General features: G+C 40.4%; 2 long non-coding RNA genes across 2 annotated transcripts; both read right to left on the minus strand.

The window, feature by feature from the left end:
- Nucleotides 1-1966: 1966 nt before the first annotated feature.
- LOC134568684 (uncharacterized) lies at nt 1967-12391 on the minus strand. Its single transcript, XR_010084053.1, has 3 exons — nt 12272-12391; nt 4780-4834; nt 1967-2207 (listed from the first exon to the last, which is right to left on the minus strand). It is a non-coding gene; the product is annotated as an uncharacterized LOC134568684 (long non-coding RNA).
- An 8762-nt stretch (nt 12392-21153) lies between these two features.
- Nucleotides 21154-55375, minus strand: LOC134568685 (uncharacterized). The gene is made up of 3 exons (XR_010084054.1): nt 55239-55375; nt 30892-30983; nt 21154-21214 (listed from the first exon to the last, which is right to left on the minus strand). It is a non-coding gene; the product is annotated as an uncharacterized LOC134568685 (long non-coding RNA).
- Nucleotides 55376-72089: the final 16714 nt, after the last annotated feature.

A 72089-nucleotide genomic window follows, 5' to 3' on the forward strand; every position in this document is an offset into this window, starting at 1 on the left:
TAATTCATCACAATGTAATAGTTAGACAATACCACCCTTTGTATGGACCGTGATAGTGCTTGGTACCAAAATATCAGAAATGTTCACATAAAGCATTTGCTTTAAAAAGTGAAATAAGTATTCGGATTGTGTGGCTGCAGTTGTAGCAGGACCTCTGAAGTCTGGGGGATCCATGCAACTTTGCACCTCTTGATCTCCTCTGTTCCTTTTCTAGAATGCTTACAAATGGAACCGGTCATGGCAAGTTACATGGAATCCTCAAATATAATTTGTTTTACAGTATTCGAACACCCACTCTAATGGACCCATAACTTTTGAAAACAGCCATGATAAAGCACCAACTTCTGTGACATTGTTCCTTTGTGAACTATCCACTCATACGCCATTCATTTTGAATGGTCTACGAAAGATAGGACAACTCCAAGTTTGAGTGATTCTTTATTGAGCAAGTTCCCTCATGATACTTTAACAAAAAGTTACACAACTTGCATAACAAACCAAATTAATTCACGGTGGTCAAGTAACAAAAATAAGTTGGCAGTTGATTTGATTTGAGTTGATTGTTTATTTTTCTTGTACAGAATGGCAGACAGAATGGCAGACAGTATATTTTACCAGCAGTTCAGACGCTGATAACTTTTACACTAAAACATTTAAAAACCTTTTGGATAGTGTTATGGAAATAAAGAATGTAGTTTACCTGTAACATTACATGAAACACTTAACAGGTTCTCTTTTTTTATATAGACTAACATTTAATTCATGAGTGAATTTCTAGCTGCACATTCATCTTTGCATCAACTCCAAAGTTACGGTTGAAGGAGCGCTATTAGTAGATTTGACCATAACTAATCTTTAGTATTGTATCTCTATGTGGAGTTACAGTGGTCAAAATGGCTTTATTTGTAGACAGATGTATATTCATTTATGAATTCCATGTAAAGTAAGATACCGCTTGAATCTGGCATTTAGTGGGGACACAGTTGCATTCATCGTTCAGCGAGCTTGTTTTCTTAATTCAACCCACCGACAGCAATGAATGTTGATTGTGACCTTTCATTGAATTTTTCTATGAAGTTCGACAGTCCATAAAGTTAAGAGGAATCGAGGTAGAAAGAAGGCAAAACTACATGAAATATATGATAAATGTAGTCACCATATACATAGGCACTTCTAAATTGTATACAGGAAGTTGTAATGTGTAATAAGAGATTGGACAATAGTCAATGGTGGAAAGGAATGTTATCCTGAATTTATCATGTATTGAAAATATTAGTAAAAACACTGACCTATAGCAATAGGCCTGGTAAAGGACCCACACATTATTGGGCAGGGTGAAATAAAGGGCACTCTTTTAATAGAGAGGGATGTGTTTTTTTTGGTTTTTTTTTAAGTTCGCTAAAGGTCAATCAATCTAAATTGAATTATCAAGAAGCCATGCTTGAATAAATAGTTGGTATAAGTACTCAACATTAATACTACTTAATAGAATTGACGAAGAATACAGTTTTACAGTCATCTGAAAAGCAAGATTAAAGCCCTGAATCTGGGTCAGGCATCAAGAAGAACTGTAGCTTAAAATAGCTGGGGGAGCATGATAGCTTAACTCCAATTTAATTAGACAGCACAGTGTTCACACGAACCGTAGTGGGGTGCACAATACTGGGTGTTATCTCGTCATATGGAAAAGAAAAGCCTTCAATTTAATGTATGAACAGATAATTTACGCAATGGTAATTGAAGGAAAGGAAGAAAGTGCATTGCAGCTCAAAATTAGATTGAATGGTTGACGTAATTAGGGCATGAGAAAAATGCAGGATCTCCGGATGATCTGGTCATTGGGGAGAGAAGGAAAATATAGTTGCAGGCAATCAGCTGTTCTTAATGTACAATCAACGATCGATGGTTTGCCTTTAAATACCAAACTCACCGACAGCGTTGAATGTTCACCAAAAAAAGCCACTTTTATTAGATTATGATAATTTGCAGCAATTTTGTATATCACCTATCCAAAGTTAACCATCTCCTGTGCCTTATTTGCAAAATATATAGATTAATTGTTCCGTACAAGAAGACAAACAAAACTTCATTTAGAACATGTTCCTTAGCTTTCTAGAAGAATAACCTATAGGTGAGGAAGGCAACAAGACTGGACACATTTTTATTTTCAGAACAAAGGTGGCAACTGGCAGGTCAAGATGGATTAGCTGTAAAAGAAAGAATAAAACATTTATTTATTGACTAGATTTGTCTGGTATTTTCACCTTTCTATCCAACAGATTTGCATACTTTAACATATTAGTTCAAGATATCTTTATGAAAGCAACACTTCTTTTTGATCGTATGCAGTCTCCTGTGGAACAGGTGAATAGTATAACAGATGTGGTCTTTCATCTCTGATTTTAGGCAACTTGGAAATGAAAGATTTTTGTTAATTCCTACTGATACATTCCCTGCTGATTACACTCATTCATGGAAGAAAATGCCCAATTGCTTTACACTCCAATTCTCACATCTATAATCTAATCTGAATTTCTGGGTGTCTACTGGATTCGCTCAAATAAATAGAAGTAGGACATTAAATGGCAAAGTATCAGCATTTTTATTTATCAATATTTTATCCTCAAGCTGTTGTAACATTTAGAAGATTGAATGGTTTTTTTTTTTGTTTTTTTTTCATCTTTGTTTTCATGTTTTATAACCTAAACATAGAAAATTGATGTCACAGCAAAAATCTGTGGTAACCATTCAACCAGGCTATTTTTTTTTTTATGACCCAGTAAAAATAAAAAATATAATGATATATGCACTTCTTGGGTTCCTTTAACCCAAACTTCTGGAATAAAAGGGAATCATGACATGTCACACGTCATGGGTCCTTAAGGGGTTAAGGACCAAACTTCTGGAATAAAAGGGAATCATGACATGTCACACATGTCATGTGTCCTTAAGGGGTTAAAGGGAAGATATTTTTCAAATACATTTCATAAAAATCAAATCCTACTTTGCTAAAAATCTAATTAAACCCTCCGATGACAATCGGAAATTGTCTATGGTAAATGTTTTTACTTCATGTGCTTGGGAGGGGGAGTGAAGATCTTGTTATAAATAAAGCAAGCGCTTTGTTTGCCGTAAGCGGTGGGTTGCAAACATACATGAGATTTCTCTTTATAGACACGGGAATCCTAATGCACATTGTCAGGGAGAGGGGGAGATGGTGATGTTTCCTCCCAATGCCGAATACCCGCGAGGACTTTTGCTGGCTCTATGGCCCGTCTCCAGTGGCCTGTGTACCAGTGCTGATTGAAAGGACATAATTTAAGTGACTGCATTTTCTACGCGTCCAGCAGCCCAGGGAAGGAACTGGAGCAGAAAAGCGATGTTTCTGCAGGAATTCTCTCCTCTGACCTAAATTCACTTGTGCTTTTGGTGTTGGGGCAAACTTTTTGCATGATAAATTCCACAAGACAATTGAGATAAACGAAAACACACACACGCAGACACAGTTAAGGTCAGTCAGTGTGGAATGGTACGTACAAAATAAATATACAAGGTGTGCCTATCTGCAGTACAGTATATTTATATTTTGAGGCAACATTTGTTTAGATTTGTCTAAACCTAGATAGCCTAGCACATGTTTTTTACATAGGAAAATTTAAACACACAAACACGGCTTCTAAATGAGCCGTTCATTCTACGCAAATTATGGGTTTCAATAACTTTGTAGATCAGATAGGTGCGAATGAATGTACAATATCTCCTGTTCAGTTCTGAAATAAGCCAACATTAATCCTGCTTACATACATACATCCAACAAAAAATAAATGTGTTTTATAACATACAAGGAAAATGAATGCCAAATGTTTGTCCAAACCTAGTAGGTCAGGTCAGGGGTCCCTTGGACATTAACTACTTTGTACCCAGTTGATTTGTACAGGTATAAAAAGTGATATCAAATATTTACATAGCAGCTACATATGTATAGGAGTACCTTAATTTTACTTAACCTGCTCTTAAAAACTAAACACCTATTGTAGGTTGAAAGGAAGCAGGTTCCTTAGAATTCCGTGACATGCAAATCAAGCCCAGGATGTTTTACCATTTTGTGATTGCCAGTCATTCAATAAGTGTATGACATGAATATAGTTAAACAAATGTAACCTCAGTAGAAGCATTATGGTCCTTAAAGATTTAGGTAAATTAGTCAGACTATTTGCTTTGATGAAGTCCCAACCATATTAATTATATACCCTAGTTCCATGGTATAAATTATACATTTTTGGACTTTCAGTGGTGAGTAACTTTTAAAGCCTGGCTCACTGCCTAAGACTTCAAATTTTAAACCATTTATATTTTTTAACCTCAAAATTCCACTTGCCACTAGCAATTGGTGAGTGAAAATTTAGTCCAGGCGAGTAGAAAGCAATGACTATGAAATTTTAGCTTTTCTTACAGACGGTGATGATTAGACCTAAAACTGTTAAATGCCTCCCTGCAAAGGACCAGTGACATGGGTTGACTCCGGTAGCTCATTTGAATGTGAGGTATTTAAGGGATAATTAATACTTTCTGTGCATAACATAGCAATGCCTTCTGCTTTACATACTGCAATTAATGACTGGTGATTGCTCTCTGAGAAGAGAACAGATACGAGAGTGTGAAAAGCAGAAATTGTGACATGTAGATCCACTTATAAAATATTTTGATTTAGGTTATTTCAGTGCTAAAGCTATAAGGGCAATCTGACTCAACCTACCTGCATTAGGGTCACCAACTTACCCCCTGGAAAGACTCACAATTCTGACACTGCAGCTAGTTTTAAACATGTCACTACCTGTAAAAAAACAAAAAGAAAACGTAAATGTACAGAAGATGTACATTACAAATCTAAACTTAAAAATGCAGGGCCATACTAGAACAGAAAAAAGAGCAAAAAATAAAATATAAAAACACATTGCTTTGCCCATCTATGACACTTATTTGCTTTATTCATCAACATAAACCTTAAAGGGACACTATAGTCAACAGAGCCACTACAACTTAATGTAGTGGTTCTGGTGTCTATTTCCACATGATAGAAATTTTCTGTCACACTGGCCTTTTACAGGCTATAGCCTGTCCCTGCAACCTTTTCAATGGAAACGCTGCCTGTGTTTACATTGTGGCATATTAACACCGAGTGGCAGTCCCTCAGCAGCCTCTAGAGGGGCTTCCTTAGTGCTGCATGAAGACGCTAAATGCTCCCCAAGGAGATTCATTGATTCAATGCATCTCTAGGAGAACATACCAACTATAGCGCAGTATGGCCTTTTTCCTATGGGAACTTATTGGATTGGCTGACATCAAGATGGATGATCTTAGCCATGGAGGTGAAGCCAGGTGGGGGTAGTCACAACAAGACCGGGGTGGCATGGGGAAAAAATGTGAGTAAACATCTTTTCACTGCACAGACAGGAGGGGCCAGTGTCCTGACACTAGAGTGCTGATGTGGCTGTTTATAAGTACAGGTTTGTATTCATGACACCAGTGGTGTACTAAGCAAAGGGGGGGCAGGAGGGGGGGGGGGGAAGAGGAGGGATACTATAGTCAGGACACTGGTCCCCCTGTCTGTGTAGTGAAAATATGTTTACGCTCTTGCTGCGACTGGCCCTACCTGGTTTCGCTTCCATGGCTGATATCAGTCTTGATTATGTCAGTCAATCCCAAGAGTGTGTGTGCGAATGCCATATACAGGGTCCGCCCCAGTGCCAAATGTTCTAGGTACGCCCCTGCAGGACACTAAGGTTCCTTTAAGACAGGGGAGCGCAAAAGATTAGATTCACAGATTTAAAACTACAGCTCCCATGATGCTTTGTCAGCCTTTGGGATTATAAATCATGGAAGTTGTGGTTCTGGAGCTCTACTTGTTGAGTAGCACTGCCGTAGATAACATGAGGTCATGGTCGTCTCAGATACACATTTGTATATAACTATTCAAATCAAAATAGTTGACCCAGCTATTGTGGGTTTTTGTGTGTCAAGTCAATTAATTTTCTTCCCCGCAAGAGTAAAAGCAGCAGGCCAGCTACCTCCACAAACAGAACATATTAAAATAAAATGCATTAGTGTACAAAGGGCCTATAGGTGGTCTAATTTTGCACACCAGAATACACAAATGCTAGATACAATAGGACATGCATGAATGTAGACCAGAAACACAGTGTCCAGGAATGGGTGACATTACGCAAAAGAAGAAATCCATTCAATGCAATAATCGTGTTGGTTACCATACGTGCAATCAACAGGTCATCACAGTGTTTACTGCTTCCATGGGGAATGAATAGCCTAATAAAAGAAAGGCAGGTCCTATGTAACTGACTGGTACAAACTACATGATTACCAATGTGTTATGGCTTGCACTAGACACATATGGTTCAATAATCTACTACAATTTTCACAATTCCATGTATTACATATGCTTCATGTTTTATAAATGGATGTATCAATGCCAAAGGCAGTGCTCCAGTAAACTACCCTTTTTTCTTATTACTAAACCACAAATATACCCACGTGATTATTGTTGTTTCTTTTTGATGATTTCTGTTATGGCCAGATAGTCCCCCCCCCCGACTGTTATCTGTGCACTGGATTTATAGGAGTGTGTTTTTTTTTTTTAATGCAACATGACGTTGAACAGGAAACATCTGCTCTTCAGTTCAGTAGATTCAGAGCAACGGTTGTGATGCCATGAACCATGAGAATGGAACGCATGTGGACTCCATATAAACAGCTGCATTCCTGACTAGATTGTTAGACAGATGTCTACCGGTGGAGCAACTGAGGACAAGGGAGCAGCGAGCAAACTGATTTGTCCTTTGCTAGTAATCATGAAATTGGTCTTTGAGGTCTAATTATCATGAAAAAAAGAATTTGTCGGTACAGACTGGTTGGATGTCGCTTACATGGAACTTACTGGTCCTACTGCAAATCAAGAGGAAAGATGGAAATGTTGATAAAACATTATAAAGCATTAACATATTTTATTGGATTGCACAATGGATTCTTCACTTTTCACTTTCACCTTTTTTTAATATCTAGGCATCGCTTAGAGTTTGTACGGCTAAAATAAGGTCTTCACTATGGGACCATTTTGGTTGTGATGAAGGGGGCCATCTTTTTGTTTATGGTTTATTTTGGGTAATGCCCATACCGAGTCCTAAGAAAGGATCCCCACATACAAATGAAATGTAATTACAATTGTAATACTTTATTGGGTACATTAAATGAACACAAAAGAAAAAAAAATAATTGCGAATAAAAAAAAAATAAAAATAAATACTAAACAGCAAATATGATTGAAGGGTAACATACCAATTCTTTAAAGAGGGAAATTAATGGTATTGGGCTGCCAAAATTATCCCCCCTCCTTTTCACATTCCTATAAAAAAAAAAAAGCTGCTAGAAATAAAATAAACCAGCTTAATATACGCCTTTAATATGGTGAAAGGATACCTGTAGCACCATCTAAAATGTTGGATTAAAAGGTTTACTCCAACCCTTTTGAGGGGGGCTTTCCGGTCTAATATGCCTTATTGGGCACTCTAGAGAAGATCCCCTACCCGATTTGCAGTATAACCTGGAATCCAGCACTGTAAGAAGCTCCCGGCACGGATATTCCAATGCCTCCTCACGTGGTCCAATCACTGGCTTCTCATACAGAGGCCTGTGTTTGGACCATTTCGCTGGCTCAGAGCGCATAAGTGAGCTCTGGGCCAGAAAAGGTGGAATTGGAGAGGATGGATGAGTGAACAAGGGAGGTTTTTTTCCCCCCATAAAAAACAAACCAATGTTTCTTCAATGAGGGAGACCGGAGGGAATGCATAGTGGGTGGGAGGATGATTTCCTCATCTTTTGGCACGGTGCAATCTGCACTGACAGGCGTTTTATGCATAGAATTGACCGTGCTGGGGGGTGCAACTAGTTCTTAGCACACAATTAGCAATAACTCCGCATGTACAGTGTTTGAAGCTGAAACACTGGACATAGATACTTCTGCTAACACAACCACTTCAAATCAATGAAGTGGTCATGGTTGTTTGAGTAACCCTTAAAGCGTTGCATATTCTAACAGAGAGGAAGCAGCCTACAGTTATTGCTCAACCAACAATTACAGTGCTGCATACCACCTAGCCACATCTGATATGTGGAATACTCCTATAGAGATTACCAAGATAGCAACAATTGTCTAACTCTAAAGGGACACTAAGATCAAATAACTAGATCCAGGAAAAGGATGACTAACGTACTCTGATGCAACAGGGAAGAAAAAAAAAATACCCCCAAAAAAACACCTCTTTAAATAAAAGGAAAGGGGGGAGAGCCTTAGTATAATTAAGTGGTCTAAGTAGTGCCACAAAGGACATTAGAGTCATAAGCACCCAAAGCTAATTTATGTCTGAAGAGCAAAGGCTAGCCCATCTGGTTTGATCACACAGAAGAGCTACTGTAACTCAAATTGCTGAAAAAATTAATGCTAGGCATGATTGACCGGTCTGAGGTTCCACATTCTCATACACAGCAAACCACAATGACACCTTTCTGAGTGCCAATGATGACCCACGTCCACCACTGAAAGCACTTTCAACGGGGGCATAGGCATCAAAACTGGACATGGAGCAATGGAAGAAATTTGCCTGGTCTGAATCAATCAGTTTTTTTTTTTTTTTTTTGACCAAGTGGATGGCTGAGCGTGTGCTTCATTTACTGAGGGAAGAGATGGCAACAGGATGTACTATGGGAAGAAGGTAGGCTAACGGAGGCAGTTTTATGCTCTGGGTAAGACTGATCGGAAACCTTGGGTCCTGGCATTCATGCAGATATCTCAATCTGATCAAGCACATGTGGGATGTGCGGATACAATAGAGGCTCCACCTCACAAAAATATATCTGATGGTCAGACTAAATTTGAGGCCCCAGATAGTTGTGATCTACATTTTACTTGTTGCTCAAATTCCACCAAGCTAAAGATGGTTCACAACATAAGAAACCAAAAAAAACGTTAAGAGGTCTAAAGCATTTTTGTGACAATACATCCTGAATCCAGACCATTACTGAAGGTTGTGGGGCTTCAGTACATTTTTCACAAGTCAGTGCTGGGTATCTACAATTGCAATGTAGTTCACACACTTCATGGACATCTGGTGTCTAGAGGCTAACTTTCACAGAGAATATACTGTGGAGACCTGAAGACTCAAGGATATTTGACGGTTCTAAAAGTGGTCTGTTTCCTGAGATTTTAAGACTGTACAGGAAGATTACAGGGGAAATCAAAAAGGCAGTAAAATTTACAAGAATGAACAGGAAGTGCATCCCAGGAGATGTAAAGAAAAAATGCTCTGCTTAGAGGAGCCCTGCCCTCACCCACGTATCAAAAGGTATGCATATTATAAAGCAGCCTGGAATTACTGCTTTAACTTATACCACATTTGAAGAACTTCGATGAAGTTCAGTTAATCTTGGCACAAGAACATTGTGGTTTATGGTGTAATTTCCAGCTATTTTTGTCTCTATGAAGACAGAAAGAGGCCTTTCTCTGTCTGCTCTTGGCCAACAGCCAGATTTAGTTTAAAGAACGTAAAATTAAAAAAATAAATACATTCTATAAAAAAAAAAAAAATAAAGAGAGAAAACGTAATACTATCGCTTTGAAGGTACCACACATGATAGACAGAACATTCTTTATAAATGAAAAAAGTTATATTTGTTTAAAGGATATAGTTTTGACTTTATTTGCATTTCCTCAACGAAATTAAATGATTCAATCATTGTCAGTTTATACTGTGAAAAGCTGTGCATGCAAAATACTAGTACAAAATTTCCATTTTCATTTTTAAACTAAAGTGATGCGCCCCCAGAATGCATGCAGTCTAGGGTAATGCAACCAGCAGAAAAGTCCTGATTTGGGGCTCCTGTACATTTATTCCAGATTTGTCTACGATGTTCCCGCTTCTCAGAATGCTAGAGAACGTTCAAAGATCCCCTCTTCAGCTACTGTTTTGTAAGCCCCAAAACATTTCTCCCCAAAACTAATTCTGTAAAGTATGAATTTAAAATTCCTTAAGTTGACCTAATTTGCCATTTTGTTAAAGTAACCCTGAGCAGCAAACACTTGAAATGTTTTTCCGATGCAAGGTTTTTTGTTGTTATTTTTATTTAATTTTTATTTATTTATTAAACAAAATCTCAATAGTGAATGGGTTAAATGCAGTCAGAGTACAGGTTGTTCTTCTTTTGGCAAGTGCCAGTTTAAATGTATTTGTATTTTTCTATTGTCACAGTGTTTGATAATGTAAAGACAGATAGACAGAATTTCTTTCCCGTGGCTAGACACTAAAAACTTGAACACCTCTAATCAAATGACAGTGCGGAGCCAGTCTTATTTTATGGTTTTATCAGTCAGAAGTGGCTCATACATTCAGTTCATCGTACTTTAAATGGGAACCGTCATTTCTCATAGATTTACACTACTGAATAAAACATTCAAGATTCCCTCTAAATTGTGTTACTTTTTTTCTTGAGACTTTAGTTGACATTTACATTAACGTTTTCACAAATACCATCTAGGCACAGCCATGGCACACAATGCAAATGAGGAGGAAAAATATAGACAACCAGGGTTATTTATTAAACTGAGAATTTACAGTAAATTTCAAATTTAAGTCCAGAGCAGCTGAACTGAGAGCATAGCTTTCTACTTTGATCTTAAAAGAACCCCAATTGTTTAATTTCTTCTCAGTCCGCTTTCTTTTTGCCGACTGCAAGTTGCAGAGCACAAAGGCTACAACAATGATTGACAAGGTGATGGGATGTATGCATCTGTTGGCAGAATAAAAAGGTGTGAATTTTTTTAATTTTAATTAATTTATTTTTTACACCTCACAAATACAAGTTTGTAAAATGTAGGGATAAGTAAATACATTAAAAATCCTGGATGGTGATGGTTCATTATTGTAAGCAGACAGTAGTGGCTACTGTAAATAAGAATCAGGAATTGTTGAGAAATAAAATAAATTTGTCAGTTTGTAAAAATGTGACTTTCTGCTCGTTCGACATCTTGCAATTTTTATCTTGGTTCCCCTCAATTCCAGGTTAGTAAATAAGCCCAATATTATGATACTCAGTTATTCTAACATCATACTGAATATCTATGACAATATAAAGTCAGGAAATACTACATTTCAATGACACATTATGATTTTACAGAACGTGTATAAAAAATAAAATTAAAAACTTAAAAGTACATACATATTTTGCCATTAGATTTGTATTTATTCCTTACTATACAGTTCTTTAAAACCCAATTGAAAGATCTTCATTGTTGAGCTTCAGTCTTCCAAACTGCTAAGTCAGCTTTGCATTAATGCAGTAGGGTTTAAGTTTTTTATATACGGTATATATTTTTATTCTCAGCCAAGGCCATTTTTTCCTCGGAAGAACCTCCCCCCCCCCCCAGCTCAGTTTTTAAAGTTGGGGTTATACATGAATGCCAAAAATCAAGTTGGAGGGGAAGCACTCCTGCTATGTCAGAAGCCGGAGTGTATATTTTAAGACTTTGTAAATAGGGTCTTTGTGCTAAAATTTTTAGAGGATCAGGGAGATTTTTTTTTTCTTCGAAAAGCTAAATTCAAGGTTTGCAAAGAAAGAAGTTTAGGAATACACACATGTGTGTGTATGTATAATTTCCCCATACTGTATGATGGCTGATTGCCATTAGATTAGTGGGAGTTATACTCTTTGATAGCAGCTGTAGAAATTACGTACTTCAGTCATTCACTCGAAAATGATAGAGGGACAGGGAAGTTAGAGTTTGATAGGTCTTCTACCAATGTACCATGATTGGTATCAGAGCACATATGATTAGAACAATCTAGATCATGAGACATGTAGGGTCTCCCTTTGAATTAAGGGGTCATGGACCTAAAATAATCAATTGAAAGATACACAACGCTAAGTTACGGTATGTATTATGGAAAAATCATGCCATCGTACAGTTCTGGAGATGTTCAACAATCTAATTCAAACTCAATGGCATTATTTCCTGTAATATACAGTTAATCATTCTGTGACTTGCTCCTTTTTCTCTTTTATCCAATCACCCCTTGTAATATTTTTGTAATACATTAATAAATTGACTCTTTAAATCTGTTTTATATACAATGCATAGCACAAATACCCTCATTTTGAAAGCATTGCCTCAGATACAAAATACAATTTTTATAATTGTTCTACTGACCATCTGTTGTCCAACGTTTGGAGACATGGGTGCCTGGAGAAAAGACAATGTGTTTCACTTTTCTGAATGCTCAATACCATCTGATCAGTTCCATTTATCCCTCTGACCAGTTAACAGAGTATTTCTGTGAAAAACAAAAATCAGATTTATTCATAAAGTTAATGAATAGATATGATTTAATAAGGTTTATTGTGTCTTTAAATTGAACGGTCAGCAGATGAGCGCAATGGTTTTCTTGGATTGCAACACATTAGTTACATAATGTGTTTTTATTTTATCGGACAATGGTGCAATGCTTAAATGGTTTCATTACATCTAGGAGATGCAGTGGTCATCAAAGTAGACAAATCTTACTAGGCTATCCGACTTGTGGGAATAAGGGCCACCTTTACATTTTCTAAGAAGGATTCATGGTACTAGGCACTGATTGACCCCTTAAAGACCAATTGTTTCAATTTGAATCACAATATTTGCACCGGAAATCTTCTCCTGCTGTAGCATTAACAGAAGTGTGAAGCATTTCGATGTAGAATTCTAATGAACAGACAGTATTTCAATGTGTATCAAAAATGGGAATTAAATTTACTCAGAAATTTCTATTTTTCCTTAAAGGGACACAAAGCACCAAAAACACTACATCTTGTGTACAATGTAGTATTTTGGTGCATGTTGGACAATGTAAAACATTGCCGTTTCTGAGAAATGGCAGTTAATCCATTTTGCATCAAACAAGTCTCCAGTGGCTGTCATAGAAATGGCCACCAGAGGTGCTTCCTTCTTAAGACATTTAAATATCTCCATGTTCAGCATCATTGTGCAAAAAAGGTTTGATACAAACTGGGTGACAACACTAGCCACAATCACTACACACTGATGTTTGGTTGTGGAAATAGTTCCGGCATAAAGTTAAACCCGCCTCCCTGAAAGTTAGCACAAAGCATTGTGGAAATCTAATTTACTAATAAACTTCGAGTCTTAGAAAAATCTTGGTTGTTACGATGGAATTACCCAGTATTTCTTACTTTTACATCTAGATTAAATATAATTGTAATTAAACACATTTCCAATATACATTAAATTGATATTTATAGAATTAGTGGGGCTTTCAATGAGGATGATAAAAAAAAAAAAAAGTGGTTTTCATTTTGGGGCCAGCATGTGAGCCTCCGTCTTCCAAAGATTAACGGAAGCTGTAAGCATTAGAAGTCTAGGTTAGGATTAGTGATACGGTTTAATGGAGGATAGAGTTAGGGTTATGGACTACGCATTAGGGTTTCCATTAGTTTACATAGATTAACGTTCCTATGCCTTACTTGTGAAAGATGTACGTCATTTAAGAGCATTCTAAATATTAGATTAAATACAATAGCTTTGTTATTGAGCAAATTACTTTTCACATTTTGCATTGGTAACCAATCTGGAGTTAAAAAAATAAATAAAAAAATCTGCAAAAATATTTGTACCAAAACTTTGTCCTAAAAACATGGATGTGAAAAGTTTTGGCACAGTTATGCATGCTGAAAAGTCAGATTGAGACCAATAATCCTAGAGTTTAAGATGATGTGACTATTGACTGTGTAGGGTCATTTTTGAATGCAAAATGCATGCAGTTTGGTATTTTGATTTCTTTCCCCTGCCTCTCCTTTTTATGCATGGAGCAAGGATTAGTTTGAAATGATTTAGTCACTGCTACTTACCGTGGTGGGCATGCCTTGCTCTAATTACGTGAATAAATCTGCACTACATTTGTTCTACAGACAATCATTTTTCACGAAGTTCGGTATCGCTACTTAATTTTTTCCGTAGCCAGTGAAAATAGATAGGCTTGTGTGGGTACAGGATTATTGAAGGCTTTCACATACAGGAAACAAAAAGTGTATATACTCAAAATGTACCATATATGAAAATGAAGACACGTGTCAAGTCCCACAAATGTATTAGATTTAGAAAATGCATTTTGTGGTGTTGAATTAAATATCTTGAGCGGGAACTTCTGAATGATAGCCAAGAACACCAAGGCTGTAATTGTATATTACTGAAATTTTAAAAATGAAAAAAGAACTAGTGAGAATAAAGGCAGAAAAGCAGATGAGATACTTATTTTATCCTGTCATATTATAACACACTGTGGCCTCCAGCATATGTGCGTGCCTACCTAAAAAAATAAATACATTTAAATCGGGCATTATATACTTGCACTGCAGGAGTTCCCAGCAAACTGTTTACAGGAAAGAAATAAGCATATCAAGCTCTAAATTTGATCGCTTTACAAATCGTGCCTTAACCTAGTAGCATTAAAAGATATAACCAACAAGAAAGTCTACATTATCAAATTACATTTTTTTTTTATAGATTCTTGCTTTGCCCGATACAATGATCTTACTTACTGGAAAGCTTAATTACATGAATCACTAGAATTCTAGAATGTCTCAAGGCACTCTTTCAGTAAACAGGGTTAATGTTTTGCTTTTTTTTTTTTTTTAATTCAGGTTCTTTTTTGTAGGGCATAATCCTGCAACTCTAATGAACCAGCCACCCCTCTTCAAAATTCCACACGTCTCATTTTCCCAGTGAATATATTATTATCCAGAACTGCATTTGGGAGATAAAACCGCCTTCCACGCTGCAAGCAGGGAGATAATGTTCTGAGAGGGGCGTGCAGGATTAATAGGGAAGAGGATCAGGGATGGAGGAGAGACTGGAGCCGAACACACAGGCCCCCATCTGACAGGGTGATAAGATCAATTCATTATTGAAAGCTTTCGTACGGCGTGTCGGCAACATCAGAAAACTACTTTCCACAGTATATCAAAGGAAGGAAGGATTTCATTCACTAATGAAGCTACAGGACTTTTTTTTTTTTTTTTTTTTAAATAAGGGGATTATGGAGTGTCCCTGAAATCCACATAGTACATTTAGGGGAGAGAAGGACATGGGGAGGGGATACGGACATGAAAAAGATGGTTACCTTGATAATAAGTTCAAATTTCAAACAGAGAGCAAGAATAAAAAAAAAAAAAAAAAAAAAAAAATTAATGTTCTAAAGCCATAGGATGGCAATCATACATAAAATGTGAAGTAGCAGTACTTGGAGGTACTGGTTTTATAGGGTACCATTCTGAATAAAACGGTTAAAAATCTAATACACTGTAGAAACATGAGCTAACAAGTCAGATATGGACATAAACCGATATTTGGGCAACATCGCAAGAGATAGCCATGAGACTCTTCAAAAAGTTTCCCTTTAGAAATCCCATTCTTAGATGTTTATCTCCATTAGGGAATTATATATAAATTATTCTAAGGTCCTAATAGAAAGCTTTGCTTTTTTGGACATTGGACGCAGAGGTTTTTTTTTTTGTTTTTTTAAACTACGGCCTAATGTGCAACGTTTTGAGAACGTTACATTTGTCATGTTTGTGTCATTGTCAGAACTAAAAGTCCAGCTTACTTAAAGGACCAGTTTGGGTGCCATAAAAATTTAATCAATATGAAGTTATGGTGCCAGGAGGTCCCTGGCACTGGCTCACCTTAAGGGGTTAAGCCATTTGAGATGTTATGGTGCCTGTAGTGTTCATTTAAGGAGATTTTCAGTAATTCCTGTTCTAATTTTAAGTATCCACCACGTTCATCACGTTGCTATAGTAAATCCAAATTCTAGTTAAAATGTTGAGACACCAAAAATACATTTTTCAATTACGGATCTTCACTTCTTTTTGTCTGGGTGTCAAAGGAGTTTAGATTTAAATAAAAAAAATAAGCTTAAAAAAAAAAAAAAAAATACAAAAAAAAAAAAAAAAAAGCGCTTACAAAAACGACTAAGAGCACAGATGGGGGAAATGGATGCAAAAAAAGATGTAAAGCAATGTAATATGGGGGATTAATGTAACCCCTTCATGATCAGCCTCAACTGATGAGCTGCACAGAGAAAATCTCACATGCAGTGACCCACTTTTCCCCTCACAGCTGGGGTAGGATTTACTGATAGAAAATGTTAGTTATTAAGAAGAACACTGTTCAAAGAAACAAGCATTTTATTTGTACCCAGTGCCCAATATTCACATTATATTAAGGAAGCAATTAATGTCATGACATCACTCTGTGGGTTTCACTAAAACTCTTACAAAGCCTGGTACCATGCCATATTGAGACAAAATCTACAAAAACAGGTTAGAAGATAATACTCATCATTAAATACTGGCATGCCGTCTGCTGAATTTAGGGGATAAAATAAGCTGGTAATAGTAGAATTGGAAATATAATTCTGCTTAGTTAACAGGGTTTAATTTTTCAACACTTTCCCGTTTAGTGAATGAATCCTCTTTTTATAGTTATGCATTTATTTATTTGTAAATATATTTTTTATTGGTTGTTTTATATTTTTTAGTTTCGGTCATGTCATATGAGATATTCAACCAGGACACGCAGGTCCCATTAATTTCGTTTAGTAACTTTTGTGTTGAAATAACAGGGAAACAGGTATAGCTGATTCATGCATACATATTGTGGTGACTCGCAGGTCACGTCGTAACACAAGTAGTAATTGCGTGTTGGACTCGCAGGTCCCGTGGAGTATAAACAGTAGGTAGTATTTTCACATGGTACATTAAATGACTGAGGACACGCAGGTCACGGGTTATTGCCCATGGTATGCAAGTCCCCGATATATTATGGCGTCTCTCTATTAGTATTCAAATAGTCACGTCAATATGTGGGCATTTGCGCACCGGGCTTCTGTGGCCTCGCAGGCTCCTTATCTGGCATAATGTTAGTATTCGTATTTCAGTGCGTAGAACTGTGAGACCTGCCGGTCCCTTGGAGCCTATAGCTTATAACAATTGAAAACCATATGTCAATAGCCCATTCAGATAAGTTTGCATGTCCGTGGTCTCGTTGGACTCATAAGTCCCACGTGTTTCTCCTGGTAGCGAATGTGTGTGTGTCGTTACTTTTGTTGTGAGAGTGTGTGTGTGTCAAGGAAGGTCCCGCAGCAGCCGAGGCCCTGAGATCCTCTGATCCGCCTCTTAGTGGGGCAGTTAGGCCGTACCGCCCTCGTATCGTGTAGTAGTTCGAATCACCTATTTCTCTGTGTCTTGGGGTCTCGTTTGGGCCGATGGGTGTCTAATGGGTGGGTTTGTGGTTACTTCGTCTCATACCCTCTGGTCCCGTGGGGGGTTGTCTGTGTGCCTGTCTTGTTCCTATCCCCCAGCTGTTCGCCTGTCAGATCGTACGTGTGTATTGTCTATGTGTCTAGGCTCCCTGTGACTGCTTTGGTGTGGGGTGGGGGTTTCGGTTTCGGCATGGTGGGGTTACGGGGGGCTCTGTTACGTGAAAGGGCCGTGATCTCCCTCTTCTCTACTTTTGAGATGTCTGTGTTCTAGTGTGAGGGTGTAGCTTGTAGCATGGTAGTGAAGTCAGGTTTGGTTGTCTGCAAAATCCAGTGTGTCCATCTGTTGAGGTATTTTTGGAATGTGTCGTTTGTGGTATTATGGAGTTCTTCTAGGGATCTTAGTTCCTCCATTTGTGTGAACCATGTTTTTAGGGGAGGGGTGTCTCGTTTCCAGAACTGTGGTATTAGTGTTTTGACCATGTTCAGTATGCGTATTGTGAGCGATTTCTTGTATGCAGTTCTGGGGATCTTGGTGTGGTGTAGCAGCATGGCTGCTGGGTTGAATGGTGGTGGGTCGTCTGTGAACCGTTTCAGTATCTTGTGTATGTCTTTCCAGTATGGGGTTATCTTTTTGCAGTCCCACCAGATGTGTAAATGAGTGCCCTTTTCCTCTTCGCATCGCCAACACTGAGGGGAGTGCGACGGGATTCGTGCATGTAGTATCTCGGGGGTGTAGTACCATTGTGTCAACAGTTTATAGGCCATTTCTTGCGTCTTACTAAAGCTGGAGCAATGGTGAGTAAGATAGCATATTTTCTCCCAGTCTCCTTTCTCCAGTGTGTGGCCCAGAGCCGCCTCCCACTTCCTGAAGAATCGTGGTTGTTCTATAGGTGTGAGTGTTAGTAGTAGGGTGTATAGAATGGAAACCCAGTGTGCAAGTGGGTTCAGATCTAGGCAAAGATTCTCAAAGGCGGTGGTTGCACGTGTTAGGATCGGTCCCTGTGGGAGTGAGGCAATATAGCTGCGGATTTGTTTGTATTTTAGTTGTGTTAGGAGGGTGTGTCCCGTAGGTCCTCGAGTGTCTTAATGCCTTCTGTTGTGTGTATGTGCTTAAGTCTGGGTATTGGGTCCTGAATTAAGTCTTTGAACGCTCTTGGGTCTAGGCCCGGTGGAAAGTTCGGGTTGTGCGTAAGTGGTAATAGGGGTGTAGGTTGTGTGGTTAGGCCGTGTCTCCCTTTTTGTGCGATTCCATTCCCGTAGGGTCGCTCTTGTGTAGGGGGATTGTTTTGCGTCCCCTATTGGGGCCTCTGGTGGCAGCCATGGCAAAACTGCAACCGGCATGCCTGCTTCATGTTCCTCTGCCTGTTTCCAAAGTTTATGAATCCCAGATTTAGTCCATTCCATTATCCTGTAGTAGAGGGTGAAATCCGGCAGCGCCAGTCCGCCCCAGTCTTTTGGTTGTGTTAATAGTGCATGGCGAAGCCTAGGTTTTTTCCCGTTCCATACATATTGACCTAGAGCCGTGAGCAGATGCGTTTTTTATACATATTTTATTTTATAGAGGTATGGGTAACTGAATCCTGATTAACCAGCCACTACATTGTTGCCCAAATTTGGTGAGATCTTACCCAACCATTTCTTATTAGTTATTTTACTTGGGTTATTCATCCTTTACACATACTTTGATTCACTCTTGCCATTTACAGTAGATCATATTTTTTGTACCACAGATGGAACTCAAAATAACAAAGCGGTTTCGTCCATTGCCTGTTTTCTTTGTGTGGTGATTTGTCCAAATAGGGTTTAGAAGTTCAGGATTTCAGACAAATAAATTGATGCCCAAATTTTGGACTAATCACAAATTGTTTGAACCTGAATGCATAAATCTACTATAGATTATTTAACAGCTGCATACAGCCATCGAAGATTAAATAAGAATTCAGAAACTATTTTAAGAAACATAATGTAGCAAGATGCATAGGGGCTGGAACCTAAAGTAGCTAAGTGATTTCACTTCTCCATAGAGAAAATGTGGTCTCTAATCAAAGGATTGTTATAGCAATATTTGAAAAATGTTCCTTTTTTAAGTAGAAAAAAAACCAATCACACATAGCATTACAATATTAGTGATTGTATATTAAAACATTAAAGGTGTATAACAAGCAATGACATCTATAAAAAAAAATCTAATAGGACCAGTCAATTAAAGGTCTTGAGTGAATATGCCTTTTTATTGCTTCCCATACATTCCAGTGGTATTTTAATTAGACTATTACTGGAGGTGTTGTTGGAGGGACAGTTCATAACATTTATTGTCTAATACAAGATATAAAACTCTTTAAGGAATGGTATATTTGATGACGTACTATCAGGGAATAGAAGATGCAACAATCAATACATTGCCCACCATAATCTTATCAATTTGGCAATGTTATCTGGATACATTTTATATTTGTTTTTAATTATTTTTTTTAACTAGGTCTAGTTCTGTTAATGTTGCAATTGATGAATCAATATTCTTGATTAAAGGGATATTTGGAGAAAGACTGGAAGATGGAGGAAAAGGCTGGTCAAATATAATAAAGGCGATTATACAAAAAAAGCTGGAAACCTGATTGGGGAGACAGGAAAGACGAGGGAAGCTTGAAATAAGGCCAAACGTGCCAAAAATGTGCTACCTCCCCGGGACCAGTTAAAAATCCAGAGCTCTAGTATCTCCTCACATGCATGGGTCTTCCCCGATACCGGTCCTGCCAGATAACTTACTGACTCTTTTCAAGTTTATTTTATGTATGCAAGAATCCTTTTCTTTTTTTCATATCTGAGAAATGTGTGCAAATATTATGTATAACGCAAGTCTGAAAAAAAATGTGCTAGCTCATCCACAGCTCTAAGCCTATCAATACCATACAGATTGGATGAGATTGAAGAGACTTGTTCTTGCGTGCATTAACCAGTATTCCAATTTATGTAGCGCTATAGACACTCAGGAATGTATTCACTAAACAGTGAGTTGTGATGTGTTCTCCAACCCATTGCTTGCATTTCATTTGCAAATTTTTTCAACGCTCCTTTTTTAATGCTACGAGTCCATATCAACCTAAGTAAAGTCCCACCAACCAATTCGTACATAAATTCCTCTGAGAAGCTCTACATAAATAACCATAGCGTGCACTATTTACCATTTTTTTGGAACAGCTACAAAAAAATAGAATCACATTCTGAGAAAAATATATAAAGGTTACAGAGGGAAATCTAGATTTTTATGATATCCATTTTAAAAAACAAACAAACAAATTGGAGAATCTGGAACATTTCGATATATACATTAAACCCACATATAAATTGTGTAAAAGGAACCCTGACTTCAGTTTCCAATACATTTCTGCAGGGACACAACACATTAAGAGATTTGAAGCATGCATCTTTGTGCATGTATGAAATAAGAATAGACTGGGTTTTCTCTCGCTTATATAAGGTAAGCTTCCCCACATCTTCTCCTATATCATACAGCAGATTGTCGCCCCCGACATTCAGTTTAAAATTCAGTTGGAGAAATATTTGAGAATCTTGAGTAATCTGAAGAGACATCTGGGAAGCTAAACTAGTGGGGTTTTACAAAACGATATGTATGCTTATCCCCAGTGACCCTTCAAATAGCATTTAATCCTCATGTCAAGAAGCTGAATAACTGGGATTTTCTTCATTGGAATCAGAGTAAGGTATAATCCCCCAAATCCAGACCTATGCATACAGACCTCATCTCACCTCTGGCAATTTATTTTGAGAGATCATAAGTGTTTAGTTTCACCACAATGACGCCGCCATGTTGCCTGAAAGACAAAATATTTAGATGACAGATGTTACTCTTAACATTTGTATTACCATACGTTTTCTCTATTATCACCAGCAGCAGAATCAAGTACTTTGGATGGTCTGTTTAGGGTTGGGGGTTTATGTGAAAAGATTTAAAAAAATAAAAATAAAAAAAAGGTTCTCCCCTGTCTTGTGTTTGCTCTTTCCCATATTATATCTGCAAAGTTATGCAGAAATCTCATAAATTCTTCTCCAAAAAAGTTCTAAAAACAGATATACATTGATTCCATGGCAACTGGAATATCATTTGGTATTTTGCCCCATAGCATGAATTTTGCCTTGATGAACCTCTCCCATTATCAGACCTATTGTGTGCACACAAGGAAGTGGATTCATGGAATTTATCAAACACAGAATTTCAGCATTAACATATGTACAAATCTAATCTGAATCTTACTAACAGTTCCTATCCCTTTCTATGTGGTTAGATGTGAGATTACTTAATTAATGTTCGGCTCTATTGGACCGGCCATAAATCAGGAGGGACCTGCTTATGGAAGAGGAGAGAGACAGTCTTTGCACTTATTGGAGGAACCTGGGGACCCTTGGTTTTATTTATTGATTACTTTTGTGATTCCTTCGAGCAATTCATAGAGCCAGAGGCCAAATTAATTATCTCTGAACTAGCTAGTTGAATTCCCAGAATGTGGCCATTCAGAGGCTATTCAATGCTTGAAAACCCAATTAATTCCTGTGAGTTTAATCAAAATTGAAGGCTCCATTTTGCCTCAACCTCTAGTATAGCCAATTCTGAAAAAGAAAATGTTATTTTATCCTTTTTAGGATCAATGCTGAGTTGGCACACTAGCCCTTTGACCTCACCAACATTCTTAAGGAGAAAAAAAATTAACAGAATAAAAAATAAAATAATGTATAATATACACACACACACACACACACACACATATATATATTATGCCTAGCAAGAGAGTATATGGCATCCCTTTGCCTCACAATCTTTTTAACAGGTTCAGATTAAATAGTGGAGAAAGCCAAATACCAATATAAAACATATCATGGTTGTGACAAAAATAGCAACAACAAAAAAATAAATCCGGTATACATAACATGGTATAGATAGCATGGTCCAAAAATATATGATATATATGAAAATACTTCTTCCATAGTGCATTTGGTGGTTGTATCCGCACTTATTAGATGTATACCTATCCTCCCCAATACACAAATATGTCCCATTGAGGCCCCTGCGCTCTGCCGAAGACCTACGCCTATCCCCTGCCCGTACTCCCACATCTGACGCTCCCCTCCAACACTTCTCCAGGGTTGCACCTTTACTGTGGAACACCCTGTCACTTCTCGGTTAGACTTTCACCCAGTCTCCACTCATTCAAAAAAAAAAAAAAAAAAAAAAAAAATCTTTGAAAACACACTTCAGGAAAGCATATCATCTAAACTGTTAGTGGGATTTATTGGGGCAAGAGCAGCAATGTTTCGACCCTTCCAGGTCTTTTTCAAGCTTCTGTCTGAACCTGGTTGAGAGCAGTGATCGTTCGAAGGCTACAGCCCCCCCCCCCCTTACCATTGGGGGAGGCACCTTTGAATCTCTTTAAAATATACACATTTGTGAGTGTTACATAAAATTGTGTGATTGTTATGGTTTTAAGCTATATTACACTATGTCCATCTTTAATATCAATTGGACCCTGGGCAAGTATTTGCTTGGGCCTCCCCTTGGAACCTGCTCTCATGTCCCTCCCCTACCTTCCCCCCCACTCCCAACCCCCAGCTCCCTGGCAAGCAATCAGTGGTGGAACTAATGTAGAATTATTTTTGCGTCTCCCCTCTAGCGCAAGAGTGGAGAAAAGAGGATACCCATCGGTCATACAATTCCCACAATGCTATGCCAGCTGGGGATCTACCATTTGGCCATTCTTGTTGGGTTGTATTTGTGAATTTGAATGTAAGCATGTTTTTGTATAGAGTGTGTGTACTTGTGGTGTGTAGTGTTTTTGCGTTTGTATGTAGTGTTGGCTTTTAAATGCAGGTGTGCTTTTGTGTGTAGTGTTGGTGTTTGTATATCATTTTAGCTTTTTAATATAGGGATGTGTTTGTATGCAACGTTTGTAATTGCATACAGGGTGTGTTTGGATGTAGTGTCTTAAATGCAGATGTACATTTGTGTGTAATATTGGTATGAGTGAAGGGCATGTTTGTATACAGTTTTGTAGTTTGAATTCAGGGGTGTGTTTGTATATAATGATTGTGTTTGCAGCGGTGTGTTTAATTGCCTGGATGCATGCACATACATGCTAACACAGATCTACACTAAACATTGACACGCAGATACACAAACTTTGTGTGTGTGTGCGCACCAGTGTCTGTATCAGATACACACTGGCACATCCACACACAGATACACTGACAGATGTACACACGCAGATACACATGCAGAGGTGTATTTGTGTGCAGTGTTGGCGTTGCAATGCTGGGATGTATGCATTGCCACATACACGCAGATGCACACTTACACAAACACTGAGGACACAAACCCGAACACAGACACATATGCAGTGGTGTATGTGTGTGCAATGTTGGAACGCATGAGTGTATGTGTGTGCAGTGTTAGTGTTGGAATGTAGGGGTGTATATCTATGCAGTGTTAGTGTATGTGTGTGGAGTGGTGGTATTGGAATGCTTGGATGAACACACACAGCCAGATGCACTGACTCAGACCCAGGTGTACACACACACACACCAATTTCATCATATTTTAGCCACCTTTCTGTCTTACCTTTTGAGTACAGAAGGGTGACTTCACTGGCTTCCAGTGGGAGCTGGATGGCCAAGGCTGATGGGAGTCTGACTTTCTCAGTCCCTCTCCTCCTCCTGTGTATGCCTCCTTCACCTCCCCAGCAGCACTGTTACTTGAGAGGAAGTGATCTCACCTCACTTCCTCCCAGCAGACATTAAAAAGGGGCCCAGTTTGGAGCACTCTTAAAGGGCCAGGGGTCCCCGATTACATCATGTGCCGCAGCCCACAGGGTTTGGATGCCAGCGGGGGGGGCACATAAGTAACTGGGCCCAGGGCAGCTACCCTGTTTGCCCCCCTTTAAGACGGCCCTGAATATGTTCTGTTTATTAATTTGTTCTTAGGAACTTATCAGCTGTATCACAAGTGTTCTCGTTTGTATATTGTTATATCTATACAAGACCCCTATCTGGGAGGTGATCTGTGGGAAGCGGAATACAACTTTGAGATTAGAAAGTTTGCTTTCCACTTTTATTTTAAGTAATGCAGGTTTTGGTTTTAAACATCTATAATCATAATACAGTGAGGACTATGTCCACCACAAATCATGCATGGATACCGGGTCTACCCACAGCCAGTAAGTAATGAAATGAAATATCCAGCAAAATTCTCCAAGTGATCCATTATGGTGTCATAAATAACGTTTCTGCCATACCGGCTTTTATCAAACCTTTTTGCATGGATGATATCACTACTGTGCAATATGGACTGTAAAGCATAATCAACATGGTGAACTAATCAGCAGAGCATACATTTTTTTTTTTTTTGCTCCACTATATGAAATATGTTTGAAATACACCAGACTTGTCAAAGTGGACCATAAAATCCAGGCTGGAACATCCTTTTAATAAGCCGTAAACCTCGGATTACACAGCTATCGTTTATGATTCTTTTAATATTCCCTGAGGGACAGGTATGAAGAGGTAAGAAGCTCTCCGGAAGTCATGCTATTCCTGCCTTTTTTGAATTTTGTGTTTATTTTTTACAGTTCTGTCAATACACTTTGCTTTCACTGCTGAAAAGAAAAACAAGGTTCCATTTCTCCAACATGTTGCATTCAAAATTCTCAGCCAAAATAGGCATTTTAAGATTCATAAAAGCAAACCATTAGGGCACAAAGTTTGGAAAAAAAAAATTGTTATTCGGATTTAATTTTTTCTTCACAAACCAACAGGATTTTGTTAAAGGGACACTATAGTCACCAGAACAACTACACCTTTTTGCATTTGTTCTGGTAAGTAGAATCATTCCTTTCAGGCTTTTTGCTGTAAACACTGTCTTTTCAGAGACATTACATTAAATTATAGCCTAGTGATAACTCCACTGGACACTCCACAGATGGCTGCTAGATAGGTTTCCTGGGGCAGAGTAAGCAGCACTGCCATTCAGTATCTCCTCCCTCTGCAAGCAGACATTGAACTTTCCTCATAGAGGTTCATTGACTCAATTCATCTCTATGAGGAGATGCTGATTGGCCAAGGCTGTGTTTGAATCTCTGCCCCTGATCTGCCTCCGTGTCAGTCCTATGGAGAAGCATTGTGATTGGATCAGGCCACCACTTCTGATGTCAGCAGACAAAGGCAGTTCATAGGCAGAGGCAGCACCTTCAGATTTTTACTATATTTAGGGACGTAAGAGGGGGCCTAGATGGTGGCTTTAACACTATAAGGTCAGGTATACATGTTTGTGTTTCTGACCCTATAGTGCTCCATTGAAGCATAACAAAGTTATTCATCTTTGTGATCTCCGTTAAAAATGACATCTCTGAAAGAAGCATAAGCACTCCTACCCCCATGGCTATTTCAGCTCATTGGCTAAAAGGAAGGAAGCCGAGTGACAACTGTGTTTCAGGGTAAAACCCTTGGGAAATGGTTTAACCCCTGAAGGTGAGACAGTGCCTGGACACTCCTTCCCCCATTAAGAACGTCAGTGAGACGATGTTGCAATGTGAGAGAGTGTTCCTTTTACTATACATTAAGTGACATCAATCATTTTGATAAAGACCATTAAAGTAACACTATAGGGTCAGGAACACAACATGTATTCCTGACCCTGTAGTGTTAAAAACACCATCTAGCCCCCTGACCTTCCTTGCCTCCCTAAATATAGCACAATCTTACCTTTACTCACGTCTGCTGCTGATGGATCTGCTCCTGATCTGCCTGCTTGGATGATGACATCAGAAGTGATTCTCTGAGCCAATCACAATGCTTTCACATAGGATTGGCTGAGACTGTCAAGGAGGCAGATCAGGGACAGAGCCAGCACAAGCTAAGCACAGCCCTGGCCAATCAGCATCTCATCATAGATTAATTGAATCAATGCATCTCTATGAGGAAAGTTCAGTGTCTCCATGCAGAGGGTGCAGCACTGCCCCAGGATGCACCTCTACCAGCCATTTGAGAAGGAGCCAGTGGCGGTATCCCTAGGCAGTAATGAAAACACTGCATTTTCTCCTAAAAGCAGAGTGTTTGCTGCAAAAAGCTTGAAATTAACGATTCTACTCAGCAGAACAAATCAATAAAATAAGTTCTGGTGACTATATTGTCCCTTTAAACACATTGGTCCTTGAATCAGCAATGAAAATTTAATGGCTTCACTGCAAGGACAAACCTACCAACTGTGTTGATTTTGAGACCTATCCTGGGTAGGCTTATGTATTACCACAGATAGGACAGCACTAATTGCCTGTGTGTGCCAGCTCCCATGCCATTTTCACATAAACAAATGTCTAGAGGTATTTTCTATGGAACATTCCTAAATGGCCCCTACAGACCAATTCGGTGAATGAAAGATCGATAAGTGAATTATTCTCAATTCCATTTCATTGTCCATGGTAACCTGCTTCTTCACTGAATGCTTGTGACATCCTATCCTTATTGCATGGACACCTATGCATTAGGGGATTTGCCAGAGATACTGTAAGCTTTCTATTAGATTGTGCACACAATACATTATTGATCATCATCCACGTATAATACATGCCATTTGTGGCAGATATTCAATTTCAACTGTTAATGTGTATCTGTCAAGAAGTATTCCGCATCCATTTGATAAGAATGCTGGCAATAAGTATTAATCACGGACAAACAGTGACTGCATTATCCATTATAAACTGTATATTACCGTGGAAATAAATATTAAAAAATATCAATAATCAACCTCTCTGATATAGTTATTAGAGAATGAGTGCTTATGCATATGAAGCACAGAGCGGCACTCCTATCTACATTAGAAGAAAAGCCGTATTTATAATATACATGTGGTCCTCCCTTTACGACCTACCTGTTTTCTACGGCTTGCACTTACGACCAGCTCTCTAGCGTGGGGATTCAGGGTATTCCCCACGTTAGAGAGCTGATCTATGTTCAGGGAATTTATCCTGAACATAGATTAGAGGGATTCCCTGCTCTGGTGCATATATCTACGTTTGGGTTAATTTTTCCGTACAAAGGCAAGCGCAGCAGAGCAGGGAATCCCTCTAATCTATGTTCGGGAAAATTTCCCGAAACATAAAACAATTAGTTTTACAACCGGGTCGTAAGAACATAAACTGGTCGGTAAGTGGGGATTATCTGTATAGAGCAGGAAACATGTCTAATATAGAAAGCAGGTGTTTACCTTTAATATACAGAAGATATCAAAGCTATAAAAAAAAAATAAAAATAAAAAAAAAAGTGATTTGGGACCACCTGGGAAGCTACGGCTCATATAAGTATTTTTTGCTGTATATTTGTTTTTTGTAGAGCTATATATAACGATTATATGAGTATTCTATACAGACCAATGTATAGAATGTATGTGAAAAGGTATTCAAAATGTGTGTTATTTGCACCATCAGTGAACTCCCCTATTGAAAGAGCTGGAAGTAAACTCAGGGTGAAGCAAGATGGCACTGTGGTAGTGGCACACATTACGTAGTAAAAGTGGTAGAGGTTACTGTAGATTACCCCACCTGCACTGTGCTGATGTTATGGCTTTACATGGCAATTTCGTTTCAAATATTAATTTTTACACCGAGTTGCGTGGCAGCTCTCTGCACTGGAAGAAGACCACATCAAGAGGGACATATTACTGGCATTTATAAAATGCCAACATATTCTGCAGCACTGTACAATTGTGAAAAAGACAATACAATGTAAACAGACCAATACAAAAAGATATAGGGCCCTGCCCGTGAGCTTCAATCTAAAGGGGTAAGTGGGCAGAGGAAACTAGAAGTAGCAGTGGAATTTGGAGGTAATGGCAGACAGAATTAATAGCATAATTGCAGTAACTGGTAACATGCTAAGGGAATGAGGAGGTAAGTGACTAATTTCAAACAGCTGGAAGAGCATGCTATGATTTAAGAGGTTAAAGCCAAGGGAGCAATAGCCCAAAACATTGTAATCTAGTAAACTTTAAAAATTAATCTATATTTTTCCCACGCCATTCTGTCGTCCAGTACACTATTCCATTCATTCTCTGGTAATCAATGTGAGCAATACAGTTTAGTGCAGCTACCCGTGGATCAAGAGTACAAATAGACATTATAGGACATGTGGAAGGTGGAACTTTGTGGACTTGAGTTTATGTTAGTGTAACTACGCTATTCGTTCCTAAGTTATGGAGTAACGATCGGAGAGTGTGGAACCATGGAAAATGGGTCTCCAATCGAAACACATGATAATTATGGGGTTTGTATGTGTGGCTTATGTAGAGCAGAGTATCTGTTCAGACAGTGTATAATACAGTTTATGTATGTGTGTGATTATGTATGTGTACTTTATCCCACATTAAAAAAAAACATTTATACACAAAACTATCCATCTAAAAAGGAAAAAGCTAATTTAGTAAAATAAAAAAAATATTCAGATATCTAAATACGGAGCATGCATTAAAATGTAGCAAAAGAATGTAAGAAAATAACTTTGTTTTAAAATCTGTTACATGTTATTGTAGGCATGATTGGCAGCTATAGAGTTAACAGTGCGTGAACCTTACTGAAACCTGCACCTGGCTACACAATGACTGCAATGTCAGAGGTCAAGCCCAGGCATTAAAACATAGAATAAACAGGCTTTTCTTTGGCAGACAGAAACCCCATAGGGTGTTACCTTATTCCATGCCTAGCCCTTCTCTCACTATGTGCAAGTGGTTAACTCTTTGAGTGGGAAAAAAAGGTTATGCTGCCAAACATTTGTTTTTCAACAAAATAAAACAAAATTATAAGATTTTGTCAAGCTTACCAAATCATAAGATAAAGCCCATTCCCCTTTCTAACAAGATTCATTTAAGAGAAAAAAAAAATTCTACAGGAATATTTCTCTTCCAGTAATATCTATATCTATATATATATATATATATATCTATATATCTATATCTATATCTATATATCTATATATCTATATCTATATATCTATATATCTATATATCTATCTATATATATCTATCTATCTATATATATCTATCTATCTATATCTATCTATATATATCTATCTATCTATATCTATCTATATATATCTATCTATATATATATCTATCTATATATATATCTATCTATATATAGATATATATATATATATATATGTGCATTTACCTTTAAAAATAGTTTGTGTTTTAAATGGTACAGAATATCGGTAAATTATTGGCTATCGGCCTGAAAGTTCATAGATATCGGTACAAACAAGTTTGTCCAACTAATAATTTACAGTTTTAATACTTTGGATTTTAAACAATAAGATTTTTTTTAAACCTTGTTTTGCCATTTTTCTTAAATACAAAAAAGGTATTTTTTGTAAATAATAAGGTATTCACTAAAGCGAGAATCCAAAGGGAGGTTCTAAGTGAATTTCAAATTAAGACTAAAACAGCCAAATTGCATAAATTCTCAGCTATGATTACAGTTCAGCTACCCTGGTCTTAAGTTTGGAATTCAATAGCCCAGAATAAATAACCCTGTAACTTAAATCTGTTCTTTTTACATATTTTGCCAACTATCCCTTTAACAAGTTAAACTACATATTGTTCTATTAAATCCCATACAATATGTGGCTTTGAGAATATCAGGAAATAGGAGGGAAAGCCAATTGTAACCTGAAATAACCTCTTTATGACAGCACGATTACAGTGTTATATAGTTGCTAGTAAAACCTTACACAGCTCTTTAAAATACATTCCAAATAAAACGCTTTGAGGAACTGGATAGGTTCATTTTACTGCTGTGTGGCAAACACAGCTGCCAATTTCTGTCCTAAAAATTCAAACATTTTGCCTAAGGGGGTATGCACTTATTTGTTTTACTCCAAATGTCCCAGGAAACAAACGGATGTAGGACAGACAGACAAGAACAGAATGAGACCGACGTGGGACAGGGACAAGTAAATAACAGTGCTACAAAGAGAATGGAGCCCCCAGTTCAGAACACTTTTTTTAGCTGAACTTTTTTTTTTTTAATGTAATTGAAGATGAAACTAAGCAGATTGTGGTTTGTTATGTCCTGGTCTATATCTACACCGACCGAATATCACAAGAGACTGTCATAACATTTTACTAATAATTTGTTGATTCTTTAAAGAAACATTTATCTATTGCTTTTAAATGCAGTAAAAAAAAAAAGTCATAGATGTCAAGTTTTGCACCAAGGGTCCTTTAAATGAGCCTGGAGATTTGGAATAAGCGACTTAGAAATAGGTCCACACAGGATTTGGCAGGGTTAGAAAGTATAAAATCTAAGGTCAGAGAAAAGTTCAGTATAAGTGTGTGTTTAAAGGAACACTTCAATGCAAAAATACTGATATTCGGTTAGAACTTTTGAATTAACCTTTAACCCTCCAAATGTCAAATCTTCCTCCATAAATAAATAGAAAAAAATAGTTATATTACCTTTTTACCCAGTGGCAACCCTTCTCTTATCAATGCTTTGCTCAACCCAATAAAATGCTTCTCATAGAGAAGCATTTCACTTCCACTTGAACCTGGAAGAAAGGAGACTTTTAGACTCATTCTTCACCGCCAACGCATTTTTGTTATATTATGCACACATACTCACATTTATATACTACACATTCATATTTACAAAAACCTTATAATCCTATATACGCACAGCCACAAACTACTGCCACAAAAGGCTGTTGTAGTTCCATTTGTGATAAGAGCACTCGGGGCTGTGACCCCCAACTTTGGAGAGTGGCTTCAACAGATTCCCGGTGGGACATCCAAGATCGCTGTCCAGAAAAATGCAATTCTAGGAACAGAGATACCGTGCAAACCCCTCAGAATGTCAGACCAAGGTCTCTATAGCACCCAGGAGGGGTGAAAAAAAAAAATTATATATATATATATATATATATATATATATATTTCTTTATCTTGAAAGGGAACTGGAATGAAACCTCATCCCTGGGGTCCAGTGGTTTATTTCTAGGATTAGTCTTCATACTGACTTCCTGTATCCTTTCTGCTCTATACTGTTGCTGGTGTGACATCATATCCCACCTCCAGCAGCAGTACAGAACCTGCTTGCAAATCCACATACAACGGTCATAGAACAGGCACCCCGCATCCCCACTAAAATGCGCTATGTGCAACCCTTGCGGCCTGTCACCCGGGGAAAAACCTGCTTCTATGCTTTTTAAGGATAGACCAGAAGTGTACTGTGTGTTTGTGGACTTTCTGGTTTTCCTTTTTTCTTCACTATTCAAAGTGCACTTATAAAGATGCAAATGTATGTAATTTTTTTTAAAGACATTTTTTTATTTAAGTTTAATGGCACATTAAGTACGGTTTGTTCTTACCAGTGATGACAGATTAATTCAAACCTTTTGCCTCTAAACGGGGTCAATCATGTTTGAACCTATCCGCATTGTGATGCTAAAAGCATGTAACACTCAATAGATCCGACACTTGTGGTCAATCATACAGAGTGGAACGATATTGTTCATTGTCTAAAAGCCATACCTCCGTTATGTACACTCTTTAAACATCTGATTGGACCATTGGAAATAATTGCAAAATCTTTGCTGTCCTGTCGGACGGTGTCATGTCATAAGAGCAGTGTTTCTAGTTAGACAACCTTATTGAGTAGATGCTACTTGGGTCAGAAGTGTTGAATGGCATTTTACTAATTTTCTATAGACTTCACAATGAGCATTTATGAGCATTGACCTTACAATCTCAAGGATTGAATGTACTGTATTTTTCTATGTATAAGACTTTCAAAAAAAAAAAATTTGTCTAAAATTGGAGGTCGTCTTCTACATGGAATGTCACCGCAGGGGTTAAAAAAAACAAAAAAAAAAAAAAAAAAAAAACACGTGCATGGGGCTGAAGCCAAGATTATGCCTGTTGCACCTCAGTGTGCCACACACATACCTGGCCTCCCTTCCGCTGATCCACTTCTGAACCCTGTGGCAAGTAGGAAGAGGTCCCTATATGCGTCAGAGCTGCAGCAGACATCAGCACTTACCACAAACTGAGCACCAGAGACATGCCACACCATAAAAGGGGCAGCCATATTAAGGTTTGTTCCACCTAAGGTAGGCCTTGCTTTCTGATTTATATTAATGAGGGAGGAAATGGGGATCAGGGAGCAGAGGGAATACTACTGTGATATCCCAGCATGCACTATAGAGCCATTAACTTTACAGAGTACTGTAGCAGAGGGGAGTCATGAGAATCAGAAGTGTGTTCTCCTAAGAAGTCACCTCTAAAATATTTTTTCTTAATTTTGGGCTCAAAAAAATAGGGGTTGTCTTATACATGGGTGGCGTCTGCTACACTGAAAAATACAGGTAATAACCAATTCCATGCTACATACCATGGGTTAGCAATGCTGCCCCAAGGCCAGTTTCCTCAAATATACACACATGACTATCCTGGAGTATAATTGAATGGATTTTAGATGATAAATGCTGGAAGAGGGTGTGTGTACAAGTGCTGCTTGTGACGTTGCACCTTTGTGGGGAATCTGCTTTATGTATTGCATTTGTGAGGGTAGGCTAGTTCTGGTGTTGCTGGTTTCAGTAGATACTGCTTGTGGGGCTGTGGAGGGAAATAATACTTTTAAGGTTGCATGTGTGGGGGTGAGGCTGTTGTGGGGAAGTGTCTGTGCGTTTTATGTGTATGGCTGTAGACCATGGCTGTAGTGTGTAGGTTATGGAGCATGAATGTGCTGGAGGGAATATGGGGGAAAAGTTCAGTAGGATACATTTGGGCAATATGGGGTATAATGTGTTTGGGAATAAAACTTGGGCAGCAGAGCTTATGTAGGGATATTTTGGCTGTATTGTAAGAAGTAAGAAGAGGGGATAATGATTGCATTGTGAATGCTCTTATGTTTGTTGAGGGGGAGAAATCTACCAGTGTGGGGATAGTGTAAATACTAGGGGGGGCGGGATCTATAGTAGGGGGATAGAAGCTGTAAAGGTGGATAGGGACTGTAGTGAGCGATAGCTGCAGTAGTGGGGACAATGGCTAAAGTGGGAGGTGGATAGCTACAGTGGATGGGGATAGCGGCTACAATGATGGGGTAGCGACTACATTGAGGGAATAGTGGCAATAGTTAAGGTATAGGAGCTGTAGTGAGGGACAGAGGCAGTGGTGAGTGCAGAATAGTACTGTAGTAGGGGGATAATGGCTATAGTGGTCCCAATAGTGGGGGTAGTGACTAGTGTGGTATATGGGTGATAATGGGGGTAAATGGTGATAAAGGCTGAGGGGCTGTATTGGGGGAAGCAAAAAATAAATAAATAAATAAAAAGTGTATTTCCCCCCTCCCTGATAGCTGGTGGCAGGCGGGAGATGTTGCAGACACCGCTTTTCGGCAGTCCAGAGATGTGTATCAGAGCACTGCCATAATAACTAGTGACAATGCCTGATACAATAGATCAGGGCAAGAGGGTTAGATCGAGTAGGGGCATGAAGAGTAGAGTGGGCTGGCTAGTGAGGGAGATCTTTAATCCCCCTCCACCAGTCGTCACGCCACTCCCTTGCCTGCCGTTCTGAGGCCGTGGCACAGTCCACCACTTTCAAAAGCAATGCATGCTGTATGCAGCATACTTGTCCATTTTTGTCATTCCCTGAGAAGGTTACACAGAATACTTTGGCTTGTGTGTTAAATAGCCAATTGAGTGTCTCAGAAGTTCATGTTATGGCAGCCAATAGTCATGGTGATTATTGTGTTTTAATTCACTCCAATTCATTTTACTCCTGCCATGGTGGTTCATTCATACAGAGTTTTTATAACTTAAAATAGGAATGCATTATTTTTTTCAGAATCCCATTTTCCTCAACAATGCACATTATATTTTTTTTTCTAGGCTCCAAAATAAACAAATTAGTCCAGCGCTTTGCTATGACAAATGAATTGTCAATTCAGTTGTCCACACACAAATATATCCCATTTGTTAATATTTGAGTTGCTTAAAAAGAAATAAATTCTTGTGATAGGGATAAAAACAATCAATGCCCCCCCCCTTTTTTTTTTTTTTTTTTACTAGGCCATCACTGCCCATAAAGTACAGTAGCAGAGTACACCCAATTCCTTTGAAGTACGTTTTCAAATAAATTGGAAGGTCATATTCTTTTGGTGATGAGGTATCCTTACATTTTGCCAAATTAAAATAGTAGTAAAATAATGCTTGACACCATCAAGCTCTATGACCAGGGCCGGATTAAGAACCCAGTGGGCCTGGTGCTGATAATTATGATGGGCCTAATTACAAAATCATATTGACCAAAAACACTAAAACAGTCCTACCTCCTAAGCGTCATGTATCTGATGGAGATGATGCTGTAGGGAAACTCATAGGATGCAACTATGAGAAAACACATACCCTTTGCTAATCTCATGCTTTCATCTTTCAAGTAAACCCATACCCCCTAACAGCAGTGTCCAGTAAAGCAGGAAGTCTATGGATGCGGTAAAAGGGTGGGCTACTGACACAAATCACATAACCAGAACGTCCGAAAGGGCGAACATACACAAAAAGGGGGAATGTCTGTGTCCCTATGTCTCCCAGTCCCTTAGTGTTTGTGTCCTCATGTCTCCCAGTGTCCCCATGTCACTAGGGGACATTGAGAGACATTGGGACACTGGGAGACATGGGGACACAGATACTAGGGAACACTGGGAGACCTGGGAAATCTGAGACTCTTGGGGACACTGGGTGACAGACACGAGGGGACACAGGGAGACATGGGGCACTGAAATACTGTGATATATAGGGGACACTGGAGACTTGATAAAAACCTGGGTACAGGTCAAAATGTTGTGGTGTCCAATAAACCTGCTTAAAGCTATCACAGTGAGTGCCTGAGATTTTTTTCTTTTATACTAGGGGACACTGAGACACTACGGGCACAGAGACACTACGGGCACAGAGACACTACGGGCACAGAGACACTACGGGCACAGAGACACTACGGGCACAGAGACACTACGGGCACAGAGACACTACGGGCACAGAGACACTACGGGCACAGAGACACTACGGGCACAGAGACACTACGGGCACAGAGACACTACGGGCACAGAGACACTACGGGCACAGAGACACTACGGGCACAGAGACACTACGGGCACAGAGACACTACGGGCACAGAGACACTACGGGCACTGAGAGACATGGGGCACTGAGACACTGATACATAGGGGACACTGATACATAGGGGACATTGGAGACTTGATAAAGACCTGGGTACAGGTCGAAACGTTGCGGTGTCCAATAAACCTGCCTAAATCTATCACATTGAGTGCCTGAGATTTTTTCTTTTATACTAGGGGACACTGAGACACTAGGAGACATGGGGACACAGAGACATTGGGAGACTAGGGGACTTTGGGAGTCTAGGGAACACTGAGACACTAGGGACACTGGCACACTACAGACACCAGGGACACATGGCGATACTGAGATACTAGGGACACTGGCTGGGAGACATGGGAACACTGCCATGTCTCCTATGTCTCAGTCGCCCAGTGTCCCCATGTCTCCCTGTGTCTCCATGCCTCTCAGTGTCCCCATGTCGCCCAGTGTCCCCTAGTGTTTGTATCCCCATGTCTCCCAGTGTCCCTTAGAGTCTGTGTCCTCATGTCTCCATGTGTCCTGATGTCACTAGGACACTAGGGGACACTTAGAGACATGGGGACACTGGGAGACATGGGGACACTGAGACACTAGGGACAGTGGCTGGGAGACATGGGGACACAGACTAGGGGCCACTGGGAGACATGGGGCCACTGTGTCCCTAGTGTCTCAGGGTCATGGGCATCCCAATGGGGGGGTAAAGGGGGTACTTGGCCCCCCCGGATTTTTCAGCTTGTGCTGCTATTTTTCGTTTTAGTGTGAGAATACAGTGCAATACCAGCGCTGGCCAGTAGGTGGCGCTGTGAATGGAGAAAGGCAGGAAGCTACAGCTTATCCCTGCCTCTCTCTCATGACTGAAACCGCAGGGGAGCAGCACAGAGGCAGCCTACAGAGCAGGTAAGTGAGGGATGGGGGGTGGGGGAGACCGCATAGAGGAAGGTAAAGTAGAAGGAGCAGAAAGGTTCTGCAAGGGGCAGGAGGGGCCAGCAAGGAATAGAAAGGGGCAGCAAGAAGCAGGAAGGGGTCGAAAGGTTTTCAAGGAACAGGAGGGTAAAGTAGAAGGAGCAGCAAGGAGCAGGAGGGGTCAGCAAGGAGCAGAAAGGGTCTGCAAGAGGCAGGAGGGGTCAGCAAGGAAGCAGGAAGGGGTAGGGACGGTCTGCAAGGAGTAGGAAGGGTCTGCATGGAGCAAGAGGGGTCAGCAAGGAGCAGGAAGGGGCAGCAAGGAGCAGGAAGGGGCAGCAAGGAGCAGGAAGGGACAGCAAGGAGCAGGAAGGGACAGCAAGGAGCAGGAAGGGGCAGCAAGGAGCAGGAAGGGGCAGCAAGGAGCAGGAAGGGGCAGCAAGGAGCAGGAAGGGGCAGCAAGGAGTAGGAAGAGGCAGCAAGGAGTAGGAAGAGGGAGCAGGGAGGGTCTGCAAGGAGCAGGAAGGGGCAGCAAGGAGCAGGAAGGGGCAGGAAGAATCAGAAGGAACAGAAAGGATCAGCAAGGGGCTGCAAGAAGCTGGAAGGGGCAGAAAGAAGCAGGAAGGGCAGTAAGAAGCAGGAAGGGTATGCAAGAAGCAGGAAGGGCCATCAAGAAGCAGGAAGGGCCATCAAGGAGCAGAAAGGGATCAGAAAGAGAGCAGAAGGGCGCAAAATAAGCAGAAAGTAGCAGAAAGGTAAAGGAGCAGAAGGAGCCTCAGAAGGCAAAGAAGACTGTGTCAAATGAAGGAGAAGAAAATGAGATTGGAGCACTTCATTCTGGACACCACATCATTAGGCGTTGGTACCTGGGCCTGGCAGGGAAACTTTGGACCTTCTCATCTCCCCAGGTAAAAACAAACAATATCAGTTTTAATGTGTTCACTTTTATTTACTGAGTGTCAGGAAACACAGAGGGCCGCTGGGTAGGGGTGCCGCTGATTGGCTAGATGGGTCAGCTAGCACTCTAAGCCAATCAGTAGCTCCCCATTCATAAAAACGTAAAACATTTTTATGAATCGGGAACTAGCGATTGGCTTAGTGGGTCAGCTGACCACTCTAGCCAATCTGCAGCACCCATGCCTGACGTCAATCTGCACTTCCTGACACTCTGTTTCAGAAGTTGAATACCACTGAGCGACCTGGAGATCTGGAGCTAAAGGAAGCCTTTGGGGGTAAACCATTTGAGAGCGGTTTAACCCCTTCAAAGAAAGAGCACCCAGGGGCCTCCTTGCATCACATCATTTTCATTTAGATAAAGTTGTTATGGTGACCAGAATGTTCCTGTAATTTGATGAAAGGAACACTATAGTGTAAGGAATACAAACATATATTCCTGACACCATAGTTGTGAAAACGCTATTCACCCTGGCTTTATGTGAAAATGACTATGCTCCTTCCCTTTCATGACACTGTCAAAAAGGGGCCAAGCATGGATGTCATTACAATTATGTCCCCCCCCCCCCCCGGAAAAATTCCTGCGGACGTCCATGCTCAGGGTCCCCATGTTACCCAGTGTCCCAATGTCTCAGCGTCCCCATGTCTCGGAGCTGCTGTCTGGACTCTCTGTGCAGAACTGGTCCCCGCGGATCAGTGAGTAGAGAGATGCAGGGATGGAGATGCCGTAACTTCTTATCACTGCCTCTCTCCACACAAACAGCGACCCCTACTGGCCGGCGCTGGTATTGCAGAATAAACTATGTTTATACTGAGACAGACATTTGTATTGCCGGTATTACTGCAATACCGGCACTGGCTAGGCAGCCTCAAATACCTGAGAAATACTTCTGAGAAATACCTGGCAACCCTAAGAAATACATGAGAAATACCTGGCAACCCTAAGAGTAGTGTGTAAAAAAAAAAAAAAAAAAAAAAGTAAAAAAAAAAATTTTTTTTTTTTTTTTTTTTAAAACCAATGGGCCTATTCCATGGGCCTGGGCCTGGAGCTGCAGCTCCATCAGCCCCTATGTTAATCCGGCCCTGTCTATGACCAGAACTCCTCCTGTCCTGTTCACTGTAACACTGCAGCTCAGGTGAAATTCTCATTTTTTCCCTGTTAACAGGGTCAGAGCCAATTGACTGGCTGAAATAGCTCAGCATATTCCAATTGCTCCTCTGATATTCTATGGCAGCGAATCACAGGTTTTATCAAGAGGCAGGGCTATAATATGAATGCAAACGACTACTGTGACTATTTCTTTATATGCCTTTACTACATAATGCAAGCTTCACATTCCAAACTGGAAAAGGCGCACAGCTGCTAGTTATAACTCCTCACTTGGGGTACAGTGATGAGGGGGCAATGCAACAATCCAGCATTAGTTTTTAAAGAGGACAATGGGTTACCCTACTCAATATTTTTCTATTGGCTTACATTAGTCTCAGCTTATCGGATAGAGAAGCAGATTGGACCTACTCCTATGGTTTGGGAAGGAAGGACGCTTGATGTTATTGATCTCCAAACATGGGCGTAGGAACCAAAAAAAATCTGGAGGGGGGATAGCATTTTTACTCGCCGGGTGTATTCTTATTCCGTAAACTAGGAGTTGTTTATCCCATTGTACAGCGCTACGGAATTTGCAGTCGCTATATAAATGATTAAATAACATTAAAGGTTCACTACAGGGAAGGGGTTTTACTTGCCCGGATACAGCGCCAGGATCCTCCTGATTAGAACCACCCCTACCCCTCCCATGAATATTAGAACCACCCCTACCCCTTCCATGCACAAACGAACCCCACCTACCCCTTCCACGCATATTAACCCCCTACCCCTTCCATGCATATTAGTACCCCCCTAACCCCTTCCATGCATATTAGTACCCCCTAACCCCTTCCATGAATATTAGCACCCCCTGACCCCTTCCATGCATATTAGTTCCCCCTAACCCCTTCCATGCATATTAGAACCCACCCTACCCTTTCCATGCATATTAGAACCCACCCTACCCTTTCCATGCATAGTAGAACCCACCCTACCCCTTCCATGCATATTAGTACTCCCCTAACCCCTTCCGATAATTTTTCTACCTCCCCCCTCCCATATTAGTAGCCCCTGTAAACCCTTCCAATTATTTTTCTGCCATGTTAACTAACGCCAGTGCTGGAGTGCCGCCGTGTTTACATTAAAAGGCCTGCAGGGACAGGCTATAGACACCAGAACCACTACATTAAGCTGCAGTGCTTCTGGGGACTATAGTGTTTCTTTAATGTGAGGTAAATTAGAGATTAGTACCACGAATAATATGCTAGATTGCCTACTTACAACCAGATGAGGATGATGATGGGCTCTAGCTGCAGTCTGGCTTCACTGGTCTGGTGTAGAACAGGCTCTCTGGAGGCTGTTTGTAACTGTGGTTACAAAAATTAATGTTCTGGGAGAACGGGAAGCAGCTCCATTTTTTGGGCACCCTTTACACAGCTCAAGGTCTGGGTCCCAGGGTCCACCTTCATGTTCCACCAATGAGTTTGTTCACAGGGGATGGAGTGTGTGATGGATGTCAATCTCCCCCCCTCCTCACTCTTTTCTCCCCCTCCCTCCCCCCCTCCCTCGTCACTCTTTTTTCTCCCCCTCCCTCGTCACTCTTTTTTCTCCCCCTCCCTCGTCACTCTTTTTTCTCCCCCTCCCTCGTCACTCTTTTTTCTCCCCCTCCCTCGTCACTCTTTTTTCTCCCCCTCCCTCGTCACTCTTTTTTCTCCCCCTCCCTCGTCACTCTTTTTTCTCCCCCTCCCTCGTCACTCTTTTTTCTCCCCTCCCTCGTCACTCTTTTTTCTCCCCCTCCCTCGTCACTCTTTTTCTCCCCCTCCCTCGTCACTCTTTTTCTCCCCCTCCCTCGTCACTCTTTTTTCTCCCCCTCCCTCGTCACTCTTTTTTCTCCCCCTCCCTCGTCACTCTTTTTTCTCCCCCTCCCTCGTCACTCTTTTTTCTCCCCCTCCCTCGTCACTCTTTTTTCTCCCCCTCCCTCGTCACTCTTTTTTCTCCCCCTCCCTCGTCACTCTTTTTTCTCCCCCTCCCTCGTCACTCTTTTTTCTCCCCCTCCCTCGTCACTCTTTTTTCTCCCCCTCCCTCGTCACTCTTTTTTCTCCCCCTCCCTCGTCACTCTTTTTTCTCCCCCTCCCTCGTCACTCTTTTTTCTCCCCCTCCCTCGTCACTCTTTTTTCTCCCCCTCCCTCGTCACTCTTTTTTCTCCCCCTCCCTCGTCACTCTTTTTTCTCCCCCTCCCTCGTCACTCTTTTTTCTCCCCCTCCCTCGTCACTCTTTTTTCTCCCCCTCCCTCGTCACTCTTTTTTCTCCCCCTCCCTCGTCACTCTTTTTTCTCCCCCTCCCTCGTCACTCTTTTTTCTCCCCCTCCCTCGTCACTCTTTTTTCTCCCCCTCCCTCGTCACTCTTTTTTCTCCCCCTCCCTCGTCACTCTTTTTTCTCCCCCTCCCTCGTCACTCTTTTTTCTCCCCCTCCCTCGTCACTCTTTTTTCTCCCCCTCCCTCGTCACTCTTTTTTCTCCCCCTCCCTCGTCACTCTTTTTTCTCCCCCTCCCTCGTCACTCTTTTTTCTCCCCCTCCCTCGTCACTCTTTTTTCTCCCCCTCCCTCGTCACTCTTTTTTCTCCCCCTCCCTCCCTCCCTCCCTCCCTCGTCACTCTTTTTTCTCCCCCTCCCTCGTCACTCTTTTTTCTCCCCCTCCCTCGTCACTCTTTTTTCTCCCCCTCCCTCCCTCCCTCGTCACTCTTTTTTCTCCCCCTCCCTCCCTCCCTCGTCACTCTTTTTTCTCCCCCTCCCTCCCTCCCTCGTCACTCTTTTTTCTCCCCCTCCCTCCCTCCCTCGTCACTCTTTTTTCTCCCCCTCCCTCCCTCCCTCGTCACTCTTTTTTCTCCCCCTCCCTCCCTCCCTCGTCACTCTTTTTTCTCCCCCTCCCTCCCTCCCTCGTCACTCTTTTTTCTCCCCCTCCCTCCCTCCCTCGTCACTCTTTTTTCTCCCCCTCCCTCCCTCCCTCGTCACTCTTTTTTCTCCCCCTCCCTCCCTCCCTCGTCACTCTTTTTTCTCCCCCTCCCTCCCTCCCTCGTCACTCTTTTTTCTCCCCCTCCCTCCCTCCCTCGTCACTCTTTTTTCTCCCCCTCCCTCCCTCCCTCGTCACTCTTTTTTCTCCCCCTCCCTCCCTCCCTCGTCACTCTTTTTTCTCCCCCTCCCTCCCTCCCTCGTCACTCTTTTTTCTCCCCCTCCCTCCCTCCCTCGTCACTCTTTTTTCTCCCCCTCCCTCCCTCCCTCGTCACTCTTTTTTCTCCCCCTCCCTCCCTCCCTCGTCACTCTTTTTTCTCCCCCTCCCTCCCTCCCTCGTCACTCTTTTTTCTCCCCCTCCCTCCCTCCCTCGTCACTCTTTTTTCTCCCCCTCCCTCCCTCCCTCGTCACTCTTTTTCTCCCCCTCCCTCCCTCCCTCGTCACTCTTTTTTCTCCCCCTCCCTCCCTCCCTCGTCACTCTTTTTTCTCCCCCTCCCTCCCTCGTCACTCTTTTTTCTCCCCCTCCCTCCCTCGTCACTCTTTTTTCTCCCCCTCCCTCCCTCGTCACTCTTTTTTCTCCCCCTCCCTCCCTCGTCACTCTTTTTTCTCCCCCTCCCTCCCTCGTCACTCTTTTTTCTCCCCCTCCCTCCCTCGTCACTCTTTTCTCCCCCCTCCCCTACCTCTGTTGTAGCGTGGCCGAGCCCTGTATGATCCGCGGGTACAGGGAGATTTTGTTTCCTGTACCCGGCTGGACTAACAGGAAGTGCACACTCAGTGTGCACTTCCTGTTAATCCGGCCGGGTACAGGAAACAAAATCTCCCTGTACCCGCGGACCATACAGGGCTCGACCACGCTACAGTGAGGGAGTGACAGGAGGGAGCGTTGAACGCTTCCCTCCTGTCAGCCCCTCTCCTCATGCTGCGCCCGGGCGGTGCGCCCTCATGGACGCACCAGCCCGGGCAAAGCTGCAGCCGCCTGAGGCTCTCTGCAGAGCGCTCGGGCGGCTGCAGCATGAGGGGGGCCGGCGGAGCTGGGGGGGATTTCACCATAACCTGTCCCCCCCGCATGATTTGCTGTGGCGGATGCGTCCTCCCCATCCCCCCGGTTCCTACGCCCATGTCTCCAAAAGAACAAGATATCAATAGACAACCAAATAAGAATAGAAATAAGACACAAAGTGCTCCAAACAGATATGTTGACAGTCAAATTGTTGGCTACATAATCTATATAAAAAGAATAAATACCATCGGCTTACTACATTTAATTTTCCCTTTTGTTTAAGTTAAAAAAAAAAAAAAAAAAAAAAAAAAAAAAAAAAGTTTCTCATTCTTGGGATTATAACAATAAAAACAAAGGGAATATTCACTTAGACGTCTTACAAAGACCTCACTTATTTCCCTCCCCACCATGCTCCACACAAGCCCAATTAGAATTGAACATTCTGTTGATTTAATGCCCTTGAATATGTAATCAGTTGAAGAATAAAGATGTCATTGATATGAGTGCTCCCATCTGAACGAGACACGTGCTTTCATTGGCCGAAGTCATTTCAAACAGAAAGCAACAGCACTTGGAAAGAAAAAGTAATTCTGGTAGATAAAGACAAAGCTTTGTGAGCCAAGGTCAATGTGCTGGCACCACAACACACAGGGCCCACGCAACCATTTTCAGCACATCCCACTTATACATTAAATACCTGCATCGGTTGTCGTGCCATGATGCTCCACCAAGCCTTCCTATAAAGGTTCATGTTTTTCTAGAGGTCTAATGTACATGCTTGTGCTACACTCAAAATCTGAATGTACATCTATGCAAATATTGGTTTTTATTGTACGTAGGATGATTCATATGCATCAGTCCCAAAACCTCCTGGACATACAGTTTTAATTACTTTATTTTCCAAAATCAAGATGCATCTGCCTTTCCTAGATATTGGAATTAAAAGATATGTTTGAGGAGATGAATCAAATTTAATATAATTCACTAGAACATTAACTTAAGTTACAGTCTTTTCTAAATCGCTCTTTCCCCTCATGTACACATATCCATGCTTCCAAAATGCACTTTACTTTTTCCAAGAAAGCAATAAACACCTATGTGCATTGTATTCTGTGAACGATCCAATGGTTGTACAAACAGATGTGTAGAGAAAACAAAATTTTTGTGTTTTAACTTGTACAGTTTCTTATTTTATCCAATTACTCAAACATTAGAGTATCCATGCTGGACCTGATTTAAGACCGTGCTTCCAAAACCAGTGATCAAGACCCACTTATGTTCCAGATTTTAAGGATATCCCCCCGGAGAAAAATTGGGAAAACATCTAAACCAACTGTTGTGTGATCTATATGGCTGGTTTGAGGAGCAGTGTGTTAGGGAGCACTTATTTTTAATTACGCTCAATTATTTTTAAAATGCAGAGAGCTTTTTCCATTTCATACTTCATTAATCATGGTTTTCTGGCAGAATGATAGATCTGAAGATTTTAGTTTAAAAAAAGTTTCATAGAAAAAGAGTTCTGTCATAGTAAAGAGTAATTTTTTCACCATGTGACCTAGAATATGCTTACTAAATATAAATATATATATTTGGGGTCAGGAACAAAAGGCAGAGAGTGCAAAGTTGGTAATGATGTGCCGAAACAGACTAAGGTAGGCCTGTAAATAAATAGGGCCTTTCAGGAGAAATACATTTATGAAGGGAGTGGTGGTTGGGATGAATCAGGCTGTCACGGCTATAGGAGAGGATGGCTTATGTTTAAATAGGCTGGGTAACCCCTCCCACAATTTTCTCTTTTTACAACAACTCTCAGATGTCCCTTACTCTATCGGGTAGCCATCAATGCCTCTTTGGTTGAAGGCACAATTTCGCAAGCAAATCTCTGCAAATATTTAGGAGTTCATGTGTGTTCATCATGAATGATGTGCAATAGAGGATCTCAAAAACACACGGTGTTGTCAAATAAATAGTTCTCCTGACCAAAGATAAGACCGGAGATTAACTGATGAGGATTTTTTGCTTGTATGCTTCCATTTTAAAATACCAAGCATGGTTATATTACATATCATCTTTTATCAGATTGGATTTTACAGTGCTCAGTTATTCCTAGCTGTACAGGGTTAACATTTTATGGATATACAGATTACGAAAAGCTGTATCTGAGACATGTGAAGTAAATACAGAAAAGATGGACGTGATTTGGACACAAATAGAACCGTCCCTCCTAAATAGTGAGGGTTTGGAGCTATGGAAACCGGATTTTTTTATTAAATCAAAATCATGGCTATAATGACATTACATTTTTCACTGATATAAGTGAATTCTGGTCAAATTACACAAATTAGCAGCACATAACGAGTAGGAATGGGTACCACTTCACGGAGTGTTAATCCGGTCTTCATTCTTACACAGGGAATGCAAGGCAGATGCAACTGAAAATAAAGTCTGTTGTATAAAAACGCTCACTAAATAAATGAGGTATAACATTTTCTACAAGGCTAAAAATCACAACTTTAAGCTTTCGTTGGATAACCATTTGTCTTGTGCTGAAGCAAGGCAGGGCAGAGTGAAAAATAAAGCATATAGGACTAAACAGGACTGCTGAGCTAGCAGGAAGAACTCATTTTAATATTTTATGGCCCAGTGAAGAAAAAAATAAAAAATAAAACACTTTATAAATTTTATAGGTGTAATGCACAAAGCACTTCATTAGTCACTCAGCCCTTCCATTGCCACAAGAACATGCGGTGACTCCTCCCATTTAGTGATGTATCCACGCCCTACTTACCATTACAACATGTAATTGCCATTTGTAACTCCTCACGTTATTGTTATACGGCCCCAGTGAAGCGGAAGGTGAGAGCAAAGTATGCTGCAAATTATTGGTAATTTATATGCCAATAAAATGCAAAAATATATACATATATTTAAAAAATATAAAAATTATCTTTTTAAAAGTAGTAGTAATTTATGAATTACTTGTGTGTAAATAGGTAAAATAGTGAGCTGCCAGATTTCATGACCTATTCATGACATATATTCATAAATTAAATCTGCATGCCAATTTATTATTTATTTTGTAACAAACTGCAAAGTGTGCTTTTGTCTTCACTATTAGATACAGTAGCGCTATACTGATTTTAGTAATTGCACATATGAAAATTAAACTGTCATTATTGGAACTTGTTTTTACACATTGTATTTTGTCATGCTGTCATGTGCCTCACAGTTTTAGCGTAACCCTGTCAATATAATATGGGGGGGGGGGGGCGGGGGGGGGAATATCCTCCTGTATATTTGAATACATGAAAGTATATATTTATCAGCCCCGAATTAGGAGCCATTATTAGAATAAATGTGGCTTGTCTCTGGGATGATTGAGCACATTCCCACATAAATGATCTAATTCTTTTATCTTGATAAATAAAACACCTAGGGCTATATTTACTAAAGTAGAACAAGAGTCATTTTTGTACTGTCATAATCAAACATCATTGATTGCTACTACATTTGCTCCATTTAAGTACTTTATCCTAGAATTGCTCCATTATGGCCTGGCGTGTTTCAGAGACAAAGTGTCTGAAAATAATTTCTCCTTTTGGAGATTATATATAATTTGGGCTACATAGCTTATTTTTGTTTAGAGACACAGTTTAGATAGAGCTTTTATCTTAAACAAATAATAGGTTTCTAAAGGCTTGGGGGACATGCACTAAAACACCACAACGTTTATAAAGATCCCTAAATTGTGATGAGAATACAAATTCTTTTAGTGTGTAGTCATTTATTTTTCACTTTTGTATATTAAAATGGTACTTTTTTTCTCAAAAACATTTCATATGTAAATAAAGAGAAAAAAAAATAGCATTAAAAATAACCTTATTTATTAAGGCTAGAAAATTTGTCACACTTCATTTTAATTTCCTTAACATGAAAGGTCACCGTTTATTAATAGTTTTTCGTGGGACTGGCACTTGTTTTGGAAGATGAGATTTTACCAAAACTCCAACACCGGAACTACCAAAAATGTAGCCTGTGGTGAGGATCTGGAATATCTCGGCCTACATTGGAATAAATGTAAAATACCTAGGATCATGATTACAGTTAGTATGACTTATGTGAATGAATCACTATGGTTATCCTTAGAAAGTAATATGTTGGAGTGAAAATATGTATTTTAAGTATTTTTTTTATTTTTTTTTTTACACAACACTGGCTCTACCATATCTTTGACGCAGGTTATTCTATTCTACAGATACTGAGCAGCAAATACTGCAGACAAAAGACCTTTTCCTATTGGCCAATTTCAGTCATCTTGCAACCAATAGGAAGGTTAAGATTGCTTGCTGGTATTTGAAGCAGACCTTAAAGCAAAATTTTGTTAGACTGGCATTTCTACAGAAAAACTGACATGATGGGAAATTACCAAGGTGTCATGTCAAAAAACCTGTGTGAAACATTTTAATGTAAGTGAAAGCATATTTGGATGAGGTGTTACTTTTTCTTGCAAGTTAGCAATCATGTGCTATCAGATGATTAGAACAGAAGAGGGCGCACACTTTCCCCCCCCCCCCCTAAAATTAAAAGTGTGTTATTGTTCTAGTGATGCAATATTTATACGAAAATAAAATAAATAAAAAGGGTTTTGTAGAATGCTAAAAACATGCATTTATATCCAAGTCTCCAACACTGGCTTCCATCTTTGAAACTCTATTGGCTCCCTTGCCCTTTGCAGTTAGAAATTCATGCCAAAACTATTGTACAAAATGGATTAAAATGCCAGATATGTTGAATTCCATGGCATAACTTTAATGAAATAATTGAATCAGATGTGAGAAAAATGCCAGTGTTCGTAAAACATATAGACAGCTATTTAAATACCTGAAAACGATTGGAAGATTACATGTAGAGATTGTTTCCCACATAGAAACATTACTGTCCCATAAAGTCACAGTAAAAAAACAAAAATGTATAGTCATCACCAATGTCGGGGGGAAAAAATAAAATAAATACTCCAAATGTGGGTAATAACATCCAAAACAGGTTCTCTTGTGCGTCCATGGGCATGCAGCCACTAGCTAGGTTACATGTGGCTGCCACCAATTTCTTACACCCAACAATCATAAAATCAATAACAGCAGAAAATCAGTAAAGCCCACATAGGGTAAAAATACTGAGAACAGCTGAACTACAAGTTGTAATGCTTCGTAACATTCTAATTTTGAAACTAGTGTCTGATTCAGCTTAGATATCATTCCGTGGTTTTATTGTTTCACTGAAAAGATGACCCTACATTTGGAATTATAGCTCAGGCAATACTACACTGTTCTTAACATAGGGCCATGAAAAATAAATTAAATGCATTTTAAAGAAACAGTAACATTTTATTTTTCTAATTTCTGCTTAGGTGAGCAGAAAGAAACACAAATGTAGTTTACATAAGCCACTTTTGATTTAGACAAACTACTGTTTGCTTTCAGCAGGAAAGGTGGCTGTAAAGTGCCTTCTGACCAGCAAGCCTCCAATTAAAGCATCACCCAATCAAAGAGTGCCATGTTTGACACCAGAGCTCAGATGACATTTGAAAGAGGCAATTTTAGGTTTCATTACCAAGAAACTAAATCAATCAAGTCTATTGGAACATGCTGCAGGGGCTAGCACTGCCAAACAGTAATGAAAGTGTAGAGCAAGGATGCTTTGTGGTTGAAGTCATTGAGGCAGTGCGGTGAGCCGAGCATAGATAGTCTTTTATGCTCTTCTCTAGTCTCTCTTCACATATTGTGATATTTTTCTCCCAATACACCAGTAATTACAGATGGGAAACTCAAGTGCCCTTGTTTCTATAAAGGAATGAACATTTACACTTGAAGCCTTGAAACTCCCCATCAAATCCAAGAACGGATAGTTATATATTCTCAATATGATGTACCGTACTTATCATGGGCAATAAATTGGTGTCATAAAATGGTCGTAGCACGCATAATATGTATTCCATGACTACCTACAAACACACACGTATTGTTCCTCTATCACTACAGCAGGGGCATATATGAATTTACAATGTCTAAATGCCCCAAAGTACAGCCCTGATTGTTGCCTGTTGTCCACCATGTAGAAACGCATGATCTTAAAATTGAATTGGTGTATTTATCGGTCTAAAATATAAATCCACCCTTTGTCACCCTCTCTGTAGAAGCACAAAATTAGTGGTGGTCTGTACTCTGTAAGATCAGATTAATATACACTGAATTTTAATTGGGGTGAGATGATTATGCTGGGCTCCCATTCATATTCAAATGAAATCCTGGGGATCCAAAACATAATTTACTTCCTTATTCAGATAGTTATTTGTTTCAGCAGGACTTAGACCAGCAATAAGCTTCCGGTTGGTCTTGCAGTCTCTATGATATAAGGGGATTGCAATTAATGAGCATTTATAATGAACGCGAATTTGGGAGTGGTTGATTACGTTGTGATGAGCAGTAAGTTGGGAAATCCATTCGTTTCTTCTCATAGGATTAATTCTGATCAATACAAAATGTGATCCATTCCATGACACAACTGATGTTTAAAGAAATGTCTGGGGCTTTTTTGTGATAAGTTTGACATATACACTACTGCTTTATGTACAAATAATATGCATAATTGTTGCCTCTATATAGAATATAACCTAGTTTATTACTGACACCTATTCTATTAACAGTATGCATATTTTCAACACCGGTATAGAACATGTAAAGATGGGCATTACCTACAGGATGCAGGTTTAATCCAATATTGCCTTTTTCAGTGAAAATGCATATACTGGCCTTGCTCGATCTACAATATTGTCATTAATAATGAAAATGGGTCACTAATCCCTTGCCCAAAATGATGTGCCCTTTAATATTGCATATCATTGTGAGTTGTTAATGGTTTTGGCAAATTATTGCATGCCCTCAAAAAACAAAACAAAAACAAAAAAAAAACACAAACAGACCATCTGCTACCAAATTCCTACTCCTACGCATTTATGGTATTTATAAAGCGCCAACAGATTCCACAGCACTGTACAATTAGTAGAGAACGTACAATATACACAGACACATACAAGATGTAGAGAGAGCCCTGCCTGTAAGCTGATATCTAGCCATTGAAGCTCTTTTATACAAAGTGATAAGCTAGATAGCCCGTGCGCTTTCAATCTAAAGGATGTACCCTTTCCTAAATCAGGGCCAGATTTACATTTCCAGTGCCTACAGGTACAAAGTAGTCAACCCTTGTAAATAAGCATCTGTAGGTAGGTGCCTCCTCTGCTTATTGGCAAATCCAGGTAGCCTTTAACAAATAGTAACTATGGTATTCGCAAGCTGCAGGACTGGGGAGAGGTATTGGGCATATTAACTCATTCATACGCTGTATACAACTTTAAAGTGGAAGGAGGGCATTGTGACAGATCCATTCCTGTTCTTTTTGTTGTGGAAACATACCTTGTTGAATCTACTTTTATATCGTGTTCACCCATTGTCCTGCTCTATGGAAAATGGTTTTGCATTACAAATAAGTCGTAGCAATAACAGATTTCACTCATCCAATGGGGTGGTAGAGAACTGTTTAAGGGACCCCATATAGATTTACATTTTTCTCATTAGGATGGGGGATCGAGCAAGTCTGGGGAAAAAGGAAATACGTTCACGTCAGCCATATTTCGTCAGTCTATCTTTTATCACTTTATACTGCCATACAGTCTCTTTGATGTAGGGAGATCATACTGCAGTTAATGAGCATTTTGACAAGCGACAAGCTTTATCTGCTTTGTCACCGTTCTATCCTTGAATATAAAATAAAAAAATTCAAAATGTTTGACAGACATTAATTAGAAAATTTGTCATAGGAATGTAACCAACATTGGGTTTCTTTCCAAATAAAAATTTGATAATATTTTCAATCTTCCTTTGGTTAAGGAATGTGAACAACCGTCAAAATAAACAGCTAAAGGAAAAAATGAAAGAACATACCAAGCTGCATGAAAAAAAACAAAAGTACAACATAATAAAACCAGTATAACCTCCCAAGGTATATAATTTAAAGAGCAAAAAGGTGGTTCCGCAATACTAGATTGCGGATCTAAACATATATGAAACGTGAATTTGCCAAAAATGCCAGGGTTAGAGCTGAGATTGGGTATGTGAGATCTGTTGTATTTCAAACTTTCTATTATGCTATGTATTTACAAAGTATTCTTAACTAGACAAGAAATGTTTTTTCAAAACAAAAATGATTAATTATGGCTTTGACCAGCAATCATTTGCATTTGTTTGGAGCAAAAAGAAAATTACAAAAAAATTGATTTGTCACAAAGTTTCATTATACGACGCTGGCAGTATGACATATTTATACACGGTATTTAAAGCCAATTATAAATCACATTAACTTGTCAGGTTTTATTTTCATTGTCAGATGCTAAAGACAAAAGGTCAACTATATTACAAGTAAAAAGGAGTGAATGTTTCCCTGACATTCTAATGCATTTTTGAATGCAAAGTAAGAGATTGATGGAAACATAATAAATACAGGCTCGGACTAGCCTACCAGCTAATAGTCAAAATAATGGTGGGCCCCCTGAGCCTCTTGCTCAGTCTTGCAGATACATTTGCAGTGGACTAGAAATTGAGACAGTACATCCATCAGCCACTTTTCTTTGTGTTTTTCCCTCTGATTTGTATCCCATTCTAATTATTCTCAGTTTCAAAACCGGCAAAGGATTAAAGGAGTTGTAGTCTTACAGCAGGAAAGTAAACTGGTTAATTTAAAAAATGTGCAACAAATTATCTGCCACTTATGCTGCCATCCCTTAGAACAGTATGTCTGACATTTATAACATGATGTGTATGCACATTTTCAAACATTGTTAAAACAAAATTTGTGTTTCTCAATAACTGTGTGGTTAGTTACGCTGGAACAAACAATCTTTTGATTACCATTTATAACTGATTACTTTTTTTATATTCTATTTCAACAAACATTTAAAATGTGCACCACAAGCTGCTTTCTTTGGTTTGTTGCCCCCAGCACTGAAAAGGTTAAGCCATGCATTAGAGTGTTAATACAGCAGTGAGATGATGTCAGGGGGGAGTACAAAGCTGCACATGATCAGTACTGCATTGTATGGCATGTTTTAACCCATTAAGAACCAATGGCATAGAATGCAATAATCTCATGGGATTTCCCTTATTTCTTGTTCTTAAGGAGTTAAAGGAAATAAAAGTCACAACAGCAGCTATTCGGGCATAAACTATTTCTATATTTAATTTACCTTTATATTTTATTATGATTTCTGCCACAAACAATACCTCACCAAAAACATGATTATAGACAATAGGAAGTAAGCTTCAAGGATACGCAAGATATCTAGCATGGTTTACAATATTTGTAGCTGTTATCATTAAACAGACAGTTAGCAGAGAGGAGACACAGTGATATGAATTAGCTTGCAGAAAGTGTGTGCACCTCAGGACAGGGGAGGGTGAGGGGGTAAAACAAGGCAGTCGGTTTAGTAAATAAATAAAAAGTCTGCCTATATGGCTGAATTCCAGACCGTCTGAACCTCTGCGGATCACTCTGTCTGCATTCAGGTGTCTAACATACTGGGTGATGGAAGGGGGTGGGGGATGGCAGACATTAACACAAAACAGACAAAGAAAAGGAGGTGGAGGAAGAGAAATAATATGAATTCAACAACTCATTCCCTTCCTACACTTTGTGCACAGCAGCAACCTGTTTGGGACCCATCACTCTTCTAGATTTCAGTACAAATCCATGATATTTTGTTACATTTTAAGAATGGAGCCTGAGGAGACTTCTGTCCTTCCACATAACCACACCCTATTACAAACCACCTTCCTGTCAAGATTCTAGAATTCTTAGAATCCTTAATGCTGCTCCGAATAGACACTAAATTATTCCTTTCACGGACTTGATTCGCTCCCCAATTCTAACTAGTTCATTAAAATTTGCCACATAAGAGTTTCTCCATTTAACTCCTACATAACCTATATCCAACTCAATTTACAAAAAGATCTCTAAAATCATTTGTGTTACACTACCCAACAAAACAATTGCTCTACACAGCCACTCTCACTCCTTCTACTGCTCCATTTAACCTCTCCTAACAATACATCTTTGTTTTGAATATTACCTCTTTCGAGAAGTCCACATGTAGCTCCATATCTTACCCTTATTTTGTATTTCCATGTATTGTAGCATGGAATCTCTCTAACTGCTCCATATAACCATCTATAACTCCATTATGTCTCTAACTCCACCTGCTGCTCTATATAACTTCACTTCTTGCCGATATATCCTCTGGAACTCCACCTACTGCGCCATATATTCTTATACCACCCCTTACAACTCCACCTACTTCTCTATATTACTCCTATAATACCTCCTTTAATGGTCCATGTAGCCTCTCTATGATGCCTCCTTTAATGACCCATATAGCCTCTATAATGCCTCCTCTGTTGGTCCATATAACCGCTCTATAATGAATCCTTTAATGGTCTATATAACCTCTATACATTTTTCTACAGTTCTATACAGCCTCCAACTCCACCACTGCTCCATATAATCTCGTTATAATTTCACGTATTGATCCATATAACTCCACCTACTGTGCTATATATTCTTATGCCACCATCTACTGCACCATAGAACCCCTCACTCCTCCTACACATTAGATCCACTTAACTCTAGGTTTTATGCAGTTTACTCTCTCTCCCAGTTACTCCTTCTACAACTACATGTCTTTAGTTGCTGCTAAATATAAAATCTCTACTCAACCCCTCCATATAAAATCTCCCTTAACTAACTCCATTTACTGTGCCCTGGAATCTCTCCCTCTAACCCCGCTTACCAAAGCGGCTCTAGAACACCTCCTATTGCTCCATTTAGAATCTTCCTATATCGCTTACTTTCCATATATCTTCTCCATAAACATATAATTGTGCAACTTAACATGCGTCTATGATGCCTCCTATGCTCTATAAGGGGTAGGCAATCTCCAGCACTTTTTTGGAGTACACCTCCCATGAGGCTTTGTCATTATGGCTGTAAAAGCATGATGGAGACAGTCGACAACATCTGGAGTGAAGGTTGCCTACCCTGCCCTATTTAACCATTGGTTAAATAGCACAAGCCCTGTCTCCACAGACAACCCGCTATATTGTTTTATATAACCTCTTACTTTAAACCTCTTCTATAGTTCGATATAATCCGTACCTATACCTTTCCCTTATTCCTAGAACTTATCATATGGCTGTATGTATCAATACTTTACTCCGTTCTCTACACTGTAGCACATATACCTGTAACAACTTGAATAAAATTAAACAACCCTCACATTTATAAACTTTTTATATTAGTTCTTCTGTTCTCACTATGCAACAGACTTTTCGCTGCAGCATGTGGCTAAATTACTTCCTCAGAAATCGTTATGTAGAATTTTACCTAGTCAGCAAAACTATTGTACTTACTTGGTGGAAAAGAAGTCACGTGACATCCATTTGTAAACTCCATAAAATCAAACAGATAAAGAAAATGATCTGTGACACATTAACTGGAGTTCTAATACAAACTGCACAATTACACAGACTGTTTTTACAGAAAAACATGACAAAACTAAAGAGAAATTGAATACACATCGATCATTTCTTTAATAATAAGCCTTTCAATGCTTGAATCAACTGACATTTTGTTGGATAACCTTCCAGCAAAACATACATTTGTTGCTCTTTAATTTCACAAAGAAATGAAAAGTCAGAATCTTATGCCAATATAATCTATTGTTGGGTTTAAAGCAACAAGAGTATAATAAACTATGAAAAGTATCACTTAATCAAATGCTACAAAGTGTGCAGGAAACATTTATTGCAAGGTTTTTTACTGCACATTTTGGGTTCGCCCGTTTATATTGCAGAATTCTGATTGTTTCTTTTTTTGTTCTAATTTACTTGAAACAAACCGTTTTCTCGAAGCCCCAAGTCAACTCAATCTTTAAATGCTATTTCAAAGTATAAAGGGGGCTGCTCATAAATAAGAAAACAAGAACACAATACATTTCAGGAAAGATATGCAAAGTCAAGATAACAATGCCAAACTTCTGTAAAACGCAGGAAGCAGATTTAACGCTTTCTGCACGAAACACCGCACAGAAAAAAATATTTTGTTAGTAAATTCTCCTTATTAACCCCTTTGCAAAACACCTGGCATTAAGAAATGTGTGATTTTAATGGCATGCTCCAAATGATTGCAGGTTAGCGATTTAACCCATACAGAGCCAGGCAGACGATATAGGGTGGACAAGCAAAAAATACATAAATTTCCCCCACTCAATGAGTTTTAAATGAAAAATCATTAATTCTATGTTATGTACCTGCATTCCATAGAAGGCTAGACATAGTAAGGCAGAAGGTGTAAAAACAGACTTTTGCTGTCTGGGGGCCTGCAAAGCCATAAGTCCTTTTAGCAGTTTTAGGGTTAAAAAGAATTTGCTTAAGGTAACTTTGCAAATGTTGCTTTCTATCCCATGCCTCCTTCCTCCCCAAACTAAATAAGCTAGCTAATTTTACTTTGAATGAACACATGATCAATTTTACAAATTCATTTCAGATCTTCCTACAGAATTATAAATGTGTTTAAAATAATTGCTGTACTTACAGTATAGTGCAGGATTTCATAAACTTGACCGATTACTCAGGCCTCCCCATTTGAAATTCTTGTATTTAGAAATTAAACCGCCTGATTTGGAGAAGACTGAGATTGTGCATCTCCTGGAACTGCAGTCCTTACATGAACTGGTGATTTTTTTTCCTGTCTTCTGAAAAGGCAGCAGAAAGAAAAGAAGGGGAGGGGGAGGGAGGGGGGGTTAGGAGTGGGCCATCACATGAGGCACACTGCGCTTAAACATTGGCTATCACTGCAGACACCAAACCAGCCTGATTGGCCAAGTTAAAAACTCTACGCCTCAGGGGATCCTCCTATTAGAATTTTGTGTGTGTCTGTGTGTGCTGAAGAATGACTGGAGGAATTTTCTCAGTGTGGAAGTTCCACTGAGCGAACAGAATGTTAACAATTAAGCAATGTCTGGCAGTCTGTTGGCAAAGGGAATTAAACAGGAATACGGTTTCCTTACTATGTGTCAACATTTTGATAAGTCACTGTTATTAATCTATCAACTCTTAAAACATACACATGCACTTATATGCAGTTTTACCTCCTTAAGGAGAATTGGCAATTCATATCACACAATCTGGTCCATAAAGACTTTATGCCACTGTATGATGGACTGTCCCTTTAGTATTCGGAGTTCTGTACAAACCTGCAACAGTTAAATAAGTAGGACATTAAATTTGGTTATAGGATCTTTAAAGGCTAGTCCGTTACGACAGAATTATTCAGTCACTAGCCCTTAAAGGGTTAAAGCATTAGGATGGCATGTTTACACATACATGCAGATCATTGACACCCATTTTACAAAAAGCATTGTTAACCAATTTGCAATCTGTGTAAGGTTTCACAGGGAATAAAAGGTTGCTGGAGTTAGGTCTCTTTGTCTGCACTCAAAGACAGGTAAATTGGCTCTGGCTCTTTTGTCTGTTTTCTTTGTTTGTAAAGCAGTCTTGAGGCTGACGTTGGACAGATAATCTGCCTGTATGCAATGCAGAATAGGCAGTACAAACTAGAACATATCGTGAGGGTGAGGAAATTTCTCCACTCAACATTTTACAAACTATGTAGAAATCCACACTTTCCTGAGTGACACAATGGTTTGAAAAACTTTACACGTCATTACTGTGCATTTTACTGCAGTGGAGCTTTGTGATAGACTCTGCCCTTTACTATGACTTTTTTTTTTACTGGAAATTTCTTTGATACACCCCTACACACCACATGTTCCATGAGAGCTTTGTGATAAATTCACATATATTGCCAGTTACAATGAGGTTTCTTATCCTCTAAAAACACTGGCACTCACATTACTGTGTAGAGCTGCATCTTACATTTATACATACAGACTGTTACATTAAGTTTTATTTGCTGTGGGACTCTGCATTACTGACATACACAGTCATTACATGTATTTCTACAGAACTCTGTTATACACACACACTTTTCTGAGAGTTCTACTGCTGAGGAGCTCATTGATACACAACTGTTTATTGTGGTGTTGCTCTCTGCTACACTTCCACACATCATACTTTGAGTTTTATTTCTTTGGAGCTCTGAGTTACGCCAATACTGCATTTTATTGGATTGACTAGTTCCAATGAAGCAGGGGCCCAGGTTATTAAATTGTAATGAATTAGTACCCTCTCTGCTCTGTCTTGTGGCTTCTACAATGCATTGCCTGGCGATTTGGAGTATGTGGTCCAATCCATTACATCAGAATCTAAGGCCTAATGATGCAGTGTGCAAAGTCTGATGCAATATGAAGGCTGCTGTCTGAGCACACTTTCTAGTGTTATATACGGTGCACTTGCAGCCATACTTGTTGTACCATCATGTTTCTAACACCCTCCGTGCTTTATGGATGCCATTGTTAGAATGTATGTGAACAAAACAGTGCATACTTCATATTATACAACTGTAGCACTCTTGCGGGTGTATTATGCTTCATCTGAGCATTTGTGCTTTCAAAATCAAGCACTCTATTATAGCCATAATTGTTGAAAAACATTTAACAGCTTACACCTTCAGTTATTATATTAGATTTTTATTTTATGTTGATGTGCACAAACATTGTGCAACATAATTCAGACATTGAGGGGGCAATCCTAATTTTAGGCACATCCCCTGCTACTCTGGATTGTGTCTAGTACCCTGAATCTGAGGACACAAAATTAGAGAGCTAAAGGGCAGCAATCCCGGTTAGGCCCTTTTATACTGGAACAACATAGAAATATAGAATGTGATGGGAGATAAGAAGAGCTTGGGCCATCTAGTCTGCCCAATGTTCTTAATACTTTCATTAGTCCCTGGCCTTCTCTTATAACTAGTATAGCCTTATGCCTATCCCACGCATGCTTTAACTCCTTTACTGTGTTAACCTCTACCACTTCAGCTGGAAGGCTATTCCATGCATCCACTACTCTCTCAGTAAAGTAAAACTTCCAGATAGTCTTAAATTAGAGGGGCGACTGTTTAAAACCATGTCCTCTTGTTGTGGTAGTTTTTCCATTTGAGTAGTCTCCTCCTTTACGGTGTGGCATGCTGCTAGCATTTCCTGCTGCTCTATTACATTGTCTGCCTATCTTTAAGTCATTAGAAATAATCACCCCTAAATCCCTTTCCTCAGATGTTGATGTTAGGACTATCAAATATCTACACTGCACATGGGTTTTTACGTCCAAGATGCTTTATCTTGTGCATAACACCAGTTAAACGGTCACTGTAATGCCTCAATTAATTATTCAAGCCTTATTAATTTTATAATAAAAGGAGATTAATAAAAAGAAATCATAGGTTAGGTCTTTGCAGACCACCTCATTGTGTTAATTATTTGTATGCTTCATTGATGTAAGGAGATATGGTAGCATGACAAGTCATGTAAATGTGAATCAAACTGCACACATACAAGTGTGGCAATGATGTGGACACTTGATGCCGGTATAAGTTGTATGAAGGCAGGCATCAGGTCTCATTAAGAGAGGAGGAGACACATTCAAGATGACCAATTAAACAATCAAGCCAACAGATTGCCGCAGCTACGATATCATGGAATATCTTTGCCATTTATATGCATATCATGTGGATAAAATTGAAAGGGACACTATAGTCACCCAGACTACTTTAGTTTAATGAAGTGGTCTGGGTGCCAGATCCCTCTAGGGTTAACCCTGCCTGCTGTAAACATTGCAGTTTCCATTTGGGGTTAAGCCAGCCTCTAGTGGCTGTCTTCCGGACAGCCACTAGAGGCGCATCGGCGACGCTGGAGGCATATTATGCCGCCATCACGCAGAGCGTCCATAGGAAAGCATTCAGAAATGCTTTCCTATGGACACTTTGAATGCGCACACGGCAATGCCGAGCATGCGCATTCCGCTCCGCTGACGTCAGACTGGGGAGCTGACGTTGGCGGGGGAGGAGAGGTAAGGTAGTTCGTCGGTGGAATAAGGTGAGTAACTGAAGGGGATTTAACCCCTTCAGCACCATGGGAGGGGGACCCTGAGGGCTCTTTGTTTTCCTGACACTATAGTAATCCTTTAACACACACCCTTAGTGCTGGACTTCATAAAACTCCAATAGAAAGAAAAAGAAAACTTATCCCGAAACGATCCCTAATGTCCGTACACAGACCTGCGAAGTACATTCCACTGCACACCAATCTTTCAAAACTGTAAACTTTTTTAGCAATTAAAAAGACACTGTACAAGCAAAAAAAATTGCCTACAACAGTTGAGAAAGCGCCGTGCCCGGCGTGAATCTCATTCAGGGCATTTCGGTCCTTCCTTGGGTCACTTCTATGTAGTTCTTTTCCTTCTTTTTTCCCCTAGTGGCATTTACTGCATATTAAGACAGGCAAGGATCACAGAGCAGGATTTCAACCTTGACATACTAAACGATATTGGGACTGGCGTATAGGAGGATTCTAGGCAGGCTTCCCCAAACTCCGGAACCTCCAGATGTCCCGTGATTCTATGAATGAAATAGATAGGCTGAGAATCATGGGAGTTGTAGTTCAGCAACATCTGGAGAGTCGGGGTTTGGGAAAGCCTGTTCTAGGCAATGTTTTGCTTGTATTTCCAGGATTTATATTTTTTTCCAAATAAATGTACCTTCCAAGATTGGTGTGCAGTGGAACATTAGGGATCCTTTGGGGATAAACATATTTATCCCCAAAGTGCGTCTGTTAATGTGTGTCTGTCTGTGTGTCAAATCAGTGAATGTGTGTGTCATTGTTTGTCAGTGTATATGAGAGTGTGTCTGTCAATGAGTGTATGCATCTATCAGTGAGTGTGTGCGTCTGTCAGTCAAAGTGCGGCCTTGACTGGAAGGGGTGGGGAAAATTTAAATTAAGGGGGGGGGGGTGCCCGAGCACCATCCTGCCTAGGGCAGCACAAATCCTAAATACACCACTGCAAGTAGGGCAAGCCGGGCAAGGAGGAGACAAATGGACACAAGGAAATGCTGCTTTGACTAGATTGTTACATGTTTACATTAAAGTTCATATCTGTTACAAGTTCTTATTGTGCATGAAATTTTATTTAAATAGTCTTATTTATTGTTATAATATTGCAAAGCGCTCCTGAATAAGTTTGCACTATGTAAATGCTAATAATACCAAACAGATTTCAATATACTACACATATACAGAAGAGCCAACCTATTTAGACAGGCTATTTCAGTGACGACCAAGTATGGCACCCTGGATTTTTCTTGAGTATTTTTTACTTTATGTTGTACAAGTCTAAATGTAGGCTGGGCATAATAGGAAATGGTTCATAAACTTTGGGGGGGTTGTTTGTGTACTGTGCCTGCTGGTACGTGTTGGTAGCCCATGCATAACAGCTGCTTTAATACAAGAAGAATCAGAATAAAACGCCAATCACTATTAGCCAGCCAGTGCAGAATGAGGGTTGTGGTCCAGTGGTAAATGTGATACTAAGTCCATGGAGAAAATACGATTTCTTCTAAACAATATCAATCTTTCAATATTCCTCACATCTTAAACTATTACACAAAGCAAAATAAACAAAAACTACTACATTATAAAATCTAGATCCATTTACACAAGTATGTTATTCTCTGAAACATACTCTTTGCAATCTGTTACATTTATTTTATATACCAGTAATTACTGATGTAAAAAATAAATAAAAAATATTTGTTTAGTCTGTGCCAAGATTCAGGGTTGTAGTATGAGAGTAAAGGTTGAGTTTGATATGTAACCTTCAGGGTCTGTGAGGTGTTACCCAATATGTGATCCTTTCCCATGACCTCTGACTTTTAGAACAAGGAAGAAGGGAGGTTTTCAGTCATCCGGAGAGTGGCTGCCCACCCCCCTCCTTAAATCCTCAGCATGCTATGTGACCTCAAATCAATAACTTTCTTTTGTTCTAGACCAGAGGTTTCCATCTGGACCGATGGTGTAGGATGAGATCACAATCCCCCTCACTGCATTTACCAACTTCGAAAAATATGCTTTATTGTCTGAAATATACTGTAGCATATAATCTTGAAATTCTTCAAGAAGTAAAAGATAAATAATTGCAAAACCTAGGTGATTAAGGTTCCTGTCTAACACTCAGTGCAATCTCTCCCTATAAACACCTGTTCTACCAAGGTTCTCTTCCTAGAACAATTCCTGTACACGTCATAATACCAGGCCTTCCAAGTGTCCTGATTTCAATGGGACAATTCTAATTTTAGAGTCCTGTCCTGCAGTCTGTTACCTGGTGACCTGCTTTTGGGGACACAAGTGAACTTTCCCCAAAAAGCATAGATCGAGTGTCATTAGAGGAGTTTGTGCTACGCCAAGGGCAAAGTACACTGAAACAGCACTGCAGTGCGTTGTCTGCCAGGATGACCTACCAGCACTTCAGACAGACCCGCGCCTTTCGGACAGAGCTAGTGATTTAATTTGTGCCTCTTTGTCCACCAGCATCCCAATTCAGGGGTTAAAGGGGTAGACCAGGGGCACAAATTGCAAGGAATTATGCAATTTTATTGTACTAAATATGTAAAAAACTTTTAAAAAGTTTTGTTATGAATTTCCCTGTCTCTCCATAGGAACGTATTGAAACCAAACAGCTCATTTTAAATGTCAACAGCAATGATTAGATGCTTGTATATAGTGTTTCATTAACTCATTAACACAGTTAAGGCATGCTATGACATCTTGCAGGAAACCTGCTTAAATGCAGTTTGGGTGGCATAGTGCACCCTAACAATTTAGCCCTCTGGTCCGCCTCTTAGCACTCAGATTGTCGTCTGCTTAAGAACCCAGATAGAAGCCCCTGCAGGCAATGACTAATCTGAAGCACGTGATCACGATTACATTATTTGGACCAAACAACTAATTATGCCATTCGGAATACCCGGGTTGCCTGCTTTAAAAAATGATATGCCATCATGGGGGTCATTTTCTTTCCAGGGCTGCCATATTGTCTCAAAGGCTACCAAAAAGGGCATCTAATATATTTGATCCTATGACATGCCAACCCCCCCCCCCCCCCAAAAAAAAAAAAAAAAAAAAAAAAAAGTGTAAGTGAGGGTACTATTCTATTTGAGACAGTGTGAAAGTTCAGGTTTAAGACTATTCCTGTAAAAATGGAATTCATGTTTGTTCAAAATAAAAATACAAAAAAAAAATCAAAACAATTCAAATTACACAATTTGCAATATCCTGGGTTCCCTACTTTTAGACAGGATATGCCATTATGAGGGTAATTTTCTTTCCTGGGCTGCCACACTGCCTCAAATGTGACCTAGGCCACTTTGCAAATTTCCAAGTTGAAACAGTCATCTAAATATATTTGGCCCTGTGACATCTCAAAAAATTGGAAAATGGATACATGGAGAGGGGAGGAATTGGAAAAGTTAGTGAGAATGTCAAGTACAAAATATTGAGAGTTTATTACACTACTGCACACCAGAATTATGGAAATGTCATTTGTGTATAGAAAAACCTTAATAAGGAGGGACAGGGGTCTGACTGTCATGCAGGTCGGACCCAATATGAAAGATCCGTCACAAAAATTTTTAAGAGCAGATCTTGCTTAATATTGTACCCACATCAACGATCCCGACTCACCCTGGGTTGTTCCTGGACCGCTTGGGGTGACACTAAATGTGTCTGATGTCCTCAGATGTCCACGCTGCCGGAGGACAGTGAACAAACTTGTCAGCCTAGTGAATCTGGCAAAGTGGAGAAGCAGCCGATCTCCTCCCCCGACTCCTTCCCCCCGCCCCGCATTCTAAATACACACACATTCACTGACAGATACGCATACACTCGGTAACAGAAACACACACTCACTAACAGACACACACTGACACACACTCACTAGCAGACACAAACACTCACTAAGATACACATACACTCACAGGCAAACACACTAACAGTAACACAGACTAACAGACACACACACACTCACTAACAGACACACACACACACACTAACAGACACACACTTTTTTAAATTTATTTAAACACCCCCCCCCCTTACCTTTGGGAATGCTGGGGGGGGGGGGTGTCTCTTCCTCCCTGGTGGTCCAGTGGCTGCTGGGCGGGCGGCACTGGCTGTCGGGTGGGCGGCTGGAGAGGGAGCACTTCCTCTGAGCTGTCTGCTCAGCTCCCTCGCGCGCCGCAGCTCCGCCTCCCAGCCTCACTCTGCGGCGCGCGAGGGAGCTGAGCAGACAGCTCAGAGGAAGTGCTCCCTCTCCAGCCGCCCGCCCGACAGCCCAGCATGTCAGTTAGCCGCAAGGCTAACAAGGCATTTGCCCTGGGCATTTGGGGGTGGCGTTTTTTGCCGCCCCCTGGAAAATGCCGCCCAAGGCAAATGCCTTGTTTGCCTCGCAGCTAATATGCGTCTGTCTGTCTGTCTGTCTGTGTGTACTTAGAAGGCGGGGTGGTGCCTGAGGGTTTTTCACTAGTAGATAAGACATCAGTAAATAAGCGTCGAGTGCAACAGTCTAGTCTGCAGCGCTGAATAGGACTAAGCATGCTCATATTATATATGTTTTGCTCTTTACCATACACCTGTTTCAAAAAGATAAATAAAAAAAAAAAATGTTTTAAAAGTAAGCACTCTTCCCAGAGACCAAAAAAACCTGGGAGGTGCTACTTTGTTGTAAAAGGAAAGGTGAGAAAACAGATTATAGGTGGGGATTACACTTTTTGCTCTCCTGATTCGTCTCTTTTTTAACCTCCCGTGTGACATTGTCCTAATAAATAGGAGACCATTTGCAGTGGGCCCTCTGCCCCTGATGAATGTGCATTTAGTCCATCACCAAAAACACACTTTGGCATCCTGCTTCACTAGCACAGTGCACTTCATCTGCACATTATTCACCATTTCCCTTTTTGGTTTATTTTCTTTTCCTGTGCAGCTTGTTTACCAGGGAAAGAGGGACTACTTTCTTATCCTGTTATTGCTACTCTAATTTCTATAGCTTTACATTTTTTTTATTTATTTGGCATATTTCAGACATAGTAGGGAATTGTGACTTATACACCGCTATGGCTGAAGCTATGCATTATTGAAACACTGCCCTTTTACTGTACAATGTTCACATTTTAGATGCCTTATGGTTACTTTATCGCATTTAAGCATATAGCGTGTTTTATTACATTAAAAAGTGCGCTATTTTAGACATAGGAAGCTAGTCTTTCTTTACATGCATCGATTTTGCTCTGATGTCTATTCCTATATGTTAATGTATGCACTGCAAAAATAAAGAACAAAAAAATGCCTCCCTCCCTCCCCCCAAATAAAAGCATAACCACTAAATGGGGCCTGCATTTATGATTAAGCGATTAGATCAAAAATCTCAAGATACGCCATTTGGTATACTCTGGGTTGCCCACTTTTGAAAACCGTATGCCATAATGGTGGAAATGTTATCACCCATGCTACAATACCCTCTCAAAGGCGACATAGGCCTAGAAAATCACCGTCAAATAAGGTTTTATTTTGGTCAGAACATTTACAATTGCCTCCATTCTTAAAGGGACACTATAGTCCCCAGAGCAGCTATAGTGTATTGTATTTGTTCTGGTGAGTAGAATCATTCCTTTGCAGTAAACACTGTCTTTTCAGAGAACTGAGGAGTGGCCAGTAGAGTGATCACTAGGTTGTAATATAGAGGTACTTCCTGGGGTGGTGCTGCACAGTGTGACTGCCATTCAGTGTTGCCACCCTCTGCATTGAGACACTGAACTTTCCTCAGAAATGCATGGATTCAGTGTATGTATACGGAGATGCAGATTGGCCAGGGCTGTGTTTGTCAAGGAGGCAGATCAGGGGCATAGCTAGCATAAGTCAGTCGCAGCCAGTCCTAGAGGAAAGCGTGATTTGCTTAGAGAATCCCTTCTGATATCAGCTGTAAGCAGGCAGGTCAGAGGCAGAGCCAACTGCAGCAGACTTGAATACAAGTAATATTTTACACTATTTATGGAGGCAAGGTGGGGTCAGGGGGGCTAGATGATGGTTTTAACACAAAAGGGTCAGGAATACATGTTTGTGCTCCTGACCCTATATAGTGTTCCTTTAAGGGGTTAAGAAGAGTACATCTAAGATTATAACCTCATTTGAGCAAGGCTCTCCCTGCTTCGTTTTCATGCAAGTCAAACTTTTACTGTTGAATTGACTTGTATTGCTTGTCAGTCCAATGTACACTACTGTATTAAAAAAACAAAAAACATAAGGATACGGTTTGAAAGTGTTGGCTGGGGCAAAGATGTTTCATGGCTTGGCGGCAAGCACGACCTAGGTTAATGGGTGTAAAGGGTTAGAAAGGGTCTTTGGGGCTTTAGAGACAGGGGCACTTCTAGTTCAAGTTAAGTGGTGTTTAAGGTTAGGGCTTAGGTTTAAAGGGAATCTCCAGTGCCAGGAAAACTATCAGTTTTCCTGGCACTGGAGGGTCCCTCTCCCTCCCACCCCCCCAATCCCCGGTTACTGAAGGGGTGAAAACCTCTTCAGTCACTTACCTGAGGCAGCGGCGATGTCCATCGCCACTCTCTCCTCCTCCGCGACGCTCCTCCTCTTCATTGCGTCGGCCGGTGGGCGAGACTGATCCCGCCCACCGGCCGAGGAGACCTAATGCACATGCGCGGCAATGCCGCGCATGTGCATTACGTCTCCCCATAGGAAAGCATTGAAAAATAATTTCAATGCTTTCCTATGGAGAAATGAGCGACGCTGGAGGTCCTCACACAGCGTGAGGATGTCCAGCGACGCTCTAGCACAGAAAACCTGTGCTATGAAGGAGGAAGTGACCTCTAGTGGCCGTCTAGTAGACAGCCACTAGAGGTGGAGTTAACCCTGCAATAATTACACTTGCAGGGTTAAGAGTAGTGGGAGTTGGCACCCAGACCACTCCAATGGGCAGAAGTGGTCTGGGTGCCTGGAGTGTCCCTTTAACCCCTTAAGGACCAAACTTCTGGAATAAAAGGGAATCATGACATGTCACACATGTCATGTGTCCTTAAGGGGTTAAGGACAATGTCAGTTTTGTGACCTATCCTTTTTGTAAACTGGAAAATCCTGCCACTCTTTACAGGTCCTCTATTTTTCTGTAGAACTCCACCTATTGCACCATACATGCTTTAATTTTAACAGAAGTGGAAATCTCACAGCTCGTGCGCCTGGGAGAGACATTAAAATTGGCAGATTAGGACAAAAATGCGGCTTTACCATAGGATTAAAAAAATAAAAAATACTTAAATACTAGTTCAAAAGTAAGTTTAAATACTCTTCTCCTATTTCACCTTTGTCAAGTTTTCAGGTTTATTCAGTAAACATGAAATTATGGAAAATTTACAAAGTTACCAATTTATGGCATGAATATTTGACATGGATCAATTCAGTTCAGTTATTTTCCCCAGATGTTACGATTCCTTTGTCAATTCTTGCCAATAAATAATGGATTTTAATCAGGACTGCCTATAGTTACTACTAACACTTTAATAATTTCCTAAAACCGTATTATACAACATTCGCATCTGGAGAATCTTTTCCTTCTGAATCTTTCTATCGCTTAATTTCACCTAAATTATTATTTTTTTCCATATAGCACCTTTCTACTACTTTAGTTTCTTATATTTGTATCCCCCTCCCCATTCTACCAGCGTTGGTAAGGGAGGGCAATGCTGCAAAGTGTCTGGAAAATGATTTTTTTTTATCCTGCATGTTATAAATGTTTAAATTGATTAGTGCAATGTTAATAATGGATGGTTGGGGAGAAAGAAAGAAGTAGATGCAGTAGGGTATTTTACTGTGTTTTTCTGAATTGAACTTCCACTTAACCCTTCATGCAGACAATGCCAGGTTAAAGCCCCATATTACAGTAGGACACACCTAAGAAGTTTGCCTTAACATGGCAGGTGTTTACAAACCTACATGCTGGGCCACCTGACATACAGTTGAGATACCAGAACACGATACAAAGCCATGTTACAGACCCGCACATTATAGGTGTCCCATTAAAGGACCACTCTAGTGCCAGGAAAACATACTCGTTTTCCTGGCACTAGAGTACCCTGAGGGTGCCCCCACCCTCAGGGACCCCCTCCCGCCGGGCTCTGGAGAGAGGAAGGGGTTAAACTTACCTCTTTTTCCAGCGCCGGGCGGGGAGCTTTCCTCCTCCTCTCCATCTTGATCGCGACGTCATCGGCTGAATGCGCATGCACAATGCTTTCCTATGGACGCTTGCGTGCTCTCACTGTGATTTTCACAGTGAGAAGCACGCAAGCGCCTCTAGCGGCTGTCAATGAGACAGCCACTAGAGGATTTGGAGGCTGGATTAACCCTCATTATAAACATAGCAGTTTCTCTGAAACTGCTATGTTCATAAAAAAAAAAGGGTTAATCCTAGAGGTACCTGGCACCCAGACCACTTCATTAAGCTGAAGTCGTCTGGGTGCCTAGAGTGGTCCTTTAAGTATTAAGTGTGTAGGGGTTCATGTTTTTGCCTTTTATCTGAAAGCAGCAAGGTGAATGGTTAGTGTAGGACTCGCCAATGATGTTTGCCTTGATGTGGCAAGAGAGCTTACGCTTTAATGGTCATTGCAGTGGTACTAAAAACTTCCACATAATTAAATGTGCATAGGGATTTGGCAGTAAGGCAATAAATAGATATATAATCGACTAGGTAATTAGTATTTATTCATTTGGTGAAGGGTGCTCTGAAGGAAAAGACTATCCAAGTGAGGAGGAGACTTTCCAGTGTGAGGAACAGTTTTCCAATGAGTAAAAAAAGAAAGAGAATGTTAACCACTAACTTAAGAGGGAATCCACAGGGTGTGAAGGGCCCCAAGTGAGAGGGTTATCCACTGAATGAAAAGCCAATACATTGAAAGATTATCCTCACCACTGAACAAGAGGGCTTGACAGGAATTGAAAAATTGTCTCTTGAGCTGCTCACAAAGCTCTATTGGCCCAATAGAATGAGAGGAAAATACTCGTGAGTGAACAGACTATACATTGAGTGAGAGGGATTAGGGAACTTGAATAAAAATTAAATTCTCCACAAAAGGTTGTGCAAACAAAAAAAAAAAAAAAAAATGGCAACCACAATTCTTAACAGTCTCCGTTATGATTCAATCAAATGCCCGTACTTATTATATCACTTTACTGCTCCATGTGTTTAGTAGATTCACATTTACTTTGGTACTAGTTTCTAAGAGGCTACGGGCATAGAGGCCTTTACCCAATTGGTTAGTCCACGTTCAGCTGGGGATGTACCCTCTTTGGCACACTGTTGTTTGCAATGTGGCTCAGCCTATCAATGTACGCCTAGGTAACTGATTTTATTAATACTCGACACAGTTACTCACATTATCACAAATCCCAACCTAGATAGCTACCACACTACGACCCTACGCATAAACAATAACTATCCTCTCAAGAGAATTTAACTCACATATTGGGCATGGAGGTCTCTACCCATCTGGTTGCTTCACGATTAACTGGGGCTGTACCTTTACTTTTTTTACACACTGATATTTGAAATGTGGTTAATATGTTAATGTTTGCTTATTTTGCCGTGTTATCCCCAATAGTACCTGCCACTGATTTCTCATGCTACCCCAAATCCCAACCCAGGTCACTTTCGCTGTATACCCCTACGTATCACACAGCCCTTCTGAAGAAGAGGAGCGCAGGGAACTGATGGTGGCTAAATCAGGCCTCTCAAAACGTATATTATATAAAAAAAAAAAAACCCATGTAAAATAGTTTACTATATAACATAACTGATAATCAAAGGTACCTCGGAGTGACACCGTATAGGATCCTAATTTATGTTTCTTTGGGAACTCCGTTGTTAGAGAGGCTGCTGTCAGCAAAGACAATCCCCTCGGTAATCACTACCACCGATGCGGCTCAACGACAACTATTTGGCCCGGGTGCGGACCCGCTCCGCACGACCCCCAGACGGGACTCTCAATGGATAAGGAGAGAGTAGTCTCCCCATTGTATCCCTTGTCATTCTCTCTGGTTCGAGAGATGTTGTATATACTTAATTTTTTTATTCTCTGTTTTACCCTGGTTAAACTCCCCCCCCCCCCCCCCACCCCCCACCCCCCACCCAGTCAGCGCTGATCTCCTGTGACTCCGTACAGCCTTCCCAGGCACCTAGCCACCTTCAAATGCCTATGGTTTGGTTAGCTCTTCCGATGGCCACACTCCTGTGTGGATGCAGACCCACCTCTATTAAGCCACCCAGAATATTTTTAACTCACTAATGGCATGCCAGTTTAAATGCTTATCTATGAACGTGAATGGCCTAAATAGCCCGTACAAAAGGAGCGTAGCGATCAAAGATATGCTTAAATCTAAGGCAGCAATAATATGCCTCCAGGAGACACATATGTGTACTAAGAACCCTCCTCCCTTCCAGGTATCCTCAAGTGTACCATGCTCTATCACCAAATAAAACTAAAGGAGTGGCCATTTTGTTCCATACGGATTGGGTTTTCCAATTAAATAACTCTTACGTGGATGTACAAGGCAGACTCCTTATAGTGGTGGGCACATTGAACGGAATGCAACTCACGATTGCTTCCATCTATGCACCCAATAATTCCCAAACCTCCTTCCTAAACAAAATAAGCAAAATAAGGGTGGGCCATACTATAATCTGTGGGGACTTAAACTGCACTGTGGGGACTTAAAAGGCAGTATTGAGGGGGCTCCTAATCCAAGCCGGATCGATACACAAGCGAAAGGTACACAATGAAACTGACAAACTAAACTACTCACACAACTCAAGACACTAGACAGAGATAACAAAGTAAGGCCAACCAAAAAACTCTCCCAACAAATTGAAAAGATAAGAGAAGAGCTACATGCGTTGTCTTTAATAACATTAGAAAGACAACTGCGCAAGCTGAAACTCTCCCATTATATGCACGGTAATAAGGCAGGTAAAATGCTTGCAAGACGCCTAAAATCCCAATATATACAGTCCAAACTCCCCTTTATGACGTCAGCCACAGGGGCAAAACTATTCAATCCACAAGATATAGTGAACGAACTAGCTAACTTTTACAACAAGCTTTACAACCTCACACAGGACACTAGCCTCCACCAGCCACTAGAGGCGGAGATAGACATCTTCTTGAAAGAGGCGAACTTGCCTTGCCTAACTGCACACCATAGCGCTAAATTGACAGCCAGCTTCACAGAAGATGAATAGCGTACCGCAATTCTCAAACTTCCCAAACACAAGGCTCCTGGCCCTGATGGGTTCCCCAATTGCTTCTACACCACATTCGAATCTCTTCTAACACCGCACCTTACGAACCTGTTTAATTTTTTTTAGGGAGTCAGGGTCCATTCCGGAGGAGATGCTGCTAGCCCATATTGTTACGCTCCCCAAACCTGGTAAACCTCCCACCGAATGTGCCAACCTGAGGCCGATTTCGCTGCTCAATGCGGACGTCAAATTGTACGCCAAATTACTAGCTACGCGTTTACAACCCATCCTACAAGATTTAGTCTCCCCAGAACAGGCAGGTTTCGTTCCAAACAGACAACCGGGGGACAACACTCGTCATTTCTTAAACTTAATCACTTGGGCCAAATCCACCAACCAAAAAGGCATGCTTTTAGCGTTAGACGCGGAAAAAGCGTTTGATCGCTTAAATTGGACGTATATGCAGGCGGTACTGTCACATATGGGTATCCCCCCAGTCTTCCTGAAATGTATTATGGCCTTATACTCTAATCCTGCCGCCAAAATATTCAATTCTGGTTTTCTGTCGCAGCCTTTCCGAATTACCAACGGCTCTAGACAAGGGTGCCCCCTGTCCCCCTTAATATTTATCTTATGCATGGAACCCCTGATCAGACACATTAAGAATATCCATGCAATTAGAGGACTCAATACTCCGTTGGGGGTCCAAAAGATAGCCCTCATTGCGGACGATGTTCTCCTTTTTTTAACATATCCGGAGACAACATTGCCAATCCTGCTAGCACTGCTGGAGAGGTATGGGAGGATGTCCTACTATAAGAATAATGCCAAAAAGACGCAGGCGCTAGCGATAGGGCTCCCACTTGTCACCTTAACACAACTGAAATCAGAATATCCCTTTGATTGGCGGTCATCTTCTATTTCGTATCTGGGCATTAAACTGCCCACATCACACGCAGCGATAATAAGAGAAAACCCTTTACCGCTCATTAATAGACTAGACCAACAACTTAAACAATGGGAAGACAAGGAGATCTCGTGGCTGGGGCGAATCCACACTATTAAAATGATACTACCTCACATATTATATCTCTTTCGCACCCTCCCTATCACAATCCCTAACCCCATTTTACATAAATTTCAGGCCACAATTAACGCACACATTTGGAAACGAAAACCGCCGAGGATAGTACAAAACTCATTGTGGCGCCCTTTCGCTAAAGGCGGACTGGGCATACCCAACATAAAACTTTATTATAAAGCATCGATATTGGCACAGGGTCTCACGATCCTTGAGCGAGCATCTCCTCCGGTATGGCTAGCGCTGGAAAATGCGTGTATGCCCATGAACACGATCCCTCTTATCCTTTGGGTGGGCACTAAGCTCCCCAGATCAAAATCCTTGTTACCAGTCACGGAAACCCTGCTCCATACATGGCAGCAGACTACCCCACTGTTTCTCAGGAAAAACAACCTACTCATGGCCGCACCGCTACAGGCTCTGACGGCCCGGACTCCGAACCTCCGGGTTGACCCGTGGTTGAGACAAGGGGTCCATTATGTTCGCTCCCTACTGACGCCCCAGGGCATTAAACCATTTCCGGACTTAGTTAAGGAATACCAACTACCATCCCGGGAACTGTTCCCTTACCTACGGATTAGGAATATAGCACTGGAGTGCGGACTCCAGCTTGAGCAGCCAGCCCTCCTGCCGCCGTTTATCCAAAAATGTATGGGGAAACTACCGAAGGTTAAAGCACTGTCTATGTGTTATCATGCATTGTTATCCCAAAATATACAAGTAAAACCATCATATATGACAAATTGGGAAGTAGATATAGAGAATTGTTTCCCGATAGACACATGGTACCATGCCCAAAAGAAAACTAAACAGGCCTCCCGTAGCCTCACTCATTGCAAACTGACTATGCGCTGGTATTTGGTTCCCTCCAAACTAGCTCACATCTACCCAGGGTCAGATAACATGTGTTGGAGGTGTCAGAGCAAGGTGGGTTCCCTTTACCACATATTCTGGACTTGTCCAAAGATTACCACACTATGGTATGACGTGGCGTCATTCCTACGCAACCACTTGGGGATCAGGGAGCATATGAGGCCTGAAGGCTTTTTGCTACACATCCTCCCGAAC

Source organism: Pelobates fuscus, chromosome 7 (genome assembly GCF_036172605.1).
Source record: "Pelobates fuscus isolate aPelFus1 chromosome 7, aPelFus1.pri, whole genome shotgun sequence".
NCBI lineage: Eukaryota > Metazoa > Chordata > Amphibia > Anura > Pelobatidae > Pelobates > Pelobates fuscus.